The sequence below is a fragment of the Bubalus kerabau genome, chromosome 23, assembly GCF_029407905.1.
Source record: "Bubalus kerabau isolate K-KA32 ecotype Philippines breed swamp buffalo chromosome 23, PCC_UOA_SB_1v2, whole genome shotgun sequence".
Classification (NCBI taxonomy): Eukaryota; Metazoa; Chordata; class Mammalia; order Artiodactyla; family Bovidae; genus Bubalus; species Bubalus kerabau.
The window spans coordinates 33648931-33701227 of NC_073646.1; the positions used below are offsets into that span (position 1 = coordinate 33648931).

The window sequence follows — 52297 nt, forward strand, 5'->3', positions numbered from 1 at the left end:
TGAGTCCCATCAAAAGGTCAGGACACAACTGTTAACAGTATTACAATGTAACTCAATGGCTTTAAGGCAGATTCACAGGTCACTGGAGCTGTGACCTCACCGCTTAAAGCTACAAACGGCAATCATGCGAAAAAGTGTAAAATTAAATAAGAGCAAGAAAGGACGTCCACGTTTGGAGGCGGTGTGGGGGTCGGCGGCGGCGGGGGGGGGGGAGGGGGGGAGGTTGCGACACGTGCAGACACTCATCAAAGACAGATGGACAAGCACGTCTGGCCCTGAACAGCGCGGGACTAAGGGACTTCCAACCAACTCAATGTGCAGCTGAAGTGGATTCCACGGCACCGGAAATGGCAACTCCCACTTGGGGCGCTGCGGACACACGAGTCCAGGCTGCCTTCCAGGAAGCCAGAAAAAAAAAAAAAAAAAGGAAAAGAAAGAAAGAAAAAGGAGGGATAGTGGAGAGCAGGGCTCCGGCCGCCGCCCACAACGTCGAGCCCTCGCCTCCAGACGGTCAAGGCAGGCCGCACTCGGCCCCAGGCACTCCCAGGTGGCCCAGCCCTCAGACCCCGCGGCCGGCCGGGCGCTGCCCGCCGGCGGGGACCTCAGGTGCGTATCCCGCCCCCGCCGCAGCCGCCATTAAGAGCGGGTGCTTTGCTTGGAACTTTCTCGTCCTGCAGACCTGGCGGAGGGGAGGTCTGGGGAGGCTACCCGCCCAGTCGCGCGCTGCGAGCGCCCCCTCCTCAGGCGGCCCGACGGGCCTCCCGAACCGGTTCCCGGCGGGCAGGGCCCAAGGAGTGGGGGTGGGGCGGGAAAGCCCAGGCGCGGGGGCAACGGTCGCACGCACGGAACGCGCATCCCTCTCCCTTCTGATTGGCTGAGCGGTGGTGGTGGGGGCGGGTGCTTGCCGGTCTGGACGCTAGGGCCTGATGCTCCGGAGGTCACGCTCCGGCGGTCGTACGCGGGGATACTGCGCTACGTGCGGAAGTGCGTGATTGGTTAGGTGGTGGGGGCGGGTTAGCCGCTGTTGCCTGGTAACTGCGTCCAGCTCCCCGGCGCAGGCGTCCGGATCCCTTGCCTCCTGTCGCGCGCGTTGACGAGTGCTGCGCGACGTGGGTTTTGTCGTGGGTGTGGTCAGTGGGTTAGCCACCCGCGGCCGGCTTGTGAGCAGAAAACCAATCCAGAGACCGGAAGAAGAGTCTCTGGTCCTGAACTACACTCCGTCACGGTTATGATTTAGACGTAAAGGAGAAAAAAGGCTTGGAGGGCTTTCCCCGTCCTTAAAACCCAAGCCTTGCTGTTTAATAGCAGCTTTATTGACACTCCATGAAATTCGCCTTTAAAAGTGTGTAGTTTAGTGTGTTTGAGGTGCTAAATCGCTTCAGTCGTGTCAATTCAACGACCCAATGGAGCCCGCCAGGCTTCGCTGTCCGTGGGATTTCCCAGGCAAGAATACTGGAGTGGGTTGCCATCTCCAGGAGATCTGCCCGACCCAGGGATCGAACCCATGGCTCTTGGCCTCCTAGGCGGGTTCTTGACCACTAGCACCACCTGGAAAGCCCTGTATAGTTCAGTCATTACTGTTCATTCACAGTTACGCAGCCATCACCACTAATTCCAGAACAGTTCAGTTCAGTTCAGTCGCTCAGCCGTGTCCGACTCTTTGGGACCCCATGAATCGCAGCACGCCAGGCCTCCCTGTCCATCACCAACTCCTGGAGTTTACCGAAACTCTCATGTCCATCGAGTCGGTGATGCCATCCAGCCATCTCATCCTCTGTCGTCCCCTTCTCCTCCTGCCCCCAGTCCCTCCCAGCATCAGGGTCTTTTCCAATGAGTCAACTCTTCTCATGAAGTGGCCAAAGTATTGGAGTTTCAGCCTCAGCATCAGTCCTTCCAATGAATACCCAGGACTGATCTCCTTTAGAATGGACGGGTTGGATCTCCTTGCAGTCCAAGGGACTCTCAAGAGTCTTCTCCAACACCACAGTTCAAAAGCATCAATTCTTGGGCGCTCAGCTTTCTTCACAGTCCAACTCTCACATCCATACGTGACTACTGGAAAAACCATAGCTTGGACTAGACGGACCTTACATTTTCATCACCCCAAAAGAAATGCTGATCCATTAAGACAGTCGTTCCCCTTTCCCACCCCAGCTGTGGACACTGCCAATATTCATTCTGTCCCTATGTCTCTGACATTCCAAACAGTTCTTGTTCCAGATCGTTCCTAAGCACAGAATCATCAAAGAATCTTTGGGATCTAGCTTCATTCATTCATTCCTTCTTATGGATGACTAATAATCCATTGTATGGGTATACCACATTTTCATTTTCTGTCAAATGATGAATTTTTTTAAATTTTTTCCACTGTTTGGCTATTATGAATATTGCAGTGAGCAGCCATGTTCACGTTTGTGTGTGTGTGTTTGTTTTCAACTCTTGAGCACCTGCCAAGGAGTGGAATTGCTGGGCCAAAAATGTCACCGTTTAGTTTCCTGCTGCAGATATGTAGATACAAGATTGGGAATTGGGCAACTGGGTATTGCTCACAGCTCCAAGTGAAGAACTGAGCAGGCTCTTCTCCCTTCCTATATTTGGAGAGGAAGGTTTGGTCTGCGTGACCGGCCACCTTGCCTTCAGAGGACACAGGGCGTGGCACCAGGCAGCTGCAGGTGTCAGTCCATTTGCAGTGGGTCCCTGTTCTTCCTGCCTTCCTGTTATTTAGCCCCAGGGTTTGCTGCCCAGAGCTCTGGGTCTTTGCCCACACCTGCAGCCTGGATGGTCTCTTCGCTTTTTCTCAGGCTTTAGAACTTGCTCACATGCTTTCATTGTCATCCTGGACGTTGTTGACTCAGCAGCCTAGACCATTTCCGGGGCATCTGGCTCCCATTTTGCCTTTATCACCTGCTATTCTGCTGTGTCTTTGCTGCTGTGTCTCACTCCAGAGCACAGGGTGTGGATTTTACTCACTTTTGTTTCCCCCTGTCCTTCCTGTCAGCAGTATATGTTTTCATACAGCTGGTGTGCATTACATTTTAAAAACTTTCAAGCATGTGTTCGGCTAAGCTGAAACACTTGACTATTTGTTAAGCATTTAATTTTAACTAGTTTGGTTTTTTTTTTTTTTTTCATTTTTTTTTCATTGAAAATATGTTTTATTTCTAGTTCTTTTCCGTACTCCTTGATCCTTACAGAAGAGTCCTTGCTGTCTTGAAATTTGTTATTATTCTTTTTTTTAGAATATTTTTTAGAATTTAATATTTTTTAGAATATCCCAGATTGAGATATAATTGACATATAACTTTCTATTAGTTTTAGGAGTACAACGTAGTGATTTGACATATGTATATATTGTGAAATGACTGGTGAACATCCATCACATCACATACTTACAATTTTTTTATCTCGTGGTAAGATCGATTCTCTCAGCCACTTTCAAATATACAGTACAGTATTGTTCGCTATGGGCTTCCCAGGTGGCTCAGTGGGAAAGAATTCACCTGCTGATGCAGGAGATGTGCGTTCGATCTTTGGGTCAGGCAGATCCCCTGTGGAAGGAAATGGCAACCCACTCCTGTATTCTTGCCTGGGAAATCGCATGGACAGAGGAACGTGGCGGGCTGCAGTCCATGGGGTCTCAAAGAGTCAGACATGACTGAGCACACGTGCACGCATTATTAACTGTTGTCACCAAGCTGTCTGTTACATCCTCAGAACTTGCTGATTTCATAACTGGGAGTTTGTACCTCTTGACCACTTCAGTACGTTTCTGTTGAATGGTGAATAGGTACACTTGAGTTTGCAGTTTCCATTTACTGTAGACCTGGGAGAAGGTGGCACTTTAGGAACTTGCTAAATACAATCAAGGCCTCAGGGACCTGAAAAAATTAACCTTTGAAAAGAAAAATCTGGAAACAGCTTAAAAAGCAAAGCAGACGTCTGTTTCAGGATTTCAGAGTTTTGATAAATGGAGTGGATGCTATTCCAAATGATGAAAATTATAAGTGGTAGAAATGAAATCTAGAACAGGGATGGGCAAACTTTTTTTTGCAAGGGGTCAGATAATAAATATTGCCAGCTCTGAGGGCATGTGGTCTCTGTCACCTGCAACCCTGCCTTTGCGGAAAACCAGTCAGTGGACAAGATGTAAACCAGTGAGTGTGACTATGTTACAGTAAAACTATTTACCAAAATAGGAGGCAGTCTGGTTTTGATGTTTGCTTTTCATTAGTAAAATATAACATTGAAAAGGAAAGTCCTCAAAGATTTCTGGGAGAGCTAAGAGATTTGAGAGTTGTTTTAGTTTACATCTCCAGTTTTAAAAAAGCAAGAAGTTAAGCACAGTGTAAAATCTGTGATCTAAATGAACATACCCAGTGCTTTGAATTTCAATCACTGTATTGGCTTTGGGAGTTTGAACTCTGTGGTACTAGCTCTCATTGTCTAGGACTTTTAGCTTTATTAGAATGCAGTGATTTCTTTTTTTTCCTCAGTGTTCTCAAGGTGAGAAACCACAAAATTAGCTAATCATGGTTCATTAGTTTTGATGTACTATTAACGCATGATGTGTTCTAAAGCATAAAGTATAAAAGACAAAGTTCCTGCCTCCATTTGTTGTTAAGTAAAGGGTGCAAGTAGGCGATAATTACAAAACATTCATTTTTAAAATTAAATTACAAAAAAAAAAATTTAAATTACAAAACATTCGTTTTTTTTAAATTACTACTATTGATGCCCACTGATAAGATCTTTTTTGAGTTCCAACTAGTTTCATTCTGCCTATTATTTTACTCTCTGTTAAAGTTTTGGCATCACAGTCCTCTCAGAGATTATTGTGGTGTAATTACAGATTGGATGCGAGCATAAAATAAGAGCCTGGAATACGCCAGTCCTTTAAGTGGGCTCATCTCTGGTAGCTGTCAGTGTGAGCATCTCACAACATCAAGTCTGATTATATTATTTTAAAATGTGTATTTTTCATACATTATGGCCCCTCACTACATCATTGGATAATTAATGGTGGAAACAATGATCCATGTCAACACTGCAAGGAAAACTGGCTCTGAGGGACTTAGCAAGAGATCGCAGCAAGGTCACGATGAATCCAGAATTCATGCCATTGACAGGAGAGTCACCAAACTGTGGTATTGAGGGCTCCGTTGAGGGTGCTAAGTGACCAGCCAAGAGAAGGCTTGAGAGAGGCTGAAAAGTATTAAAGTTGTGGCTGGAAGACATGAACTCTAAGGACATATCTGCCAATGGCAAAATTCTAAGACAAAAGGGAAACCACCACCCAAGAGGGGATGGACTGGTGCTAGACAAGGCAGAGCCTGCCAAGGGTGGCTGACACATTTCAGAACCACTTACCCGAAAAAGTGTGCAGTGTCGGCAAGGTTGCACATGCAGATTAAGAGTTAGAAAAGCCTCTCTCCTAAACAATTAAAGAAATCATAGAAGAAAAGAGTTCCCTCTGGGAAAGGTGTTCACTGCTTCCTCCGATGGCGTTGACCGTACTTGAATTTGCCTTTCGGTGTACCTACTTGCATTGTAAGACACAACTCTGCCAAACAAGATATAGTCTTATTTTTAAGCAGTATTCGAATTAATTGACTCAGAAAGATGATAGTCAAGAATATCAGTTTCCTTGGACTTCCCTGGCAGTCTAATGGTTGACACTTCAACTTCCAATGTAGGGGGTCTGGGTTTGATCCCTGGTGGGGGAGGGCAGCCAAAAAACCAAAACATAAAACAGAAGCAGTATTGTAAACAAACTCAGTAAAGACTTTCAAAATGATTCACATCGAAAATAATATTAATAATAATAAAGACTATCAGCTTCTTCATGACAGTTTTAAATAATGCCTCAGACGGTAAAGAATCTGCCTGCAACGGAGGAGACACAGGTTTAATCCCTGAGTCAGGAAGATCTTCTGGAGAAAGAAATGGCTACCCACTCCAGTATTCTTGCCTGGAGAATTCCATGGACAGAGAGAGGAGCCTGGTGGGCTACAGTCCAGGGGGTTGCAAAGAGTTGGACACGACTTAGCAACTAAACATCAACAGCAAGATAAAAGTTGACCAATGTTCGATATATTTAAAAGCTGATTTAAAACTCCTTGTGAGATTTCTATAACTTACAATGGGAAAGAGATTTTAATATTTCAACCAAGTAATGCAGGCGATGTGTAAAAATATAGAGAAAAAATAGAAGTGAAATTCTGTCTTTGCCAATAGATGGATTTTGCACAAGTAAAAATTATTTCAAGTTGGGCCTTACACATGAAGTAGTTTAATCTGAATTATTGATGATACAGTCTAAATACTTAGTAAAGGAATTATAAAACCCATTGACTGTACAATTTTAAGAAACGGAAATGTGTATATATTTGATGTAAGCTTAAAAAATAATTTTTAGAAATTTGAAATAGTATCAAATTTACAGAAAAATTGCAAGTGTAGTACAAAGAAGTTTTATTTTTTCTGAACCATTTGAGATAAAGTTATCTGTGGCCACATCATCGTTAGATTACTGATAAACATCATAAAGTTTTATCAGTTATCTCTGTAGACTGTTCCCTATAGCAAAACATTGGGTTGCTACATTTCCCAATATAGAAAATATTGGGTTGGCCAAAAAAGTTCATTTAGATTTTTCCATACCATCTTATAGACAAACCTGAATGAACTTTTTGGCCAGCCCAATATTTGCCCATCACACATAAAAGATTTGTATCCAGAAAATATAAAGAATCTATAAACTCAATAATAAAAAATAAGCAGACAATCTAGTTTCAAAATGGACAAAAGATTTGAACAAGACATTCTACTAAATAAGCTATATGGGTGGCAGAAAAGCACACGAAAAGATGCCTAGTGTTTTTAGTCATTAGGAAATTGCCAACTAAAACTGCAAAGTGATATCACTACCCACCTATTAAAATTGCAAAAAAGAATTTTTTTTTAAGTTGACAATACTGCATGTTGACAAGGATGCAGAGCAACTGGAATTCTCACATATTAGTGGTAGGGATATATTCTCATAGGGCTTCCCTGGTAGCTCAGATGGTAAAGAATCCGCCTGCAGTGCAGGAGACCTTAGTTCGATTCCTGGGTCGGGAAGATCTCCTGGAGAAGGGAAAGGCTACCTGCTCCAGTATTTGTGTGCTTCCCTTATGACTCAGCTGGTAAAGAATCCGCCTGCGATGCAGGAGACCTGGGTTCGATCCCTGGGTTGGGAAGATCCCCTGGAGAAGAGAAAGGCTACCCGCTCCTGTATTCTGACCTAGAGAATTCCATGGACTGTATAGGCCACGGGGTCACAAAGAGTCGGTCACGACTGATCGACTTTCCTTTCACTATATTCTCATATATTAGTGGTAGGAATTGGAAAAGATCCTGATGCTGGGAAGGATTAAAGGCAAAAGAAGAAGAGGGTGGCAGAGGATGAGATGGTGAGGTAGCATTACTGACTCAATGGTCATGAATTTGAGCAAGCTCTGGGAGATAGTGTAGGACAGGGGAGCCTGGCCTGCTGCAGTCCATGGGGTCAAAAAGAGTCAGACACGACCTAGCACCCAAACAACACCAAAAGTGGTAGGAATACAAAATGGTACAACCAGTTTGGAAAACAGTTTCACTTCCTTTGAAGCTAAAAAAACAAACCAAAAAAACCTCAAGATATATGACCCAGCAATCCCACTCTTAGGTCTTTACGCAAGAGAAATGAAACCTTAGGTTGACACAATAGTGGTTTTATTCACCAGTTCAGTTGCTCAGTCATGTCTGACTCTTTGTGACCCCATGAACTGCAGCACGCCAGGCCTCCCTGACCATCGCCAACTCCCAGAGTTTACTCAAACTCATGTCCGTTGAGTCAGTGATGCCATTCAACCATCTCATCCTCTGTCATCCCCTTCTCCTCCCACCTTCAATCAGCATCAGGCTCTTTTCCAATGAGTCAGTTCTTTGCCTCAGGTGGCCAAAGTATTGGAGTTTCAGCTTCAGCATCAGTCCTTCCAATGAATATTCAGGACTGATTTCCTTTAGGATGGACTGGTTGGATCTCCTTGCTGTCTCAAGGGACTCTCAAGAGTCTTCTCCAACGCCACAGCTCAAAAGCATCAATTCTTCGGTGCTCAGCTTTCTTTATAGTCCAACTCTCACATCCATACATGTCTACTGGAAAAACCATAGCTTTGACTAGATGGAACTTTGTTGGCAAAGTAATGTCTCTGCTTTTTAATATGCTGTCTAGGTTGGTCATAACTTTTTTCCAAGGAGCAAGCATCTTTTAATTTATGGTTTTATTCATAGTCATCAAAAAACTTCAGACCGCCCAAAAGTTCTGTAAATGGCAAAAGGGTTAATTTAACTGTGTTTCATCCCTACAGTGGAATATTCAGTAACACAAAGAACAAATTACTGATACAGCCCCAGCACAGCGTAGGATTCCATTTATGTGATATTCAGGAATAAGCAAAACTATGGGGACAGAAGACAGATCAGTTCTGGCCAGAGGTTGGGGTGGGGGAGTTGACAAAGAGGCATGGAGGAATCTGGGGTGTGATGGAGCAGTTCACACCATGATTTCAGTGGTGGCTACATAACTTTATATTTGCTAAAAATGTACAGAACCATACATTAGACAAGGTTGAACTTTTTGCAAAGTGTACATCAATTTCTAAAAATATTTTAAGGAGAATTCCCTGGAGGTCCAGTGGTTAGGACTCGGCACTTTTACTGTGGAGGACCCGGGTTCGATCCCTGGATCAGGAAGATCCCCTGGAGGTGGGCATGGCAACCCACTCCAGTACTCTTGCCTGGAGAATCCCATGGATAGAGGAGCCTGGCGGGCTACAGTCCATGGGGCCAAAAGGAGTCAGATACAACTGAGCAACAGGGCATACAGACACACACACTCAGCGAACTAAGATCCTACAAGCCACGCCTTGGCCAAAACAACCACAACAAAAATTTTTTTTAAGAATTCATGACTTCATGTTCAAGTGATTTTTTTGTTTCTTTCATAAACCACCCACATGCAAACATGTTACAATGCATCTTCCAGGCGCTTGAGAGAGAGAAGTGAAGTGAAGTGAAGTGAAGTGGCTCAGTCGTGTCCAACTCTTTGTGACCCCATGGACTATAGCCAGCCAGGCTCCTCCGTCCATGGAATTTTCCAGGCAAGAATACTGGAGTGGGTTGCCATTTCCTTCTCCAGGGGATCTTCCCGACCCAGGAATCAAACCTGGGTCTCCTGCACTGCAGGCAGACACTTTACTGTCTGAGCCACCAGGGAAAGAAGCGAGGACTATTAATGACTTACCTGCAAGGCAGGTGCACGAGTTCTGTCCTAGCCCAGGACGTGTGGTCTCTCTAATCATGGGGCTCCTGCCTTTGGAGATCCTTTTTCTAAGCTCCCTGAGCTCCTTGGTTTGCCATTCGCTCCTCCACTGCGTTCCCAGCCCCTGTTGCTCAATGAATCATCCTGTGCGTTAGCAGGGGACCTTAGACAGTGTGCGGGTAGCAAATCAGATGATCAGAAAAGCACTGGCCTGTGGTGTATGTTTGGTGAGTGTTAATTTCCTTTCTTGCCATCCAACCTCTCTTTGATTTCCTTTGATTTTCTTTCTAATTTTTAGTTTTTTGGCCACACTGCACGGCATGTAGGACCTTATTGCCCCAAAAGGGACCCACCCGAGCCCTTTCCTTGAAGCGGAAGGGTGGAGCCTTAGCCACTGGACCACCAGGGAAGTCCTGTCATTTGATTTCTTAATAGCTTTTTGTCGTTGTTGTTGGGCCCACAGCTGGGCTTGTGGGACCTTGGTTTCCTGACCAGGGATTGAACCCCCCGACCTGGCAGTGAAAGCACCAAGTTGTAACCCCTGAAACCTCCCCCCTTTCTTTTTTTGAAATAAAATTCACCCATTTAAAGTATACAATTCAGTGGCTTTTAATATATGCATGTAGTTGGGCAATCGTAACCACAGACAATTTTAGAATAGTTTCATCACCCCTGAAAAGAAACCCTGTACCATTTATCTACCCACCTCCCAGCCCTAAGCAACCTGCAGTCTACTTCTGTCTCTGTAGATTTCCCTGTTCTGAACATTACATATTCATAGACTCCTATAAATGTGTGGTTCCCTTGATTTTAAGGCGAGGGGGCTCATAAAAGGTGAGAGGTGAAAAGACCCTTCCTGGGAGGTGAGTAATTGGGTGTCTGATCAGAGAGGAGGCGGCCGAGGGCAGTCCACCGGGGTCTCGGAGCTGTTTGGTGGTCTGGGGCGCCCCCAGCCTGGCTTTCCTGCTCCTGGCCCTGGGAGGGCCCGCCCATCAGGCCTCGTGCTCTGGAAGCTCGTGTCGCCACCCGGCCTGGTGTATCCTCGCGCGGTCGCTGTTAACGCGGCGGTGCGAAGACAGTTTCTTTCTCGCATGCGAAGACAGTTTCTTTCTCGCAAAGGGCGGAGGAGCGGACGCGGTTAGGGGTGCAGGGACTGTTCCACGCGCCCTGTTGACTAAGGCCTCTCAGGGAAGTGACCCAGATGCAGCCATTTCTAGACAGCAGAAAGCCCCAGACAGAATCGGCCTTCCCCATGGAGCCCAACTGGACTCCGCTGCCTCCAGGGTTCTTCCCATCAAAGAGTACTGACGCTGCCTCCAGGGTTCTTCCCATCAAAGAGTACTGAGATGGTCCCCGAGAAGTTCTGTTAATGAAGCGGGAGTTCTCCTCTCCTGTGGCTTTGCCACAGGCTGTTAGGATGGCATCCCTCCCATTATTTTTGTAAGATTTTTAAAATTGAAGGATAATTGCTTTACAATGTGTTGCTTCCTGTTGTACATGAATCAACCATGTGTAGACACTCTCTGAAGTCACACCCTTGCTCTGAAGTGTCCCTCCCTCCCCTCTAGGTCACCGCAGAGCACCAGGCTGAGCTCCCTGAGTTACATAGCAACTTCCTACTAGCTATCTGTTTTACACGTGATAATGTATATATCTCATTGCTACTCTCAATTCGTCCCACCCTGTCTTTCCCCATTTCTTAACACACACTGAATGTGATTGACATCATAGCAATGCATACATGCATGCCAACTCACTTCAGTCATGTCCAACTCTTTGGAACCCAATGGACTGTAGCCTGCCAGGCTCCTCTGTCCATGAGGATTCTCCAGGCAAGAATACTGGAGTGGGTTGCCATGCCCCACTCCAGGGGATCTTCCCAATCCAGTATTCAAACTCCTGTCTCTTACATCTCCTGCATTCGTAGGCAGGTTCTTACCACTAGCACCACCTGGGAAGCCCTGACATCTCAGCAGACCTAGGGCAATTGAAGGTGAGAAGTGGAAACAGCAGTAGCCAGAAAGTTGCCCTGGGTCTAGCTTTGCATGGATAAACCAACATGTTTGTGACCTGAGAATGCGTCTGCTCCTTTTTCTGTGTCTGGGATAGTAGGCAAAATAACAATTTTGAATGAAAGTATTCTGAGCTCCCAAAGTAATAAGGATGGAGCATAATCTAAGTGAACATTCTGGTAAGTGGGAAGCATAACATGCCTTTGCGGTTTCATACTTTGTGATATGCATTTCCTTGGTCTGATGTGCTAAGTGATAATCATGGAATCTAGCCACTAGAGGAAAGAGTTTCTAAGACTTAACACGAGTGCCTGCTGGGTGCTGCTTACTGCTTTTTCTTTTTCAATTTTTTTTTTTTAATTGAAGGATAATTGCTTTACAGAATTTTGTTGTTTTCTGTCAAACCTCAACACGAATCAGCCATAGGTATACATATATCACCTCCCTTTTGAACCTCCCTCCCCATCCCACCCCTCTAGGTTGATACAGAGCCCCTGTTTGAGTTTCCTGAACCATATAGCAAATACCCATTGGCTATCTATTTTACACATGGTAATGTAAGTTTCCATGTGACTCTTTCCATACATCTCACCCTCTCCTCCCCTCTCCCCATGTCCATAAGTTTATTCTCTATGTCTGTTTCTCCACTGCTGCCCTGTAAGTAAATTCTTAAGTACCATTTTTCTAGATTCCGTATATGTGCGTTAGAATATGGTATTTATCTTTCTCTTTCTGACTTACCTCACTCTGTATAATAGGTTCTCGGTTCATCCACCTCATTAGAACTGACTCAAAGGCGTTCCTTTTTGTGGCTGAGTAATATTCCATTGTGTATATATATCACAACTTCTTTATCCATTCATCTGTTGCTGGACATCTAGGTTGCTTCCATGTTCTAGCTACTGTAAATAGTACTGCTATGAACAATGTCATGTGTCTTTTTCGATTTTGGTTTCCTCAGGGTATATACCTGGGAGTGGGATTGCTGGGTCATATGGTGGTTTTATCCTAGTTTCTTAAGGAATCTCCATACCATCTTCCATAGTGGCTGTATCAATTTACATTCCCACCAACAGTGCAAGAGTGTTCCCTTTTCTCCACCCTCTTCCAGCATTTATTGTTTGTAGACATTTTGATAGCAGCCATTCTGACTGGTGTGAGGTGATGTCTCATTGCAGTTTTGATTTGCATTTCTCTAACAATGAGTGATGTTGAGCATCTTTTCATGTGTCTGTTAGCCATCTGTATGTCTTTGGAGAAATGTCTGTTCAGGTCTTTTTCCCACTTTTTGACTGGGTTGTTTGTTTTTCTGGTATTGAGTTGTATGAACTGCTTGTATATTTTGGAAATTAATTCTTTGTCAGTTGTTTCATTTGCTATTATTTTCTCCCATTTTGAGGGTTGTCTTTTCACCTTGCTTATAGTTTCCTTTGCTCTTTAAAAGTTTTTAAGTTTAATCAGGTCCTGCTTGTTTACTTGTGTTTTTATTTCTGTTACTGTAGGAGGTGGATCATAGAGGATCTTGCTTTGATTTATGTCAGTGAATGTTCTGCCTATGTTTTCCTCTAAGAGTTTAGTAGTTTCTGGTCTTACATTTAGGTCTTTAATCCATTTTGAGTTTATCTTTGTGTATGGTGTTAGGAAATGTTCTAATATCATTGTTTTACATGTAGCTGTCCAGTTTTCCCAGCACCAACTTATTGAAGAGGCTGTCTTTGCCCCATTGTATAGTCTTGCCTCCTTTGTCAAAAATAAGGTACCCGTAGGTGCGTGGGCTCATTTCTGGGCTTTCCATCTTGTTGCATTGGTCTGTGTTTCTGTTTTGTGTCAGCACCGTACTGTCTTGATGATTGTAGCTTTGTAGTATAATCTGAAGTCAGGAAGGTTGATTCCTTCAGCTCCATTCTTCTTTCTCAGGACTGGTTTGGCTATTCAGGGTGTCATTTGTGTTTCCATATGAATTGTGAAATTTTTTGTTCTGGTTCTGTGGAAAATGTCACTGGTAATTTGATAGGGATCACACTGAATCTGTAGATTGCGCTTGGGAGTATAGTCATTTTCACAATATTGATTCTTCCTACACAGGAACATGGAATATCTCTCCATCTGTTTATGTCATCTTTGATTTCTTTCATTAGTGTCTTATAATTTTCTGTGTACAGTTCTTTTGTCTCCTTAGGTAAGTTTATTCCTAGATGTTTAATTCTTTTTGTTGCAGTGGTGAATGGGATTGATTCCTTAATTTCTCTTTCTGACTTTTCATTGTTAGTATATAGAAATGCAAGTGATTTCTGTGTATTGATTTTGTATCCTGAAACTTTGCTAAATTCACTGAATAGCTCTAGTAATTTTCTATCTTTAGGGTTTTCTATGTACAGTATCATGTCATGTGCAAACAGTGAGAGTTTTACTTCTTTTCTGATCTGGATTCCTTTTATTACTTTTTCTTCTCTAATTGCTGTAGCTAGGACTTCCAGAACTATGTTGAATAATAGTGGTGAAAGTGGACACCCTTGTCTTGTTCCTGATCTTAGGGGGAATGCTTTCAGTTTTTCACCATTGAGAATAATGTTTGCTATAGGCTTATCATATATGGCCTTTACTATGTTGAGGTAGATTCCTTCTACGCCCATTTTTTGAAGAGTTTTAATCATAAATGGGTACTGATTTTTGTCAAAGGCTTTTTATGCATCTATTTTGATATCATATGGTTTTTATCTTTCAATTTGTTAATATGGTGTATCACATTGATTGATTTGCATATATTGAAGAATCCTTGCATCCCTAGAATAAACCCAACTTGATCATGGTGTATGAGCTTTTTGATGTGTTGCTGAATTCTGTTTGCTAAGGTTTTGCTGAGGATCTTTGCATCTGTGTTCATCAGTGATATTGGCCTGTAGTTTTCTCTTTTTGTGTTGTCTTTGTCTGGTTTTGGTATCAGGGTATGGTGGCCTCATAGAATGAGTTTGGAAGTGTTGCTTCCTCTGCAATTTTTTGAAAGAGTTTTATAAGGATAGGCATTAGCTCTTCTCTAAATGTTTGATGGAATTCTCCTGTGAAGCCGTCTGGTCCTGGGGTTTTGTTTTGGGGGAGATTTTTGATCACAGCTTCAACTTCAGTGCTTGTAATTGGAGTTGTTCATAATTTCTGCTTCTTCCTGGTTCAGTCTTGGAAGATTGAACTTTTCTAAGAATCCGTCCATTTCTCCCAGGTTGTCCTGTTTGCGGCTTTTTCTGACTCCAGCTCTGTTGCTGAAACAGAGTCCTTGTGATGGCCAGCAATAGTCACCAACTTCTGTTTGTTCTCAAATGCGGTGTAATAACAAGAAGAGAGTCAAAGGCTTGATTTTAAGATAATTGTTTCAAAGATTCAAATTGGGACTTCCCGATGGTCTGGTAGTTAGGACTCCAAACTTCCACTGCAGAGAGCACAGGTTCCATCCCTGGTCAGGGAACTAAGATCTAAGATCCAGCATGCCTAAGTGGCATGCCTAGTACATAAATCAATTTTTAAATAAATAAAAACTTCAAATTGAAGTATATTTCCTCAGCTGTTCATGCCCAGGTCATGCCTGTTAATTCACGTTCTTGGGCTTCTCAGGTGGCTCTAGTGGTAAAGAACCAGCTGCCAGTGCAGGAGACATAAGAGTTGTGGGTTCGATCCCTGGGTCAGGAAGATCCCCTGGAGGAGGGCACGGCAACCCACTCCAGTATTCTTGCCTGGAGAATCCCCATGACCGAGGAGCCTGGCAGGCTGCAGTCCACAGGGTCACAAAGAGTCAGACACAACTGAAGTGGTTTAGCTCGCTTGCTCGGTATAATGTCACATTCTTATGCTCTATTTCATAATAGGCAGAGTTGTAAAAAAAAAAAAAAAAAAACTTTAACAATTCTAACAAATTCTAACAATTTGCATCCTAATGGCTCTGTGTGTGCTAGTCTACTTTCTTTCTCAGGGAGACTTGGACTTTATCATAAGAGATCCTCAAGGATCCTCCGGTGGCTTCAGAAAATCTAGATAGATGAGTAGTTACATTTTTAGAGTTCCTTTTCAGCATGGTTTATCCATCCAGATTGGCCAGGGTAAGCGATGGTCAAAAATACCACCAGATTTGGGTGCATTCAAGGAGCAAGGATTGATTCCTTGCTTGCACTGGAGGTCTCTTGTGAGTTGGCTGTGGGTCTGATCTGTGTTTTTCTCTGGAACCTGATCACATGGAACCTGACAGATCAAACTGCAGAGGAAGAGGGAGTATGGTGGAATCCCCAGCGTGGAAGTGATGCCACTTCCCTGATGTCCTCGGCCAACACAAGGCATGTGGACACACACCTTCAAGTGGTCAAGAAATCAATTCAGGAAGAAACATTTGCAAATATTTCTGAATAGTCTTATAGGACCACCATACTTCATGCCCATAGATCTTTGGGCTTCCTCCCACATAGTTATGTTGATCTGTTTATCTTTTGCTTACAAATATAATTAAGTCAGCTATTGCAGGGACAGGACATGACAGATATTAATACACTGCATGCTCTATTTGAAAGAACTCTTTTTACGGTGCTGCAGAAAATTTTTCAAAGAAGCTTTCTAATGCTCACTTGGTATAGAATTTAGCAAAAGTTAGCATGATCCTTCATTACAGGAGAAGTCCTAACAGGAGAGGAAGGAAGGGGTTTTTTTTTTTTCTGTGTATGTGGGCCAGAATGTGGTTTCAGTCACCACAATGCTGGAATCGGACAAAACAACGGTGGATCAGTAAGAGACATTACCTTCTCTCCTCCTCACTTGGGAAATAGGTAACATGCCTCTCTAGTGTAATACCTGACTTCATTTAATGAAATACATGTCTAGGTTTAGTGGGAAATACACGATCTTAGGCAAATCATATTGTTGTTGTTCAGTCGCTCAGTCGTGTCCAACTCTTTGCGACCCCATGGACCGCAGCACGCCAGGCTTCCCTGTCCATCACCAGCTCCCAGAGCTTGCTCAAACTCATGTCCATCGAGTCAGTGATGCCATCCAACCCTCTCATCCTCTGTCATCCCCTTATCCTCCTGCCTTCAATCTTTCCCAGCATCAGTGTCTTTTCTAATGAGTCAGTTCTTTGCATCGGTGGCCAAAGTATTGGAACTTCAGCTTCAACATCAGTCCTTCCAATGAATATTCAGGGTTGATTTCCTTTAGGATTGATTTGATCTCTTTGCAGTTCAGGGGACTCTCAAGAATCTTCTCCAACACCTCAGTTAAAAGCATCAATTCTTCACCACTCAGCTTTCTTTGTGGTCCAACTCTCACATCCATACATGACAAGTGGATCATATACTGTCCTTTTTTTGGGGGAGTGGGAAGTGCTCTGGGTCTTCACTGTGGCAAGCAGGCTTCTCTAGTTGCAGCATGCAGACTTAATTGCCCCTTGGCTTGTGGGGCCTTTAGTTCCCCGACGAGGGATCTCACCAGAGTTCCCTGCATTGGAAGGTGAATTCTTAACCACTGGATCACCAGAGAAGTCCCCATGTACTGTTTATAAGTGTCAGCTTTAAAGGAAGGTTTGAACTGGGTCACCTGTGAGGACCCTCCCAGTTCAAAACGAGTTGAGCAGGACACAATTTCTACCACTCACTTTCTTAATACTTCTCTCTCCTAGGGATTATGGCACAAATAGCAGTGTCCACCCTGCCCATTGCAAATGAGGAGTCCTCGGAGAGCAGGATGGTAGTGACGTTCCTCGTGTCTGCTCTTGAGTCCATGGTGAGATGGTTTGCAGTTCTATAAAATGTCATCTGGTTGGATCACTGCTGAATTACGAAACACTTTGCCAACACTTTTGACATTCAGCTACAGAGTTAAATCCTATTTGTGTACACATACCCTTTTTAAGAAAGAATGATGGGCTTGTCAGATAATTAAGAACTGTTTTCCTACTTTATGGATGGAATCATATAAAGTTAAGCTCTCCAGATCTGAAAATTTAATGCAGGCATTTCTGTTACCTTGTTTGAAAATACTTGTTTAAATTCAAAGGTCAATTAATAATCTATTTATATGCATCTATTTATATCCCAAGTATAAACTTTACCCAATGGGTAAAAATTTGAGGGGAAATTTACATAACCTCAGGGGCTTCTCTGGTGGCTCAGATGGTAAAGAATCTGCCTGCCATGCAGGAGACCTGGGTTTGATTGCTGGGTTGGGGAAGACCCCTTGGAGAAGGGAATGGCTACCCACTCCAGTATTCTTGCCTGGAGAATTCCATGGACAGAGGAGCCTGGTGGGCTACAGTCCATGGGGTCACAAAGAGTAGAACACGACTAACTTACATAATCTCAAAGCATCTGATTACAAGATACTTATGGATTAAAAAAGGAACAATCAGTAACTTTATAAAAGTGGACAAACTTGACAGCCACCTCCTAATCAAGTGACCAACAGGAACGTGGGCAGAGATGGGCCAGAGGGACCTCTGGAGCTTCCTGGTGGGAGGCACTCAGAAGCAGCAGTACTGCCTCCATGGCATTCATGCCTCGAAGGAGGGAGCATCGGACAAACCCCAAATAACTGGGCTGCACTTCCATAAATGTCAGTCTTGTGCAAGACAAAGAAAGATGGAGATCTGTCTGTCCCACATGGAAAGAGACTGGAGAGACAGGACAGCAAAAGAAAGTACAATCCTGGATTGGATCCTGGACCAGGAAAAAATCAGCTAGAGAGACTTTGTTTTTCTGTAATTTTATGTTTTTTTCTTAAAGCAGACTTCCCAGGCCCCACGAAATTTGGATCCATCCATGTAGATAACATTTCATTCTGTTTTTCATTTCAGTGTAAAGAACTGGCCAAGTCCAAGGCGGAAGTGGCCTGCATCGCAATGTATGAAGCAGATGTGTTTGTTATTGGAACAGAGAAAGGACGTGCTTTTGTCAATGCCAGGACGGATTTACAGAAGGATTTTGCAAAATACTGTAGGTGTTAACAATTTTATCCTTTGTATTCATAAATCTTACAGGCAAGACTTAAATATTGTTTTCTTCCAAGATGTCATCTTGGTGGCTCAGTGGAAAAGAATCTGCTTGCAATGCAGGAGACCTGGGTTCTATCCTTGAGTGGGGAAGATCCTCTGGAAAAGGGAATGGCCACCCACTCCAGTCCTCTTGCCTGGAGAATCTCATGGACAGAGGAGCCTGGCGGGCTACAGCCTATAGAGTCTCAGAGAATCAGACAAGACTGAAGCCACTTTGCATGCATGCACGTCAAGGATGTTATCCTTCTGTATTTATAGATCTTAGAATATTTGCAGGCAAGACTTGTGTGTTGTTTTCTTCTAAGATGTCATCAGCATTATCCTAAAAATGGTTTTGACACATCCCTTTGATCTAGCAAAACACTGAGTCCAAGACCTCTCCCGTTTTTGCTTACTGGCTCCAGGCAGGGAAGACCACCCTCTGACCCGCTGTCTGTTCTGCTAAGTCACTTCAGTCGTGTCCGACTCTGTACAACCCCATAGACGGCAGCCCACCAAGGCTCCCCCGTCCCTGGGATTTTCCAGGCAAGAACACTGGAGTGGGTTGCCATTTCCTTCTCCAATGCATGAAAGTGAAAAGTGAAAGTGAAGTCGCTCAGTCGTGTCCGACCTGTAGCATGGACTGCAGCCTACCAGGCTCCTCCGTCCATGGGATTTTGCAGGCAAGAGTACTGGAGTGGGGTGCCATTGCCTTCTCCAGCTGTCTGTTCTAGAACCTCTCAAATCTTTTTGACTCTCTTTCGCCCCCTGGTGTCTCCTTGCAGAACTGCAGCTCTGAATTAAGTCGTGTGCTCTGAGTCAGGCAAGATAGAAATCAGTTCCTCCAGCAACTCCCAGACAAGCCAGAAGGTTGAACACTCAGTCCACTCTTGTGTTTGCACCCCAAGGGAGGAGGCCCAGACTGAGGGATTCCTTCCCAGCTGCTCTGCACTATGTCACGTAGAATGAGAGGCACACCCAGGCACACCAAATGCTGAGAATCTTCCTACGCCTATGCTGAAGTCTCTTCTTGGTTTTCCAGTGGCTGGGGTGCCGTAGCTTCTCAGATGGTCTGTAGTTCTCGCAGAGGTGTTCTGCTCCGTCTATTGTTAATTTGGTGTATCCGTGGAAGAAAGAAGGCCTGTTGCTTCCTAGTCTGCTATCATGCCAACATCATTCTCCTTGCTTTTGTTTTTGAAGAATTTTTTTTTTTGAAGTATAGTTGATTTTACAATGCTGTGTTAGTTTCAGGTGTACAGCAAAGTGATTCAGTTACACCTGTGTTTGTATATTTTTTCAGATTGTTTTCCATTATGGGTTATTGAATACAGACCCCTGGGCCACCATGCAGTAGGTTTCTGTTGCTTTTTGAAGACTGTTTTTCACTCGCTATGAAACCTGGCTTGACAGTTTCTTTCCCTCCAGCCTTTTTTTCTGGCCATGCCACAAAGCTTATGGGATCTTAGTTCCCCAACCAGGAGTTGAACCTGCACCCTCGGCAGTGAAAGCATGACATCCCAACTGCTGGACTGCCGGGGAATTTCCTTCCTCCAGCCCTTCAGCTGTTTCATTGCATTGTCTCCTGGATGCCACTGTTTTAGATAACAAAATTAGGTTAGAATTCTTATTTTTGTTCCCTTGGAAGTAATGTATATTTTTCCCTAGCTCTGTCTCATCTTTGGTTTTTAGCCATTTGACCATGAAATGCCCATTTATGACCTTCTTTGTTTCTGCCTTACTTGATCTGTGGAGTTTACTGAATCTGCAGGTTGATGTCTTTGTCAACAATGGATGTTTTTGGCTATCATCTCTTCAAATATTTATTCCAATTCTCTTCATTTACACAGAGAGGGAAAATTGCTCTTTATTGACTCACAGGTCATTAAGGCTCTGTTCCTTTTGTGTATGTGTCCCTTTTTATATTCAAGCTTCAGATTGGATAGTTTCTACTGGCGTTTCTTTGAGGACACTGATTCTTCCTTCTGCCATATCCAGGGCACTATTCATCTGGGGAAATTTTCATTTCCACCTGTTTTCCATTTCTAAAATTCCATTTTCTTTCTTCTTTCTCTGGTTAGCATTTTCATTTCTCTGTTGGAATTCCCCTCTTAATTCATTTTTTGTGCTCACCATGGCTATATAAAGTCCTTCGTGTGTTTATAGCAGTTGTCTTAAGTCCTTATCTGGTCATTTCAACTGAGTCATTAGTGGTTCTGAGTCTATAAATTGCTTTTTTTCTCTTTTGATCATGGGTCACATCTTCCTGCTTCTTCACATTTCTAATTTTTTGTTTTTTTGTGTGTGGAGCTTTCGGGTTTTTTTTTTTTTTTTTACTGTGCTGTACAGCATGTGGGATCTTACTTCCCCAAACAGGGATTAAACCTGTGCCCCCTGCGTTGGGAGCCCAGAGTCTTGACCACTGGACCGCTAGGGAAGTCCCTACTAATTTTAAATTTCATACCGGGTATTATGCATGCTATGTTGTAAAGGTCTGCTAAATAAAACTGCGTTTTGTTCTGGCAGGCAGGTCACCTGGTCCCCACGTGGACAAGTGATGCCCTTGGCCCTGGAGCAGCCATCCCTCTTAGTCTCGGAGGGAGGCCCCTCCTCCTAAGATGTGCCCCTTAGTTTTACAAAGTGTTCAACAAGCTTCGCAAACCTGGCGAATCCTAAACCCTGTTTAAATATGTTTAAACCCTGTTGGCTGTTAAATCTCTGCTAAACAATTTAGCTTCCAAACGTTGCTTCTACTTAAAGCCTCACCCTGTGCTTGCACAGTTTGAGGACCAGTTGAGGCTTCTCTGGTGGCTCAGATGGTAAAGAATCCGCCTGTAGTGCAAGAGACTCGGGTTTGATCCCTGGGCCGGGAAGATCCCCTGCAGGAGGAAATGGCAACCCACTCCACTATTCTTGCCTGGGAAATCCCATAGACAGAGGAGCCTGGCGGGGCTACGGTCCATGGGGTCACAAAGAGTGGGACACGACTTAGCAACGAAAACAACAACAAGAATCCGAGGGAAGTTGCTGTGATGATATTGGGTCTCCCACCTTGTGACTCACTCTTTTCCAGAACTTCCGCTTCACTGTCTAACCACAATGGCAGTCCTGACCTGTGACGTAGATTTCCTCATTTCAACTAAGTCCGCTGCTGTTAGTGCCCAGGTCTCAGTTGTGTGTTCTCACTCCCTGTGTTCTTCCCTTCTTTCAAGGACATCATTCCTTTCTGGTTTTGCCTATTTCTAACTGTTCTTCAAAGCTTTCATGTAATCAATCCTAGGACTTCCTTGGTGGTCCGATGGTTAAGATGCCATGTTTCCAATGCAGGATCGATGGGTTCAATCCCTGATCAGGGAACAAGGATCCTACGAACCACACGGCATAACCAAAAAAAAAAGAAGTAATTCATCTTAAGATTTTGTTCAGAGCTTATCATTGGGGGGCTGGTCCTAAATCTCTCCAGTTCTGAGTATCTTCCTGCCTAGTGACTTGCAAACTCAGTAGTAAATAATTTTCTATGATAGTTCCCTTTGAACTACTAAATTCTATTTCCTCATATGTGAATTATTGATTGTTTATCCATAGAGTCATTTCAGAGACTATCACCTTGTTATTGTACCCTATTTTTTTAATGAAAAGATCCTGTTTTATGTCAATTCCTTGCCCCCTTTTTCCTTTGAGTACTGGAAGCATGGATATTAAGGAGGTGTGCTGCACAGATGCTTGGCTTCTGACTTGGTACTGATGGCTTATTCACAGGTGTTGCTGAAGGGCCACAGGAGGTGAAACCCCCAGGCCCCGCCAGCGCCAGCAGGATGCAGGTCAATTCAGGAGAAACGGGAATCCTCAGAAAAGCTGTCGAAGACTATTTCTGCTTTTGTTACGGTAAAGTTCACCTTAGGCATTCATTCCCTGACTAATTCACTACAGAAGATGGTGGTGGTGTTTAGTCACTCAGTCGTGTCTGACTCTTCTGTGACCCCGTGGACTGTAGCCGCCCCCAGGCTCCTCTATCCATTGGATTCTCCAGGCAAGAATACTGGAGCGGATGGCCGTTTCCTTCTCCAGGAGATCTTCCTGACCCAGGGATGGATCCCTCATATCCTGCATTGGCAGGCAGATTCTTTACCGCTGAGCCACTAGGGAAGCCAATAAAGATGGTATTCAGTTCAGTTCAGTTGCTCAGTCGTGTCCGACTCTTTGTGACCCCATGAACTGCAGCACACCAGGCCTCCCTGTTCATCACCAATTCCCGGAGTTTACACAAACCCATGTTCATTGAGTCGGTGATGCCATCCAACCATCTCATCCGCTGTTGTCCCCTTCTCCTCTTGCCTTCAATCTTTCCCAGCATCAGGGTCTTTTCAAATGAGTCAGCCCTTTGCATCAGGTGGCCAAAGTATTGGAGTTTCAGCTTCAGCATCAGTCCTTCCAGTGAACACCCAGGACTGATCTCCTTTAGGATGGACTGGTTGGACCTCCTTGCAGTCCAAGGGACTCTCAAGAGTCTTCTCCAACACCACAGTTCAAAAGCATTGATTCTTTGGTGCTCAACTTTCTTTATAGTCCAACTCTCACACCCATACATGACTGCTAGAAAAACCATAGCCTTGACTAGACAGACCTTTGTTGGCAAAGATGGTATTAGAGATCATTTTATCAGCATGACTATATAACTATCTCTAACATTAGAGAAATCCACATTTTCATCAAGTGAACAGCCAGTTAAGTACCAGATCAACTTGGTCTCTTCCCATTTGTCAGAACGTCTGGATACATCAGCCTTCACTCTGCGGAGCCCCCTCCCCACGACCAGGTAGTTATGACAGACGTTCATGCTTGGTTCACACACCAGCCTCATCCTCATTGGTCTCCCCACAGGCCTGGAGACAGGAAATTTTTTTAATTTATTTTTTAATTGGAGGAAAATCGCTTTGCAGTGTTGTGTTGGTTTCTGCCGTACAACAGCGCAAATCAGCCATAATTATACATATATCCCCTCCCTCCTGAGCCTCACTCCCCTGAGATGTTTGTTTTTTTTTTTTAATACCTACACAATGCTTTAGATAGGGGTGTTCCCAGGTGGTCCAATGGTTAAGAATCTGTGCTTCCACTGCCAGGGGCGTGGTACTATGCCAGAAGTAACATCTGGCATGCAACACAGTGCATTTAAAAAACACACACACACAAAACAAAAAACCACTTAAAAGCTAGATAACAAGGATGTCTGCAGGTGTTATATTTGCATTAGAAGCCTATGAGCATCTTCGGGCCTGGCTCCTCTTTCCTATACAGCTGCACACATCTGTGTGACCGGCAGTGCGCGTCTGTATTTGGGGACCCCAGCTAGGGGATCTTAGGGTCTCAGGTTATACTTCCTATGAAAAATGAGGCTCCAGCACCTTGGGGATGGCCAGCGGTGCAGAGAGACTGCCACAGCCCCAGGTGGTGACGTGAGGCCTCAGCTCTCTACAGGCAAGGCCTGGTCTGTACCATGTGACACAGGGATAGATAAGCTTTGGGCCGGGCCCTCATCCTCAGCTGGCAGCATCGTGAGTAACCACACAGGGTGTTCCCTGCAGCCCTGAATCGTGTGCACACCCTGAATCGTGTGACCACCAAGAGAAGAGACAAAAAGACCTATTATTGTCTTTTCTTTCAGAAATGGATTACTTTTAGTTTACTTATTGAAATATAGTTGATTTACCTTATATTAGTTTCCAGTGTACAACATACTGATTCAGTGTTTTTATAGATTATGCAACCTGTTATTTTCTCTTCTGTGAAGATTTAAAGGAAAACAGATTCTATGTATTCTTTGGGCCATTTGATTGGAAATGTTACGAACTTGAGATATAGCGGCATGGGACACTTTAGGATTTTAATAAACTTTGGAGCCAAATGTCACCACCTGGGTTTATGGCATTAACTGAAATTGACGGTCAGGGTTTCTTACGCTCCTGTTGTTTAAAGATATCCTGCTGATGCTTCCAGGCAAAGCCTTGGGGACAACAGCCATGGTACCTGTTCCTTACGAGAAGATGCTGACGGACCAGGAGGCTATAGTGGTACAGGGGCTTCCAGAAGGGGTCCCCTTCCAACACCCTGAGAACTATGACCTTGCAACGCTGAAGTGGATTTTGGAGAACAAAGCGGGGATTTCATTCCTCATCAACAGGTGACAGGCTCTCTCCCTTTTCTCACAGCTGGTTCATCTGAAGATAAACTGACAATTTCAGTTGGTTAAATCTGTCCCGTTACGTTTATTTATTGGGATTGTTGTATTCACTTAAATGATTTTATGTATCTATTTTTGACTGTGCTGGGGCTTCATTGCTTCATGGGCTTTTCTCTAGTTGCAGCAAGCAGGGGCTCCTCTCTAGTCATGATGCACAGACTTCTCATTTTGGTGGCTTCTCTTGTTGCTGATCCCCACCTCTAGGGCACGTGGGCTTCAGTAGTTGAGGCACATGGGCTCTAGAGCACAGACTCAGTAGTTGCGATGCACAGGCTTAGTTGCTGCATGGCATGTGGGATCTTCCCAGACCAGGGATCAAACCTATGTTTCCTGCATTGGCAGGCAGATTTTTACCACTAAGCCCCCAAGGAAGCCCTTGTCCCCTTACGTTTAGAAGCTGGTTCTTCAGCTGTTTACTCTGTGTGTCTGGTGTGTGCATCTCAGGTGTTAATATATGGGGTTTTTTTGCAGACCTTTCCTGGGTCCAGCGAATCAGCCAGGTAAGTGACAGCTTCTCCTACTTGGTGACTGCCCAGTTTGCTTTTCTTAGTTAAAGTGCGAGTTTGGCACATTCTAAAACTTGTTTAGGCTGTGTCTTTCCTGCATTGAGGAGGCCACCTCTGATCCCGGGACCTGGGATGACGTTTGCAGGGACTACAGCTCAGGGAAACACACACATCCAGCCCAGGAGCCGAGACACCACCCTCCTCCAGCTCGCGTGCCAGCGGACTTCTGCGTCCAGCCTTCACAGGGCAGGAGACCTGCCTTGTCCACACGCATAGGAATGTGAGGATGCTGGTCTTTGCACACCAGCCACGGGCCAGGCGTCATGGGCTTCAGGAGTAGGTCTGGGCTGTGTGGCCATTCCTGTGTTTCTGAGATGTCTGCGAAAAGGAATGAGACTTCAGAAAACCAGGGGTCGTGACCCTGAGAGCCCTCAGGAAAGGGTTAGAATTGTGTGGTCAGAAGAGCTTCCCGGAGAAGCTGGCCCCCAAGATAAGCGGGGTCTTAACAGCTTGGTTCCCCCAGGAAGCCCATTCCATGTGGCAGAAAGCTTGTGCAGGGTGTTGGAGACTACGTTTGGGAACCCAGGACCACTCATAATCTCATAATGATGAAGGGACCAAAAAAAGAAGCAATCTTACTGGGAGCATTTAGAGATCCATCTACGCCCACTTCTTGTTTTCTCAGATTGTTATTCTGGATGTAGTTGGAAACCTTGGGTCGTGGAAGGTTCATGAAAGACCAGGTCTAAAGAGAGTGTCATGCTGAGCCTACCTAGGTGCAGAAACCAAGTGGCTGGGGTGGGCGGGGGCCTCACTGTCCACAAGACGCACCTCGGGGTACAGACGGTGATGAGACCCTCCTGTGCATGGACTGCTCACAAAGCAAGTATTTCTGGAGCAGTTGTGAGTTCCTGGGGGCCCATCTCACCTTAAAGGAGGGACTGGAGTGTGAGGGGTGGCTGGTGACTGCTGTCCCAGGCGGCTTGTATTGTCCTTACAGAATGATGATAATAACTACTGACACATTCTGTGATGGACACTGTTCTAAGCACCTTGCATGGATGAATTAATCCTTACTCAACCACCATCCTCAGATGAGGAAACTGAGGCACAGGGAGGCTTAGTAACCTGCTGGAGATCACTCTGGCCCCATCTGCTGCTCAGCCCCCATCTTGCCCATACAGGTGGCCAGTCCTTGGGGGCTGCTTTGAGCTGGTCTCTCTGCTGCCCTTCTCTGATGACCTGGAACCTGGAGTTCGGTCCTCTCTGTATTTGCCTTCCCTTTATATGCCTTTGAATGTTGTCATGTTTCAAGATGCATGAAACCAGCTAGCGTGTGTCTTTTTACTCCTGCACAGGTGGGCCTGGGGTGGTAACCGACACTGATAAGTCAGTGACATCACCAAGTGAAAGGTAAGGGACAAATAAAATATTAACTCCACATCTAAACCCAATGTGTTAGTGTTTAGAGTATGGAATGGCTTATTTTGTTACATATTCCTTATTCAAAGGGATGTTTGGGGTTATGAAACTATATTCTGTTAACACCTTTAACTTTCTTCATGGTGTCATTTAACTTTACGAAGTTAAAGTCGAGGTAGCTGTGCATTCAGTTTGATGAGGGGAGGGGAACCATGATGTCACAGAGATCTGGGGAGAGATCAGTGTGTCCAGATGCCTGTGGGCAGTTCTTTTCCTGCCCATCTTGACCAGCGTTCCCTCCTCCTTTTAGCTGCACCCCCATCCGTGTGAAGACTGAACCCATGGAAGATTCTGGTATGTATACTGATGCTTGTAGAATGAGGTATTCAGCAGGTCATTATTTGACTCCTTTTAATACCCACTGCAGTATTCTGGCCTGAGAATTCCATGGACAGAGGAGCCTGGCAGGCTACAGTCCATGGGTCTCAAAGAGTCAGACACAACTGATCAACTTTCAGTTTCACTTCACATTTTATGTAAAAATGGTACTTTCAGTAAAGCAGGAATAGAGAGGAACTTCCTCAACTTGATTTTAAAAAATCTTCAAAAAACCTACAGCTGACATCATATTTAATGGTGAGAAACTATAATTTTTCCCACTAAGATCAGGAAGGATGTCCCCTCTCATCACTCCCTTTCAATATCATACTGAAAGTCCTAGTTAATGCAATAAGACAAGAAAAGGAAATATATGGTATATGATTGGGAATAATGAATAAAACTGTCTTTAATTTTCAGATGATCTGTTGGTCCATGTAGAAAATCCAGTTAACCTCAACTGTGGCCTTATTTGCAGAATCATACTCAAATATCTAGAAAAAAGTCTTCTAGTTCAATAAATACTGGGTACTAAAATGTTATTGGGCTTCCTTGGTGGTTCAGACAGTAAAGAATCCACCTGCAATGTGGGAGACCTGGGTTTGGTCCCTGGGTTAGGAAGATCCCCTGGAAAAGGGAACGGCTACCCACTCCAGTATTCTGGCCTGGAGAATTCCATGGACAGAGGATCCTGGCAGGCTACAATCCATGGGGTCACTGAGTAGATATATTTGTATGTAAAGTATTATTTTAATCATATGGAAATTAGAACTTGACTGTTAAATAGGTAAAAAAGTCTTATACATTTGGAATTATGAATTTGATTTATGAATAAAGTATGAATAAACAACTTGTTTTATTGCTTTCTTACACTCTGTAACTTCTAAATGTTCTACAATAGGCATGCATTACTATGATAATCTATATTGGCAGAAAAGAAATCCCTCTTTGATGGATGAGAGCAGTTAACCCCCATCCCTGCCTCTCCCACTTCTCAAAAAAGAAAAGAAAAAAGAAAAATGGCATTAGGGGGAAATGTTAAAGGTTAAAAATAGAAAAAAATTTAAAAGTCAAATGTTTAATCAAGAGATGGAAAAATATTGAAAGCATTAGAAGTTAAAAGCTTAGGCAGCCTAAAATAAACAAGTACATAAAACTAAAGCTCAAACCTCAGAAAGATAAAGATGAATGCAAACCGGCTATAAGGAGGTAAAGGGCTTCCCTGGTGGCTCAGCGGTAGAGAATCTGTCTGCAATGCAGGAGACAAGAATTTGATCCCTGGGTCAGGAAGATCCCCTAGAGAAGGAAGTGGCAACCCACTCCAGTATTCTTGCCTGGAGAATCCGATGGACAGAGGAGCCTGGAGGCACACAGTCCCTGGGGAAGAAAGAGTCGAACATGACTTAGTAACTAAACCACCTACTACCATAAGGGGGTAAAACTAGAATTTAATAATGTTTAGAAAAGCAATCTAAAAATAAGAAACAGTTCCAAACTTCCAAAAGTTAAAATTAAGTGTGAGAGAATCTAAAAGAAAAATATTCAATATTAAGAATACATGTAGAGGAAAGGCAAAGAGAGACTGTATCTTCAGTGAAATGGAGGTCAGAGCATCCACGTTTCTGAAGGTGTCAGGGTGTGGTTTTTGCCTGGCTGCCTCCACCAGTCCCTCGGGGCAGGAGAGCCTGACCCCTCCCTTGTCATACACCAGGGTCACGCCTGTCTACGTGGAACTGTGTGCTTGGTGGAAGCTCCACCTTAAATACCATGGTCTGAAAAATAAGAGTGCTTGTCCATTGTAGTTATTCTGGGTAAAACCAACACAAGTCAGGAGGAGCTGAGGATTTCAGCTAGCAGAATTCAGCTGTGTAGTCTTCATCCCCCTTACACGTGATGCCCCTTTAATCTCAGGGATGTGTGTGCGCTCAGTCATGTCCGACTCTTTGTGACCCTATGGACTGTGGCCCACCAGGCTCCTCTGTCCCTGGGCTTTCCCAGGCAAGAATACTGGAGTGGGTTGCCATTTCCTCCATCAGGATATCTTCCTGATCCAGGGATCAACCCCTCATCTCCTGTGTCTCTTGCATTACAGGCGGATTCTGTACCGCTGAGCCACCAGAGAAGCCCCTCTAATCTTAGCCATAATGCATTTCCAAGATACAGGGATGCATTTCAGATACATTCTGCCTGTGTCTCTGTTGGTCACGGAGAATTTAAAACCCCCAAGCCACAGTCTCCTGTCAGAAACTGGGAAAACAGATGGGATGAGAGTGAGGGGTTGTTAGCCCTCCCTGAGGGGGCCCCTTTCACGGAACCATGGCCCCCCTGCTGCCTCCCTCTCCTTCCTCACCAGCTGTAGGGTGGATGAGCCATTCCCACTGGCCTTAAAATAGGCCTGTTTTGTTGAAGTCTCTCTTTGGAGATGTGGTTCCCTTTAAGATAAAATATGTGTTCCCTAATAATGTGACTTTCTGCTGTGAATTTCATGGTACGAATCGCTTCCAGCTGCCTACAGGCTTCTGAGAGCTGACCATCCCTTGGCCCTACTTCCCACGATGTCTGTGTAACACCTGACGCACGGAACAGCTGTTTAAATGGGTTTTGCCTTTTGAATTCCCCCCTCCCCCTCCTCATGTGTTGAGGGAAAGCTGAAGCCAGCCTGTTTTCATTACCATTTCAAACACATTCTGCATTCCTCAGCTTCAAATCTGCTTTCAGTTGCCTGCATTGTACAGGAGTTTTTCTTTGACAGCCCAGCCATCACATATTTATCAGATGTTTGTGACTAGAGTCATTAATGCCTAATCAACTTGGAAATTGTACCTAAAAGTTTGACTGTAAGTTACAAGAGCTATACATGTTTCAAACAAAAATTCAGGCTAGCGATATGTGAAAAGTGAAAGTCGCTCCGTAGTGTCGGAATTCTCCAGGCCAGAATACTGGAGTGGGTAGCCTTTCCCTTCTCCAGGGGATCTTCCCAACCCAGGTCTCACACATTGCGGGTGGATTCTTTACCAGCTGAGCCACCAGGGAAGCCCTTTTGATAATCACATTCTTTAATACCCCATCTCACTATCCCTATGCCAACAGAGCTGTTAATTTCGGAAGACCCCCACCCCCACCCTGGAACTTGTTCATTAAATGCCAAACAGTGGGATCCCAAGCTCTGTCACAATCACTGCTCTTGCCTCTGTTAACTTTCACAGTTAGATTATATGTATGCTTCAGTATCAGTTATCTATTGCAGTATAAAAGACCGCCTGCACCCCAGAACTTAGTGGCTTCAAACCGTGATTCCGTCTTCCTCATATGTCTGTGTGTGGACCAGGCTGTCCTCTGGGCTGGGCTGGCCGTCCTCCGGGGTCGAGGCCTCAGGCAGCAGAGCTGAGTCTGTCTCCTCTGAGCCTCACATCCTTCAGGTTCGTTCACCTGGCAGCTCTGCTCCAAAAACAACAGAAGCGTAGCCCCAGGCACGGTTCAAGCCTCTGTCTACATCCCATTGGCCGAAGCAAGTCACATGGCCAGCCCCAGGTTTACCAGGCGGGTAGTTTTCCACTTGGAGAAAACAGGAGTGGGAACGTTAGGTTGCAAACAGGCGTGTATACTGGGATGGGAGACATCTGTGGTTAATTTTTGCCATCTCCCACACCTTTCCCTGATAAAGCCTTTGGGTTTTACTAATGTAGTTTCCCCAGGTTTTGAAATTTATCTTGTTGTAGTAAGTAAATTAAGATAATCTGTGCCAATTCAGGCCCCATTACAGAAGATTTACAGTATTTCATGTAAATACATGTACATATTCAGCCATCTTGAAAGGGAAAATCTCTCCAAACTGGGAACTAGACCTCTTACTCCTTCTCTTCTTTCCCTCCCTCCCTCCATCTTTCCCTCCATCTTTCATTCCTTTTATGCTGTGTTATTATATTTTTATGTGGATTAAACCATTCGTTCATAGTGCAGGAGCTACAGGTTCTTTTGCTGATCGCAGTGTTACTGTGTTAAACAACCTGGAAGGTATATTAGCTGGTCACATCTCTGTTGGCGAGTTTAACGCATCATTTTATAATTTCCATTGCATTCCAAGGTATTTCACTGAAAGCAGAAGTTGTGTCAGTCAAGAAAGAATCAGAAGATCCTAATTACTATGAATATAGTATGCAAGGTAATGCCATTTTATAATAACTTTCTTCTCTAAAAGTTATCTGTGATGGAAACTTTTAATTAGTGCTCATCTGAACAAATAAGCAAAGAGTCATAAAGATCCATGTATATTTATGTAGAATCTAGCACAGTGACATTAAGGTGAACAATTTCACAGTCATAAAATGGATTGTATTAATATGTAGCCTGAATCCATATGATTCTGGGCATACGTGACTGCAAAGGTATTTCAGGCTGTGTTTTACTTGAGTTTGTCTATTAAATATTATTTTGTGTGTTCTAAAATATTCCCCTCTTAAGCCGCTTCTGTCCAGTCTGAGTTGCTGAGAAGATATTAAGATAAAAGAGGTGGAGACAGAGTTAAGAAATCAAGCGCCTTTTTTTACTAGAAAGGCAGCATATGAGTTCCCTGCCAGCATATAAGTTCAACAGGAAGAAGATGGTTGTTATCAAATGCACAAACATTCCAAAGGGGATGCAGGTGGGGTGGTCTATGCGGTTGGATGGCTCTGTTCTCCATGCAAAGACCAGAACCCTGCCAGCCCCCAGCTGATGATGGTTGATGGTCAGCTGGGCCTCATGGCGACAGGATACCCTATGACAACCGCACGGTGTTCCAATCCTTTCTTCATCTTCCAGCTCCACTGCCGAGTGTAGGACGATTGGCAATTACTTCCTCAAACATTATCAGATTGAAACTGTTTCCTGCAAAATCATAAACTTTGCAATTTTCCTGCAGCATTACTTAGCTCTGTAAGTTTTACTAAAAACACCTTTTCCAAAAGATCTAAAAGGCAGAGACCAACGGAAGTTCTGTTGTAATTGCTCTGTCGTGGGCCAACCCCACCCACCCTCTTCTGCCCCCTCCTGCCCTGTGCCCCACGACCAGTCTCCTTACATCTGGGCAGAGGGGCAGAGGATCTCTTCTCAGCCCGTCCCATACATCCTGCTGCTACTGCTGCTGCTGCTGCTAAGTCACTTCAGTTGTGTCCGACTCTGTATGACCCCATAGACGGCAGCCCACCAGGCTCCCCCGTCCCTGGGATTCTCCAGGCAAGAACACTGGAGTGGGTTGCCATTTCCTTCTCCAATGCATGAAAGTGAAAAGTGAAAGTGAAGTCGTTCAGTCGTGTCCGACTCTTAGCAACCCCATGGACTGCAGCCTACCAGGCTCCTCCGTCCATGGGATTTGCCAGGCAAGAGTACTGGAGTGGGGTGCCATCGCCTTGTCTGCCCATACATCCTACCCCACCCCAATTGTGTATTCTTTGAAAGCTGGGATCTGTTCACGTCTCTCCCCCATTCACATTGTCTGTGGCTCCGTATCACCTGTAAAGTCCCAGTTGCCTTCCATGTTCCTACTGTTCCTTTTCTTTTTTGGCCACCCCATGAGGCATGCGGGATCTTAGCTCCCTGAGAGAGAGAGAGTGAAGTAGCTCGGTTATGTCCGACTCTTTGCAACCCCATGAACTGTAGCCTGCCAGGCTCCTCCATCCATGGGATTTTCCAAGCAAGAATATTAGAGTGGATTGCCATTTCCTTCTCCAGGAGATCTTCCCAAACCAGGGATTGAACCTGGGTCTCCTGCACTGCAGGCAGACTCTACCTGAGCCACCAGAGAAGCCCTAGAAGTGAAAATTGCTCAGACCCCATGGACTACAGAGTCCATGGAATTCTCCAGGCCAGAATACTGGAGTGGGTAGCTGTTCCCTTCTGCAGGGGATCTTCCCAACCCAGGGATCAAACCCAGGTCTTACACATTGCGGGCAGATTCTTTACCAGCTGAGTCACAAGGGAAACCCAAGAATACTAGAGTGGGTAGCCTATCCCTTCTCCAGCAGATCTTCCCAACCCAGGAATCAAACTAGGGTCTCCTGCATTGCAGGCGGATTGTGAGCAGACCAGGGATCACACCTGTGCCCCAGGCAGTGGAAGCTCAGAATCTTAACCACTTGACCGCCAGGAAAGTACCCCTGCTGCTCTTTCTGGTGTCCCCTCCTGTGTCATCTGCCTCCCCTACCATCACCCTCCCTCCGTTCTTCAGACACGTGCTCTGTCTGTGGTTCCTTGTACATGGCCCCGAGTCCCCCTTCCACGGGGCTTTTATATAAGCTGATCCTTCACTGTGGCTCTCCTTCCTATCCTGCAGACTTCTGAGGAGCATCCCCCTTCTTTCTGGGCACAGTCAGAACCTCAACTCCTGCAGGAGCTTCCAGCATTTAGTGTGACCTGCTGTGTTCTATTTTTGCCTTTTTTTTTTTTTTTTTTTTTGGCCACACCAAACAGCATGTGCCATCTTAGTCCCCCGACCAGGGATCGAAGCCATGCCTGCCCACATTGGAAGGGTGGAGTCTTAACCCCTGGACCGCCAGGGAAGTCCTATATTTATGCTTTTGCCGAGGACTCCCTCAGCTAGTGGCGGGAAACACAGCATCTTACTCCCGCCCTGGAGTCCCAAGCCCGGGACTTTCTACATCCTGGACATTCAGATGTGCTTGCTGAATTCAGTATGAAGAATCAGTGTAACATTTGTTTCTAAATGACTGTTGTTCGAAACAATAGTCATTTAGAAACAAATTCTTGACTCCCAAGAATATATTTTTAAACTTAAATGATCAAATTGTGTACAATCAGGGATAGGATACTTACAGATTCTGCTCTGAAAGGCAACAGCGAAATAAATAAATTAGATGCACCTGCAATCACTCTATTTTAACTTTTTAGAAAGAAGTACATTATTTGAAGAGAAATGTTTACATTAAATGTATGACTTGATAGTCTTTCTCCTGCTTGGCTTGAAAATGACAGAACCATTCAAGACATCTTTGTAGAACAGCTTCCTTCTTGATACCAAAAAAGCTCCAGATTGCCTGACATCATGGACGATATTCCATAGCACTGAATGTTTTTATAACCACTTAGGTTAAATACATGCTAAAGTATTGATATCTTTCTGTCTCCTTTAAGTAAGGGAGATAGTTTTAAATCCAAAAAGACAATCAATGTGACCTGCTCAGAATGGTGAATGGCCCCCAGGGAGCCCCCAGTGAAGTCAGCCATGGCCCCACAAGTGCTCAGAAGCTACCACACACACACACCAGGACCTCATGATCCAACTGTAACACAGATCTCTCAGAAGACCCCCGACACAACGTCTACACAGGTACATATAGTATCTTGGCCCACGTGAAGCCAATGGACATCCTGTAGGTCTTTTAGGTCTGCAGGGACCCCATCTGTTCCCTGGAAATGAAGAATGCCCTGTGCAAGCTTTGCTGAGCTGTACTGCACCCAGGCTTCCTTGATGTAGATGGATATCAGAGCATCACTACCATTCTGTCCTCTTCCTGGCCAACGTGACATGATGTGGAGGGAAAGGCTTCCAGGATGAGGGAACAAGGTCAAGGTCAAGGAGCCCAAGAACAAGAAGTCCAAGGACAAGGAATTAATGTAGCCTTTCCCAAAATACATCACTGCAACACTGATCTTTCTGCCTTCCTTTTCCACATTGAAATACTCTGAACATTGATTACACAGAGCCCAGCTGGATAATGCAGGATAATCTTTTCTGAAGGTTATCAATGAGGACACCTAATCCTATCTTCCCCTTGCCATATAACAAAAATTCACAGGTTTTGGATATCTTTTTTTTTGCAGGGGGTTGGGGGGGGCATCTGCCTATCACAAATAGTAAACAATTGTACGCCAACAAGTTGAGTCACCTAAATGAAATGGACAAACTACTGAAACTGACTAAAGATAAAACACAAATTTTGAATAGTCACATAACAAGAATTTTGAATAGTCGTTGAAAAGCTTCCTACAAACAAAAGCCCAGGATCAGGTGACTTCACTGGTGAATTCTACCAAATGTTTAAAGAATGAACACCAGAACTTCAAAAACTCTTACAGAAAATAGAGGAGGGAATACTTCTCGACTCATTCTGTTAGGCCAGTATCACCCTGATATAAAAACCAGACGAAACAACACAAGGAAACTACAGAACAATATCGCTTATTAACAGATAAACAAAAATCCTCAATGAAACAGTCATAAGTTTATACATCCATACCTGTTGGGTATGTACCTCCACCTCAGGCCTGCAAACCTTGAGAACAAAGAAAAAGCCCAGCAACAAAGACATCAGTGGCTTATTGGATAAGGGATCTTACACATCAGAAGCGAAGTCCTGGAGCAACACGCACTTTGTGAAGCAAATGGCAGACAAGAAGTGACAGCAACCTTCGCTAACTCGGAGGAGAAGGCTTTCATTTATAGGGAGGAACTGACGTCAGATTGGCTCTTCGGTTACCAGGGAAACCAACAGTTGGGGTAGGGGGCAAGCGAACTAGGTAGTTACTAATTAAGCCCCAATTAAGAGGATGGAGGTAGTCCTGTGGGTGAAGCAGGGTCTGGTTGAGTGGGGAGATGTACTAAGAGCAAGAGAACAGCCATCTTGAATGGCCTGACCACACAGTGACCACATAGTGATTGCTCCTAGGAAGGCAAGATTAGCTCAACTTACGGAAATCAATCAACAGAAGAGCAACATAATGAATAAAGGACAAAACCCACACGATTGTCCTTGTAGATGTAGGAAAAAGTCATTTGACAAAATCTAATAGATGGGAAAACAGTGGAAACAGTGTCAGACTTTATTTTTCTGGGCTCCAAAATCACTGCAGATGGTGACTGTAGCCATGAAATTAAAAGACGCTTACTCCTTGGAAGGAAAGTTATGACCAACCTAGATAGCATATTCAAAAGCAGAGACATTACTTTGCCAACAAAGGTCCATCTAGTCAAGGCTATGGTTTTTCCAGTGGTCATGTATGGATGTGAGAGTTGGACTGTGAAGAAGGCTGAGCACTGAAGAATTGATGCTTTTGAACTGTGGTGTTGGAGAAGACTCTTGAGAGTCCCTTGGACTGCAAGGAGATCCAACCAGTCCATTCTGAAGGAGATCGGCCCTGGGATTTCTTTGGAAGGAATGATGCTAAAGCTGAAACTCCAGTACTTTGGCCACCTCATGAGAAGAGTTGACTCATTGGAGAAGACTCTGATGCTGGGAGGGACTGGGGGCAAGAGGAGAAGGGGACGACAGAGGATGAGATGGCTGGATGGCATCACTGACTCGATGGACGTGAGTCTGAGTGAACTCCGGGAGTTGGTGATGGACAGGGAGGCCTGGCGTGCTGCGGTTCATGGGGTCGCAAAGAGTCAGACACGACTGAGCGACTGATCTGATCTTATCTGAATACCTTTCATGATTTTTAAAAAACGCTCAAGAAACTAGGAACTGAAGGGAACTTTTTCAACATAATTAAAAGCATCTATTTAAAAACTTATATAGAACATGTTATACTTAAAGATTGAAGACTTTCCCCCTAAGACCAGGAGCAAGACAAGTATGTCTGGGACTTCTTTGGTGGTCCATTGGTTAAGAATATGTCTGCCAATGCAGGGGACATGGGTTCGACATCTGACTCAGAAAGGTCCCACATGCTGCGGGGCAGCTAAGCTCGCGCACCACAACTACTGAAGCCCCTGCACCTAGACCCTGTGTTCCACAACAAGAGAAACCACCGCAGTGAAAAGCCCGCGCACGGCAAGGAGGAGTAGCCGCCCTCTCTGCAGCGAGAGAAAGCCTGCACGCAGCGACAAAGACCCAGCACAGTAAAAAATAATGATTAATTAAAAAAAAAAAAAATCTGTTCTTGACACTTCAACACTGTATTGGAGGTCCTAAGCAGAGCAATTAGGCAAGATCAAAAAAGAAATCCAGATGTGTGTCTTCATCTGGAGCCAGAGATCGGGAAAGACGAAGATCACAAACGGTAAATTATTAGCATTTTGCTATCTGACTAAAGGGTAGATGGATCTTTTTTGTACTATTTTATTTTTGCAACTTTCCCATAAGTTTAAAACTACTTCCAGTATAAAGTATGTGTCTTTTTTTTTTCAAAGACAGGTATGAGAATTGAGGAAACTTGAACAATGACTAGATATGAGATGATGGTAGTAATTGTTCATTGTGTGGGTCATCGAGATACAGTGATGCTAACAGGAGAGAGATGGACTCCTCCAGAGTAGGCTTTTGCGCACTGAATTCCAAGATTCACCGTAAACTACCAATGGGGGTAGTTACTTTTCTTTGCTGACAGAGTTTGTATACGCAAAGGCACGGTTCTTCCAGTGGTCGTGAGAGTTGGATCCTAAAGAAGGCTGAGCTTCAAACAATTGATGCTTTCAAACTGTGGTGCGAGAAGACTCTTGAGGGTCCCTTGGACTGCGAGGAGATCCAACCAGTCAATCCTAAAGGCAACCAACCCTGAATATTCATGGAAGGACTGATGCTGAAGTTGAAGCTCCAATACTTTGGCCACCTGACACGAAGAGCCGACACATTGGAAAAGACCCTGATGCTGGGAAAGACGAATGGCGGGAGAAGGGGACAACAGAGGATGAGATGGTTGGATGGCATCACCGACTCGAGGGACGTGAGTTTGAGCAAACTCAGGGAGACTGAAAGACAGGGAAGGCTGGTGTGCTGCAGTCCGTGGGGTTGCAAAGAATCTGACACGACTGAGTGACTGAACAACAGCAGCCGGGGAGGGGGGTGGGGGCGGTGGTTGGGGCACAGATAGAATGACCTGAGTCGATGACTTGATGCTGGAGGGTGGACAAATGGCCTCATTTTGCCTTCTCTCTGCTTTTCTATGTTTTTCTAAGTTTTTCCAAAGCATAGGTTAAGGGGAAAAAAAGCATAAAGAAAGGATCATTTGTATGAATTCGATTTCAAGGAGTCTATAAATATTTCGTGGGTGTTCCTGTGTGGGTCTTGAATTCTTTGCCTTAGTTTCAAATGATGCCTTTTTAAAAATATGTGTTTCTGCCTTTTTAATATATTGTTTGCTTTCCTTTCAGAGAGCCGTCATTCTTCTGCAGGCACTGAAGTAATAGAAACGGAATTACCAATGGAAGGTTAGAAAATTGAGGCATTCTCTCTCTCTCTTTTTTTTTTTTTTTTAGTTTACAGTATTTTGCAGAGAATAAACTTTTTCTTAAAAGACTATTTTGATATGAACCATTTTTTAAAAGTCTTTATTGAATTCGTTACAGTACTGCTTCTGTTTTATGTTTTGGTTTTTTGGCCCCGAGGCTTGGCTCCCTGACCAGAGATCAAACCCAAACCCCCTGCTCTGGAGGGTGAAGTCTGAACCACTGGAGTGCCAGGGGAGCCCCTTGTTTGATTTTTAAAAGCTTTCTATTTTATGCCAGTCCCTTTATTCTTTCTTTATTGACCAAACCACACGGCCTACCAGATTTCAATTCCCTAGCCAGGGATTAAAACCCACGCCATGGTAGTGAAAGCCCAGAATCCTAACCCCTAGGCCACCAGAAAACTCCCTGAAACCTTTTTATTTTAAAGGAGTTATAGTTCGATCCCCGGGTTAGGAAGATCCCCTGGAGAAGGAAATGGTAACCCACTCTAGTATTCTTGCCTGGGAAATGCCATGGACAGAGGTGCCCGGTGGACTACAGTCCATGGGGTCACAAAGAGTCAGACACAGCTTAGCAACTGAACAATAGATTCAGAAGAAGCTGCAAGAACAGCACACGCAGCCCAGTGTGCCTTCAGCCATTTTTCCCTAAAGGTTGCATCTTATACGACAACAGTACAAAATCAACAGTCTTGTGTTCTAGTCTTTTCTTCTTTTACTAACAATTAATTAATGTAACAACTGACAGATCTTTCTAAAATGAGCCCGTTAGGTGAGATAATCTAGCCAGGCTCTTGTCTGTATGTAGAACTTGTATGTTGTTGCTGTTGTTTGGTCGCTCAGTTGTGTCCAACTCTTTGCAACCCCGTGAACTGCAGCATCCAGGCTTCCCTGCCCTTCACCATCTCCTGGAGCTTGCACTGGCCCATTTCCATTGAGTCCGGTGATGCCAACTTGATGTACGTGTCACAATTCTTATCCAGCAGAAAACTCAATTATGAGTCCAAGTAATGATAGACCTTGAATCACCTGGGGGCTGCTGGCAGGATAAGAGAGGAGCAAATAGCTTTCGAAAAATCTCAGTAATTCCCAACAACAACCAGAAAACACTGTTGCCAGTGAATTCCATTAGCTCAAAGAGAAGAATATTCTGTGTCCCTTACTGTGGGTAACTTCGTATCATTTGCTCCCTGAAAGTTTCTTATCTCCCCTTATCTCCTGTAAGTTAAGGCAAACTTTTATTACTCTGTTATCCCTTTTAAAATTAAAATTACCTTTGTGTTTATACCTCTGTTTATTAAATATGGAAAGCATTTAAAATGCCAGGATAAGCGACTTTGGGGATAGAGAAGCAGTAAAATATTGAAACATCAGCATATGTAACAATGAATGTCATTTTAGAAAATTTTTTTTTCAAGATTCTACTCAACTTGTCCCTTCAGAAACGAGTGAGGACCCTGAAGCTGAGGTGAAAATTGAAGGTTGGTTGCCAAAAACCTTGCCGAATTCGCACTGCTAAGTATAGCCTTCCTTTTGCCTCAAAGGACTGCTCCAGGGAAAAGAGTGAAATCAATGTGTGTGTGTGTGTGTGTGTGTGTGACCAGGGCAGGGAGGAGCAGGGTGGGGTGGCTCCTCGTGTCCTTCTGAGGTCTTGCTCTCCGGTGTAGAATCTCAGATATCCAAGTATTTGATTGTTCACAGAACACAGGGACTGAGCTCCGAGTCCCTCAGAAAGGACTAGACAGGCTCATTTCATTTCTCACATAGAACTTAAGGGAGCGTAGTGTCTGTCATTTGACCAGACCGTGATAATATCAGCTGCGCTTTTACTATTTAACCCCATCTGAGCTTTTCCTTGACTGTCTTGTTACATCATTTCTCATGGGTCGTCTGCTTCTTAAGTGCTCTCTTATATGCACTCATATGTCTTCCTTTCTTCACCCCTCCTTAAATTGAGAATAACAATAAGGGAATTTTTTTTTCTTTTCCTTTGGCCAAGTGGCACACAGGATCTTAATTCCTCAACCAGGGAATGAACCTGTGCCCCCCGCGTTGGGAGCTTGGGGTCTTAACCACTGGACCACTAGGGAAGTCCCAGGAAATATATTTTTAAACAGTCTTCTTTTTAAATCAATTTAGACTGACTGTGAAGTATCAGGGGCTACAAACTAAGTAAAAGCCATGGTGCCCTTTCCCCTTTGACATCGAGATTAAACTGCAGAGACTCAAACATCAATTAATGCCAAGCCAGCTTGTTATTCCACAGCTAAATATTCTCTGGAGTTTTAAAAATTTAGTCTGGCCTTTTTTTTTTTTTTGCCACACTGGGCTGCTTGCAGAATCTTAGTTCCCCATCCGGCATTGAACCCGGGCCCTTGGCGGTGAAAGCCCCGAGTCACAATTACTAGGTCATCGGGAATTCCCTCCTCGGGCCTTCTGATCAGAGTGGCAGTTTGATGGTTTTAGAGCAGAAGTCGTCTAATTTTCTATAAGTTCTAAATTTCAATTTCTGTTTAAGGAAACACCAGTTCACCCAATATTACAAATTCTGCAGCAGGTGTTGAAGACCTTAACATCGTTCAGGTGACAGTCCCAGGTATAGAATTCTATCTGATTTTGTCAAAATTTAGACTGTGTTTTTCATTTTATTATATTTTAACTGTTTTGTGACATGGGTTAATCTCTCGGAGCTATTTCTTTGCTAAGTTCACCCTGTCAGCTAAGGAAAGACATCTCTAATGCCTTAAATTTACAAATTTACAAAATGCTTACTTTTTGCTAAACGTAAATTGATAAGCCAGGTAAAGTACTTTCTCATGAGCTAATGGGGGTTTTCTCCAATGGCCTTTTGGGGTCGGGGGCAAATACATGAATAAACTTTTTTTTTAATTTTTTTAGATAATGAGAAGGAAAGATTATCAAGCCTTGAAAAAATAAAACAACTAAGAGAGCAAGTCAATGACCTTTTTAGCCGAAAATTTGGTACGTTTTTATATTGTTGCATATTCAGAGTTTTTAGTATATATTTGAAATATTTCTTTCTAATTGATTACTTTAAGAAATTGATCTTTCTCTTAAGGAGCTGTGATCAAAATTAGGGTGTATTTTACACAGAAACACTAATTACATAATAGTAATAATAGCTATCTTTTGGCCAATAGGCACATGAAGAGATGCTCAACATTATTATTAGAGATATGCAACTCAAAATCACAGTGAGATACCACCTCACACCAGTCAGAATGGCCATCATTAAAAAAATCTGCAAATGATAAATGCTGGAGAGGCTGTGGAGAAAAGAGAACCCTTCTACGTTGTTGGTGGGAATACGTTGGTGCAGCCACTGTGGGGGACAATATAGGGATTTCTTAGAAAACTGAAACTAGAACTACCATATGATCTGGCAATTCCATTTCCTGGCATATATCCAGACAAAACTATAATTCAAAAAGATACGTGCACCCCTATGTTCATAGCAGCAGTACTCACGATAGCCAAGACCTGGAAACAGTCTAAACGTCCATTGACAGATGAATGGATAAAGAAGACCTAGTACCTCTGTTTGATGGAATGCTGCTCAGACACACAAAAAAATGAAATAATGCCATTTGCAGCAACATGGATGCAACTAGAGATTGTTACGCTAAGTGAAGTAAGTCATAAAGAGAAAGACAAATACTATATGATATCACCTTCTGTGGAATCTCAAATAGGACACAAGTGAGCCTATCTCTGAAACAGAATCATGGACGTAGAGAACACTCTGGTGGTTGTCAAGGAGGAGGAGGTTGGGGGAGGGATGGAGTGGGAAGCTGGGGTTAGCAGATGTAAGCGTTTATAAATAGAATGGATAAACAGCAAGGTCACACTGTATAGCAAAGAAAAATAAAGTCAATATCCTAAGATAAACCATAGTGGAAAAGAAGATTTTAAAGAGAAAATGTGTGTGTGTTATATATATATATATATATATATATATATATATATATATATATATATATATAACTGAATCACTTTGCTGTACAACAGAAATTAACACATTATAAATTGACTATACTTCAATAAAAAATTGTTTTAAAAAGCTATCTTTATCAAATCATTATGTTGTATGCCCAAAACTAATATAATGTTATGTATCAAGTTTATCTCAATTTAAAAAATAACTACCATAGCTATGTTTGACTTATACCGACTTCTTCCCATGGCTGAGTATTGTCTTTAGCGTTTGACACGTGATGAATCACTTAATCCTCAGAAAACCTTTTTGGGTAGATAATCCCTATTTCATGCATAGTGAAACCGAGTCTGCTATCCTACCCATTCCCAATTTCCAAAATCACTAAAATCACTCTTGCATCCTAGCACACCTGGAAAATAAAATAATGGCTGATCACCATTGTTATCACTTGACGTGAATAATTTTGAAAGCTTGACCTTAAAGATAAAGCTCGGTTTGGGAGAAGCAAGTAACAAATTGAACTGGCTTTATGCTCGTCTCACCGCAGGTGAAGCCATTGGAGTGGATTTCCCTGTGAAAGTTCCCTACCGGAAGATCACCTTCAACCCTGGCTGCGTGGTGATCGACGGCATGCCCCCGGGGGTGGTCTTCAAAGCCCCCGGCTACCTAGAAATCAGCTCCATGAGAAGAATCCTGGATGCCGCAGACTTTATCAAATTCACAGTCATCAGGTACATGAGGGTTCCCTGCCGGGTCAGGAGAATGAGCTGCAGATCTAACTTCCTCAAGGTGGACAAGTCGGGGGGCACCGGGATTCTCACTCCAGAAGGTGGGCGGTGGGTCCCAGCGGTCAAGTCGGTCAAGTGCTGTGTGATACTGCCCCTCATACTCAGCTCATGGTGTTCCTTTAAAAAAAAATTTATTTTAATTTATTTATTTCACTGTGCTGGGTCTTAGTTGCGGCATGCGGGATCTTCATTGCAGCAGGCGGGAACTCTTAGTTTCAGCATATGGGCTCTAGTTCCCTGACTAGGACTCGAACCCTGGCCCCTTGCATTGGGAGCTCGAACTCTTAACCACTGGACCACCAGGGAAGTCCCAGTTCATCGGCTTCTGCTTCTGGGAGCTGTGTGTTTTAGCGCCCATTTCTTGGTAATCGTTGGGCAACCAGTCTTACTTTAGCCCATAGCTGACGTCACAAAAGCTTGTCAAATAGAACTAAATGGACAAGACAGGAAAAGTGCCCTTTGTTGCACTCACCAATGTCTCTTTCTCTTCAGACCACTTCCAGGTCTCGAGCTCAGCAATGGTGAGTATTCTGGGGGAGAGAAGATGGTTCCAGCCCTCGATGTGAGGTGTGAGCTCTCTTCGGGGACACTCACCATGGGGTCCTTCCTTCCTGAGCCTTGAGTCTCAGAGCAAAGCATGCCACTTTTTACTTGTTTATTTAGCTGCTCTGGTTCTTAGCTGTGGCATGCAGGATCTTTAGTTACAGCACGTGGGACCTAATTCCCCGACCAGAGATCGAACCCGGGGCCCTCTGCATTGGGAGCTTGGAATCCTAGCCATTGGACCACCAGCGACAAGTCCCAAAACATGTCGCTCTCTATGTTCATTTTTTCTGCTTCTTATAAAGCGCTTTAATTCTGTTGCTTGTGTTTTCTTAGCCAGGCCATTTTTTTTCTCATATTAGTTTGGTGGAGCTCGCTCTGTGTGATGGGACACCACACTCTTATTCAAGAGTCCTTTATGGTGGAGGAAGGTGCTCATAATACTGAACTACTGCTGCTCCACCTTAGTTGGTAAATAGTACCTGCCTGGCCACTGCAGCCCCGCCTCCAGGATCTCTAACCACTGACCTCCCCACGGTTAGAACCAACAGGGCTCCTGCCTGGCACAGCAGGGCTCCCAGAACCCGCTCCAGCCAGTGCTGAGGCTGACTTCTGTTCTGATGGAGCGATGTTCCAGCCTTTCTGCTTGTTAAATTTCACTTTAATTTAAAACTTTTTTTTTTTTGGCCGCACCACTCGGTATGTGGGATCTTAGTTCCCCAGTCAGGGATCGAACCCACGCCTCATGCAATAGAGGCTCGTCTTAAGCACTAGACCACTGGGGAAGTCCAGATATTTTTCATGTCTCCCCTAGAATCCTTGCAAGCAAGTCAGAATCCTATTGGATATTAAAGCAGACAATGTAACTGTCAAAGACCTGCTGTATAGCACAGGGAACTATACCCATCTTGCATTAACCTATAATGGAAAAGAGTCTAAAAAAGAACATATGTATATAATACCTGAAACTAACACAGCAACATTGTAAGTCAACTATATTTCAATGTAAATTTAAAAAAATAAGGTGTCTCTAGAAAGAAAAAAAAAGGCAGAAAATGCAGAGATGGTTCCAAAAGTTTGAATCACTAGAGAACCTCCTCACTTAAATTTTGGAAGCTCTGAACTTCCTTGGAAATCCAGTGGTTAAAATTTCACCTCCAGTGCTGGGGGTGCAGGTTCAATCCCTGGTCAGGGAGCTAAGATATCCCACATGCCTCAGGGCCAAAAAAGTCAAAACCTAAAACAGAAGTAATCTTGTAACAAATTCAATAAAGACTTTAAAAATGGTCCATCTCAAAAAAAAAATTTTTTTTTTATTTTTGGAAGCAAAACTCTTCTCTTGAAATGCACAGTTATTATTCCTAAATTCATCTGGTTGCTAAATAGCTTTGTACCTTTTTAAGAGCTTTCTTGTGGCATAATTTACATACCATATCATTCACTTGTGCAAACTGTACACAGTCCAGTGATTTTTCTCAGTAAAGTTAAAGAGTTGTGCACATGTCACCATAATCTAATCTTAGAACATTTCCATCATCCCCCAAAGATTCCTCCTGCCCATTTCTAGTCATTTCCCATCCCCAACCCCAGTCTCAGGCAACTACCGAACTGACCATCTCTGTCTGCATTTCCTTAAAGTGAATGTTTATACCCGTGTTCTCTTGAAGCAAAGCTCACGTACATTGTGGCCCATTTCTTTACACTGAAACCACGTAAGTTCTGTGAGGGTCTGTGGCAGTCACCAGTGTCTTTTGGGACTCATAGCAGGTAAATCATATGCCTTCTGTGCTCATCCCCTTCTCTGTTATTTCAAAATTCTCTTGAAAAGCCATTGAAAAAAAATTATGTCCAACTCTTTGGACTGTAGCCCGCCAGGCTCCTCTGTCTGTGGGATTTTTCAGGCAAGAATGCTGGAGTAGGCTGCCATTTCCTCCTCCAGGGGATCTTCCCGACCCAGGGATCGAACTTGAGTCTTCTGTGTCTCCTGCATTGCAAGCAGATTCTTTACCTGCTGAATCATCAGGGAAGCCCAATATGTTAAAATGCAGATACAATCTCAAATCATTCTCATTTAAACCAGGTGGAACAAACATAGCCACTTACTGACCCTCACCAAAGACGTCTTTCATTTGACTCATCAACCTTTTAAAAAAGGGAATTAGTGGCCGATACGGAAAAACCAGGGGCTTTTTCATAAAAATTCATTTCCAGGTTTTCTTTAGAAATCTGAAGATCCAGCCAGCGTGGGGCCACGCTCCCTTGGCGATAGTTCACTGGCCCTGAGTGTCCCCAGCCCCACCCCCCACCTCTGCAGAGCTGGGTTACTCTCCAGTTAACCCACGCCCCCCAGCCACCTTATCCCCTGCATTTGTCATCATGCTTTTGCTGATGTTTTTCTAACAGTCAAGAGAAAAGTGAACTCTTTCTTGTCTCCATGTCTCTATCAAAAGTGGGAAAAAGGAAGATAGATCAAGAGGGCCGTGTATTTCAAGAAAAGTGGGAGAGAGCTTATTTCTTCGTGGAAGTGCAGAATATCCCTACCTGTTTAATATGCAAACAGAGCATGTCGGTATCCAAAGAATACAACCTGAGACGCCATTATCAAACCAACCACAGCAAGCACTATGACCAGTACACCGAGAAGATGCGCGATGAGAAGCTCCAGGAGCTGAAGGAAGGACTCAGAAAGTATCTCTTAGGGTCATCAGACACCGTGTGTCCCGAGCAAAAACAAGTGTTTGCCAAGGTGAGTCCAAGGGAAAATGCTGCCGTCCAGCCCGTGGAAGACGTGGCTGGGAACCTGTGGGAGAAGTTACGTGAAAAAATCAGATCTTTTGTGGCTTATTCCATTGCCATCGACGAGATCACAGATATAAACAACACCACCCAGTTGGCCATCTTCATCCGGGGAGTCGATGAGAATTTTGATGTGTCAGAAGAACTTTTAGATACAGTGCCCATGACGGGCACGAAGTCTGGAAACGAGATCTTTTTGCGTGTTGAGAAAAGTCTGAAAAAGTTTAATATCGATTGGTCGAAACTAGTCAGCGTGGCCTCCACTGGCACCCCTGCCATGGTAGACGCCAACGATGGGCTGGTCACGAAACTCAAGTCCAAGGTGGCGATGGTTTGCAAGGGCTCCGACCTGAAGTCCGTGTGCTGCATAATCCACCCGGAATCGCTCTGTGCTCAGAAGTTAAAGATGGACCACATCATGAGCGTGGTAGTTAACGCCGTGAACTGGATCTGCTCCCGCGGACTGAACCACAGAGAGTTCACGACTTTGCTCTATGAGCTGGACTGCCAGTACGGCAGCCTTCTGTACTACACGGAGATTAAGTGGCTCAGCCGTGGGCTGGTGCTGAAGAGGTTCTTTGAATCCTTGGAAGAGATTGACTCCTTCATGTCCTCCAGAGGCAAGCCCCTGCCTCAGCTGAGCTCTCAAGATTGGATCAAAGACTTGGCCTTCTTGGTGGACATGACCACGCACCTGAACACGTTGAACATCTCCCTGCAAGGGCATTCCCAAGTCGTGACACAGATGTACGACTTGATTCGGGCCTTCTTGGCCAAACTGTGCCTCTGGGAGACTCATCTGGCCAGGAATAACCTGGCCCACTTTCCCACCCTGAAATCAGTTTCCAGGAACGAAAGCGACGGCCTGAACTACATTCCCAAAATCGTGGAGCTGAAGACGGAGTTCCAGAAAAGGCTGTCCGATTTCAAACTCTACGAAAGTGAACTGACCCTGTTCAGCTCCCCTTTCTCCATGAAGATCGAGAGCGTCCAGGAAGCCCTGCAGATGGAGGTGATTGATCTGCAGTGCAACACGGTCCTGAAAACCAAATACGACAAGGTTGGAATACCGGAATTCTATAAACACCTCTGGGGCAGTTACCCCAAGTACAAGACCCACTGTGCCAAGATCCTGTCCATGTTTGGGAGCACCTACATTTGTGAACAGCTCTTTTCCATTATGAAACTGAGTAAAACTGAGTACTGCTCCCAGCTGAAGGACTCCCAGTGGGATTCCGTACTCCACATCTCGACGTGACAGAAACACATTCCCGCATGGTCCCAGGGGCTGGAAGCCTAGAATCCTCTAGGTCTGAGGGGGTTTGAGACGAAAACATGTTATTAAATATTTCTGGTTTTTTTTTTCCCCAGTTTGACTCAAAAATATCATTTGCAGTTAGCATACCTGTTTGTATGACATTTTGTGCTTCCCCATAGCCCAGTAAAAAAAAAAAAATCAAGAAAGTTTTATTGTATTTCTAGTAGTTGACTCTTCTTACGCCTGGCCTGTTTCACTCACTCACATGCTGGTTTGACCCCTGCGGGCACTGGGACTGCATCCTGAAGTTTAAATCGGGGAGAGAGATGGGGTTATACATACACACACATCTACCTCCCTGTCATCTGCATGGTATTCCATGTGATTTCATATGTTTGCAAATTGAAGGAGAATCAGAAACGTGTTCACATACTGTGGTGTCTCTGCCTTCCCAAGAAACCGGAAACTTGGGACTTAAAACAGAAACTCCCTTTGTAAAGCAGCTACCATTGTTGTCTAGTCGTTGGGTCCTGTCCGACTCTTTCCCGACCCCATGGTCTATAGCCCACCAGGCTCCTCCATCCATGAGATTTCCCAGGCAAGAATACTGGAATGAGTTGCAATTTCCTTCTCCTGGGGATCTTCCCAACTCAGGGATCGAACCCACATCTCCTGCCATGGCAGGCAGGTTCTTTACCACTGAGCCACCTGTGAACCCCAAAGCAACTATACTTCAATAAAAATTAGTAAAAACAAAAGCAGATGATGATGATGAAAAGCAAACTACAATAGAAAATCCAAAAATAAATAACATAGGCTTTCAAAGACTAAGTTGAAGTTTGGAGGCTTTTTTTAAACCTTTATTTGAAATAATTTCAAATGCATAGAAAAGTTAAAGAAATAAAAAGTGCATGAAGAACAGTTAATTCCCTTTTGACAGATTTTCATACTGTTTTATCATTTGTTTGTTCTTTTCCCCCATCCCTCTCTCTCTCTCTCGTGTGTGTGTGTGTGCATGTGTGTGTACATTTCCTGTGTGTATAAGTGTCTTGTTTATCATTATCTGTATATGTGTATAAACATATGTACACAGTTCTTTTCTGAACCGTTTGAGAGGAAGTTACACCTTATTTATCTCTAAATACTTTTGGGAGTATTTTTAAGGAGAAGGATATTCTTGGCCATAACCATGATTTAGTTACCAATTCCAATAAATTGAACACTGATGCAATATTTTTATCTAGTTTAGCAATCATACTCCAATTTCGTCAGCTGACCAAATCACTTTTCCTTTGTCGTATTTTTCCCTTGGAGGGTTGTCATATAGATGCGCCTGAAACTAACACAACATTGTGAATTAACTATACTTCAATTTTTAACAAATCATCCTAAGCAACAAAAATTTATTAACTCAAAAAAATATGTATATAGATACAGATCAATGCAAAGAAATAGAGCAAAACAATGGAATGGGAAAGACTAGAAATCTTTTCAAGAAAATTAGAGATACCAAGGGAATATTTCATGCAAGCTGAGCACAATAAAGAACAGAAATGGTATGGACCTAACAGAAGCAGAAGATATTAAAAAGAGGTGGCAAGAATACACAGAAGAACTATACAAAAAAGATCTTCACACCCCAGATAATCACGATGGTGTGATCACTCACCTAGACCCAGACGTCCTGGAATGTGAAGTCAAGAGGGCCTTAGGAAACATCACTACAAACAAAGCTAGTGGAGGATTCCAGCTGAGCTATTTCAAATCCTGAAAGATGATGCTGTGAAAGTGCTGCCCTCAATATGCCAGCAAATTTGGAAAACTCAGCAGTGGCCACAGGACTGGAAAAGGTCAGTTTTCATTCCAATCCCAAAGAAAGGCAATACCAAAAGAATGCTCAAACTACCGCACAATTGCACTCATCTCACACGCTAGTAAAGTAATGCTCAAAATTCTCCAAACCAGGCTTCAACAGTACATGAACCGTGAACTTCCAGATGTTCAAGCTGGATTTAGAAAAGGCAGAGGAACCAGAGATCAAATTGCCAACATCCATTGGATTATTGAAAAAGTAAGAGAGTTCCAGAGAAACATCTACTTATGCTTTATTGACTATGCCAAAGCCTTTGACTGTGTGGATCACAATAAACTCTGGAAAATTCTTAAAGAGATGGGAATAGCAGACCACCTGACCTGCCTTCTGAGAAATCTGCGTGCAAGTCAAGAAGCAACAGTTAGAACTGGATATGGAACAACAGACTGGTTCCAAATCGGGAAAGGAGTACGTCAAGGCTGTATATTGTCACTCTACTTATTTAACTTATATGCAGAGTCTATCATGAGAAATGCTGGACTGGATGAAGCACAAGCTGGAATCAAGATTGCCGGGAGAAATATCAATAACCTCAGATATGCAGATGACACCACCCTTATGGCAGAAAGCGAAGAGGAACTAAAAAGCCTCTTGATGAAAGTGAAAGAGGAGAGTGAAAAAGTTGGCTTAAAACTCAACATTCGGAAAACGAAGATCATGGCATCTGGTCCCATCACTTCATGGGAAATAGATGGGGAAACAGTGGAAACAGTGCCAGACTTTATTTTGGGGGGCTCCAAAATCACTGCAGATGGTGACTGCAGCCATGAAATTAAAAGACACTACTCCTTGGAAGAAAAGTTATGACCAACCTAGACAGCATATTCAAAAGCAGAGACATTACTTTGCCAACAAAGTTCCATCTAGTCAAAGCTATGGTTTTTCCAGTAGTCAGGTATGGATGTGAGAGTTTGACATAAAGAAAGCTGAGGGCCAAATAATTGATGCTTTTGAACTGTGGTGTTGGAGAAGACTCTTGAGAGTCCCTTGGACTGCAAGGAGATCCAACCAGTCCATCCTAAAGGAGATCATTCCTGAATATTCATTGGAAGGACTGATGCTGAAGTGGAAACTCCAATACTTTGGCCACCTGATGCGAAGAACTGACTCATTTGAAAAGAGCCTGATGCTGGGAAAGATTGAAGGCAGGAGGAGAAGGGAACAACAGAGGATGAGATGGTTGGATGGCATCACCAACTCAATGGATGTGAGTTTGAGTAAACTCCGGGAGTTGGTGATGGACAGGGAGGCCTGGCGTGCTGCAGTTCATGGGGTCGCCGAGTTGGACGCGACTGAACTGAACTGAACAGGTATAAAGGTATAAAGTTAGAGATATGTGTTCTTAGTATCTATTAGTTGCTGGAATTAGTGACCCGAAATGGTAAATACTTTCCAGATTTGGTGGAATTATCCTGATTAGGGTACAATAATGGAGGAAAAGGCTTTGATACAAATTAAAGGAAGCTGTTGAGAGGAGAGACCAGCCTCCAACTGGTCACCCTGTGTAGGGGACCCAGCCCCAGCTGGGGCCTGGATGGATGTCCTCAGACACAGGTATGACCCACGCTGAGCAGTTCCTGTCTTTATGAGGCTGACTGCAGGTCTGGCTGGGTCCAGCTGGGTCTGAGGCTCACTTCCTGGGAAATGAGTCCGGTCACTTTCGGACTAGTTCACGGCAGGAGTCTTGGGAGGCCGGCTGCTGGTGTACCAGAGCAGAAGTTGACTCAGTATAAGAGGCATGGTCCTGCAAACCCTGCCGGGAAACACCAGCCCCTAGATTTTCAAACAGTCAGCTGGGGCTCAGAATGATTAAATGGCCTGCCTGAGGCCACATAGCCAGGAAAGGATTCAGTCCTGGGTCCGCATGACTCCGAAGTCCATGTTCTTCTTCCTTTTCTAAGCAGCCACCATGCTTCTGTGAAGACCTAGGAGGCGTCTGTCTTAGAGCCCCGCTCATCACTGTCACCTGTGGCTCCCTGGTAGTTAGCACATCAAGTATTAGGGAGGGGACCATAGAGTTCAGCCAGGGCTGCCTTCTGTTGGCTGGGCTATTCATGGGGCTGTTTTGCTTTGATTCAACTCCCAGGGTCCCCAGGTTCCTTCTTGACCTGTAGAGCGTCCTGGGACCAGGTGGCTTGACCAGCACAGTCACTTGTATGACTGAGCCAAGACTCGGAGAAACTGACTTCTCTCTTAAGCGACCAGCTTTGTCCAGCCTCACTCATATACTGCTTCCCACACAGGAACAGAGGCTCTCCATGCCTCCCACAGCCTTGGGGACAAGCTATGGCTTCTATCAGTCAGCTCAGTTCAGTTCAGTCGCTGATTTGTGTCTGACTCTTTGTGACCCCGTGGACTGCAGCACGCCAGGCTTCCCTGTCCATCACCAACTCCCAGAGCTTGCTCAAACTCCTGTCCATCGAGTCGGTGATGCCATCCAACCATCTCATCCTCTGTCGTCCCCTTCTCCTCCTGCCTTCAATCTTTCCCGGCATGAGGGTCTTTTCCAATGAGTCAGTTCTTTGCATCAGGTGGCCAAAGTATTGGAGCTTCAGCTTCAGCATCAGTCCTTCCAATGAATATTCAGGACTGATTTCCTTTAGGATGGACTGGTTGGATCTCCTTGCAGTCCAAGGGACTCTGAAGAGTCTTCTCCAACACCACAGTTCAAAAACATCAGTTCTTCAGCAGTCAGGTTTCTTTATGGTCCAGCTCTGTTTTTTAATAAGATTTGCAATTCTGGTTTGCCCCGTAGTGTCTTTGCATCTGGAGAAAGACCCATTAGCAAAGACATGAAGGCCCTGGGCTGACTGCAGTGTTGGAATTGCTTTCTGGTACAACTCCCTAACTAGGCAGGCTCTGTGAATAATCAGCGGCACCCTGTCTCTGTAGCCAAATACAATTCTCTGTGTGTTTGATAAGCTATTATCCTTCACTGAATATTCACAACTCTTAAATTAACCAAGACCCCCACTGTTTCTCAGGGAGGGAAAACTGGGTAAACTTTCAAATTTCTGTGCCC

At 44.2% G+C, this 52297-nt stretch overlaps 1 protein-coding gene across 2 annotated transcripts; it reads left to right on the plus strand.

Moving 5' to 3' along the window:
• Positions 1-365: 365 nt before the first annotated feature.
• LOC129637466 (general transcription factor II-I repeat domain-containing protein 2) lies at positions 366-47580 on the plus strand. 2 transcript variants are annotated; one of them, XM_055561638.1, is made up of 16 exons: positions 366-606; positions 17003-17106; positions 18176-18314; positions 22109-22234; positions 24344-24527; positions 25059-25087; positions 26452-26506; positions 26826-26869; positions 30978-31055; positions 37983-38039; positions 39478-39540; positions 40578-40655; positions 40958-41041; positions 42565-42748; positions 43298-43326; positions 45799-47580. In XM_055561638.1, exons 2-16 carry the CDS (start codon positions 17008-17010, stop codon positions 47400-47402), a joined length of 2853 nt encoding a protein of 950 aa, XP_055417613.1. In that variant the 5' UTR covers positions 366-606; positions 17003-17007; the 3' UTR covers positions 47403-47580. The 2 variants fall into 2 exon arrangements, with proteins under 2 accessions (XP_055417613.1, XP_055417614.1); XM_055561639.1 differs by having other exon boundaries at positions 39502-39540.
• Positions 47581-52297: the final 4717 nt, after the last annotated feature.

Coding starts and splice junctions, on each gene's coding strand:
- LOC129637466 (XM_055561638.1), top strand. CDS start 17,008: ATGGCACAAATAGCAGTGTCCACCCTGCCCATTGCAAATGAGGAGTCC. Junction 18,315..22,108: donor GAAGGATTTTGCAAAATACT/GTAGGTGTTAAC, acceptor GCTTATTCACAG/GTGTTGCTGAAGGGCCACAG. Junction 38,040..39,477: donor AACGGAATTACCAATGGAAG/GTTAGAAAATTG, acceptor TTTTTTTTCAAG/ATTCTACTCAACTTGTCCCT.